The sequence below is a fragment of the Podarcis muralis genome, chromosome 13 (assembly GCF_964188315.1).
Source record: "Podarcis muralis chromosome 13, rPodMur119.hap1.1, whole genome shotgun sequence".
Lineage (NCBI taxonomy): Eukaryota > Metazoa > Chordata > Lepidosauria > Squamata > Lacertidae > Podarcis > Podarcis muralis.
This window is the reverse complement of record NC_135667.1, coordinates 23,795,171-23,867,015: the sequence shown is the minus strand read 5'-3', so window position 1 is coordinate 23,867,015 and position 71,845 is coordinate 23,795,171. Positions and strand designations below refer to the sequence as shown.

The following is a 71,845-nucleotide window of genomic DNA, read 5'->3' as shown; positions in this document are numbered from 1 at the left end:
AATTTAAATCCTAAATTAAACTTTTGACAGAAGAAGACTTCCAGCAGTGGAAAGGATCCTTTGGGTACAGGTCTTTGTTACTAATTCTAGATAACTTGGTAAGCGAGGACATTACAAACTGATTTTCTTGGAATTTGTTTTTCTTTTTGAATTTGAACGAGGTTCTTCATATGTAAGCCGTGCAAATTTTCTTTTGCAGGAATCCTGGAGATCGAAAAAGGCAAGTAGTCTAACATTTTATGTATGTGTTGTAGAAGTATATATTCCTGAATCATAAAAAATACCACACATGCCACAACCACTTCATTGCCCCATTTTCTTTGCACTTAGTCCAGGAATTAACCAAAAGGGGTGTGTTCCAAAGAGGAGATACACAGGGCCATCTTTAGCATATGTGCTGGCAGGGTGCAAAGATCTGCCCAGTGCCTCCCAATTTACTTTAGCCCCCAAATTAACTTTTAGTATGCTTATGTCAGACACCACCCTTATGCCTTATCTCTTGTTTACGAAAGAAGGGAGGAAAAAGAAACGTGTTTCTCGCTTAGCATTCACTGTAAGATGAAGGAAAAAATGCAGCTTGCCGAATCCATAGTGTGTTCCCTAGGTGTGTTTGTGTGGAAATGGAAAACTAATATCGTGTGCTGAAACGCATGTGTAGTAGAGCCCTAAGTACTAAGTAGTTAGTCAAAGGAAATGCTGACAATTAGCAAAAATAAACATTATTTTCTTAACAATTTCTCTAAACGAATTTGAACTGTAAGTGATGAAACTAAAACGTGCCGTTGTGAATGACAAGCGCTGCTGCTAGCACAGTGCGTCTTTGGTAACTGAGCGCACAAAGTTGAAAGTCCTTTAGTGAAACTGTAGGTATACATTTTGGTAATACAGTGGTACCTCAGGTTAAGTACTTAATTCGTTCCAGAGGTCTGTTCTTAACCTGAAACTGTTCTTAACCTGAAGCACCACTTTAGCTAATGGGGCCTCCTGCTGCTGCCGCACTGCCAGAGCACAATTTCTGTTCTCATCCTGAAGCAAAGTTCTTAACCTGAAGCACTATTTCTGGGGTAGCAGAGTCTGTAACCTGAAGCGTATGTAACCTGAAGCATGTGTAACCCGAGGTACCACTGTACCTAGGTATATCTGTATTTTGTTTTTCTATCTTGATCAAAATTATTTATTATTTTATAACATGAAGACAGTTAAGAGCTTAGGCAGCTTCAGCGCCCCCCCCCCCCAGCGCCTTTTGCAGATGAATTAAAGGCAGTGAATGGTAAATCTTGCAAAATCTTTCAGGTTTCAACTTGCAAATCCAAATTGTTGTAAGCCAAAAAAAACTTATCTTTTGAGCTATGCCAATAAAACTCAGAGGGACGCGGGTGGTCCTGTGGGTAAAAGCCTCAGTGCCTAGGGCTTGCCGATCGAAAGGTCGGCGGTTCGAATCCCCGCGGCAGGGTGCCCTCCCACTGCTCGGTCCCAGCGCCTGCCAACCTAGCAGTTCAAAAGCACCCCCGGGTGCAAGTAGATAAATAGGGACCGCTTACCGGCGGGAAGGTAAACGGCGTTTCCGTGTGCTACGCTGGCTCACCAGATGCAGCTTTGTCACGCTGGCCATGTGACCCGGAAGTGTCTCCGGACAGCGCTGGCCCCCGGCCTCTTAAGTGAGATGGGCACACCAACCCCAGAGTCTGTCAAGACTGGACCGCACGGGCAGGGGTACCGTTACCTTTACCTTTTAATAAAACTCAGAGACAAGAGGAGTTAGGAATTTATTGCTGTTTACTGCAGTGCAACAGGTTCCAGTCAAATCTTTTCACAAAACTGCAACCCCGCCAAACACAGGATTTCAATTTTTACCAATCATGCACATCATTACCTAATTTCATGTTTAAGACACATGCTTAATAAGCATTGCTAACTAAGCTTTGATTCTCCCCGTGATCTTTACATTGTGTTAGTATGCATGTTGGGAACCTGTGTTACGTGTAGCCCTTTGCACCATGTATCAACTTACGTTCAAGCTTATGAGCTGTACCTTTGGGATTCACATATTAGTGAATGGTAAGTCTTCCAAAATCTTTCCCTTTTTGAGCATGCAGAATCCAAGTGGCCTCTTCCATTTTGCCATCCCATATATGTTTTACTGAGCAGCTTGGCTCTGCTAGAACTTTTAACTTCCTTCAAAACTATATCATACCCTCCAACATTTCTCTGATGAAAATAGGGGCATCAAGTGTCTGTCTAGTTTGGTCTGTACAATGAATGTTGTGTCATTGCCATACTTGGTCTTCACATAGCAGCCAGTTGTGCTCTCTGTCTCTAAAAATCAGAAAAGAGGTGCTTTTGACACCAAAGACTTAAGAAAAAATCATCCATGCAAGCAATGCACCCACCTAAAATATTTCCCCCTTTACCGTCCTCCCCTCCATTTTGACTCAACCTGAACCGAAGGTTTCCTCCCTCTGATGGATGGAATGGGTGTTATATTTATTATAAAATGCATATCCCATAGAGGTATCAAAGCACCTTATAACAATAAAATATACAATATACAGAATTTAAAAGCTAAATTAAACATTTGACAGAAGAAGACTTCCAGCAGTGGAAGGGGTCTTGTGGGTACAAGTCTTTGTTACTAATTCTAGATAACTTGGTAAGCAAAGACATTACACACTGATTTGGAATTTGTTTTTCTTTTTGAATTTGAACGAGGTTCTTCATATGTAAGCCATGCAAATTTTCTTTTGCAGAAATCCTGGAACTTAGAACAGGCAAGTAGTCTAACATTTTATGTATGTGTTGTAGAAATATATATTCGTGAATCATAAAAAATACGACACAGGCCACAGCACTTCATTGCCCCATTTTCTTTGCACTTAGTCCAGGAATTAACCAAAAAGGGTGTGTTCCAAAGAGGAGATACACAGGGCCATCTTTAGCATATGTGCTGGCAGGGTGCAAAGATCCGCCCAGTGCCTCCCAATTTACTTTAGCCCCCAAATTAACTTTTAGTATGCTTATGTCAGACACCACCCTTATGCCTTATCTCTTGTTTACGAAAGAAGGGAGGAAAAAGAAACGTGTTTCTCGCTTAGCATTCACTGTAAGATGAAGGAAAAAATGCAGCTCGCCGAATCCATAGTGTGTTCCCTAGGTGTGTTTGTGTGGAAATGGAAAACTAATATCGCATGCTGAAACACATGTGTAGTAGAGCCCTAAGTACTAAGTAGTTAGTCAAAGGAAATGCTGACAATTAGCAAAAATAAACATTATTTTCTTAACAATTTCTCTAAACGAATTTGAACTGTAAGTGATGAAACTAAAACGTGCCGTTGTGAATGACAAGCGCTGCTGCTAGCACAGTGCGTCTTTGGTAACTGAGCGCACAAAGTTGAAAGTCCTTTAGTGAAACTGTAGGTATACATTTTGGTAATACCTAGGTATATATATATTTTGTTTTTCTATCTTGATCAAAATTATTTATTATTTTATAACATGTAGATAGTTAAGAGCTTAGGCAGCTTCAGCACCACCACCCCTCTCTTTTGCAGATGAATTAAAGGCAGTGAATGGTAAATCCTGCAAAATCTTTCAGGTTTCAACTTGCAAATCCAAATTGTTGACTGAGGGCTTGTACCTGTGCAGCTGCACACTCCTCAATTTGAGCCAGGTTGGGGCAAGGCTGAGGGAAGGAAAAGGAGGTCTACCTTTCCTTTGGGAGGATGAAAAGCAAGCAATATAATAACAAAAAATATTGAAATCACGAAAGGTACAAGACAAGGGTGCCCACTATCACCATTATTATTCATATCAGTACTGGAAGTCTTTCTAAGGACAATAAGGAGAAATGAAAAAATAAAAGGCATTTCAGTCGGTCGGAAGGAACATAAAGTGAAAGCCTTTGCATATGACTTGGTATTAACAATAGAAGAAACTAGTTCTAAGGAAGTATTAGAAGAGATAGAACAATTTGGGCATGTAGCAGGTTTTAAATTGAACAAAAAGAAAACTAAAATGGTAGTTAAAAATATGAAACAAGACTTGGTGGATATGTTGCAGCAACAGATCTGTATAGAAGCTGTCAAAAAAGTTAAATATTTAGGAATATGGTTAACATCAAAGAATATAGACCTTTTTCAGAATAATTATACATCGGTGTTGAATGGAATTAAATGAGATCTGGAAGTATGGGTTAGGATTTCTATCATTAAAATGAATGTGCTACCAAAGATGTTATTTTTATATCAAGCTATTCCAATAATCAAGGGGGCAACAATTTTTAAGGAATGGCAGAAGATGGTTTCAAGATATACCTGGCAGGGGAAGAAACCAAGAATTCAATATAAGTTGTTAACAGATGTTAAAGAAAGAGGGGGCTTCGCCCTGCCAGACTTGAAATTGTATTATGAAGTGTCTTGCCTCTGTTGGTTAAAGGAATGGATGTTGTTAGAAAATACAGCTTTGTTGGATTTGGAGGGTTATGGTAATAGATTTGGTTGGCACGCATATTTGTGGTGTAATAAGACAAAAGTCCATAAATGATTTGGTAAACATATATTCCGAAGATCTATATTTGAAATATCGGATAGGTATAAAAACTTATTAGAACGTAAAACACTGTTTCACTGAGTGTGAAAAAGACAAATATGAGTAAAAATGGTGTCACATATGAAAAATTAATACAAAAGGAAGGAAGTAAATGGAAAATGAAACCCTATGAAGAGGTTAAAGGATATGTGAATGATTGGCTGCACTATCGCCAAGTCAATGAAATGTTTAAACAGGATTTGAAAGAAAAAGGATTTGATGATAATAAATCAAAATTTGAAATAGAAATATTGAATAATGATAATAAAATTTTGTCTAAAATGTATAAATTGCTGCTCGAATGGCATTTGAAAGATAAAGAGGTAAAGTTGGTTATGATACATTGGGCCAAAGATTTTTGAAGTGAAGGCACAAGACTGAGAGTTGATCATCAGGTGAGCTGCTCACAGGTAAACTGCATGCAAGCTGCCCGCGAGTCCTGTGGAGCCTCCTTTTATTGAGACAAATATGCAAGCTGAAATGAAGTATCAAGAGAAAGTTTGGGTTGAGATAAAAGAGAGGATTGCTGAGAACCCTGAGAAACCTCAGCTGTTGGCGTCTCAGGTGCTGGCTGCTTAGAAGCCGGGCTCAGCGGAGCTGCTACCACCACCCTCGTCAGGGCGGAAGAAACAGATGGAGGGTTGATAAGAGAAAGTACAGGCTGAACTTCTGCAGGGCCGAACCACTGAACCGCATCTCTGCAGAAGTGCCATGTCTGAAGCACCTGCACCGGAGCTCGCGGCTCCAAATGCAGGGTCTGCCCTATTTTTTCCCAGTCCCTGAGCTGGAGCGACCCGCTCTCTGGATACCAGGGACACTGTGCATCGATTTCCTGCAAGAGAGCATCAAGTGCCCTGCAGGAACAAGGATGCCGCGCTTTTAAAAGCAAATACTGAAGATCTTTACGATGTTGCAACTGTTGGGCAGAAAGGGAACTCCCCATCTTCCTTCCCTCGTATACTCACCGGGATCCTTATAGAGGATTCGAGGACGCATCTCTAGCTCTTTGCCGAGCGAAGTGAGTAAACTAGCCCCAGAAAGTTGGGCGCCAGCTGAAGTGAAGGCACAAGACTGAGGGTTGATCATCAGGTGAGCTGCTCACAGGTAAACTGCATGCAAGCTGCCCGCGAGTCCTGTGGAGCCTCCTTTTATTGAGACAAATATGCAAGCTAGGCAGACACATTTTGGGCTGTGACCTTTACACATTTTCCGTCCCGAGATCGTGGGGTGGTACAGTTATTTTGGCATCTGTTTCTACCGCGTCATTTCCCCCTTGCACAATGTATGACGAAGGAGACAAAAGGTCTCAGGGACAAAGGTTACAGACAGGACACCACCGACTACTGAGACCGCAAAAGGTTAGACAGAGGGAACAATGTACAGACAGCTGTGGCTTGTCGGGGGGTTGCCCTGCACCCCAAGGTCACGCGTGCAGGCAGACTGTGGCTGCCTGCTGGTGGGGAGTGTGCTCCCTGCTCCCTCCAGACCTCACTGCCCATTCCACGATTATCCCTACAGATTTTGGTTATAATATACAGTTAAAAGATTAGGAAAAACTGTGGGAAGAAGGATTAAAAGGATTGTAAGTTGTTTTTATATGCAACAACAGCAGCAAGAATATTATTGGCACAAAAATGGAAGCAAGAAGAATTACCGATGAAAGAAGAATGGCAAATGAACTTAATGGACTATGCAGAATTAACAGGAAAATAACAGGAAGGATTCGAAACCTACTGGAGTAAATATTTGAACTATTTGAAAAGCAATTGTAATAAATAGATTATGCTAGTAGAACTGCATGTTCTGTAAGGGGGTTTTGTGAAATATTGCAAGAAAGACTATGAAGAGAATTATTAGTTAATGATAAATAATTTTTTAAAATAATTTTTATTGAATGATTTTATGTTACAAAAAAAACAATAATAATAATAATAATAATAATAATAATAATAATAATAATAATAATAATAATAATTTATTATTTATACCCCGCCCATCTGGCTGGGCCTCCCCAGCCACTCTGGGCGGCTTCCATAAAAACCAAAAATACAGTAAAATATCACACGTTAAAAACTTCCCTGAACAGGGCTGCCTTAAGATGTCTTCTGAATGTCAGGTAGTTGTTTATCGCTTTGACATCTGCTGGAAGGGCGTTCCACAGGGTGGGCGCCACTACCGAGAAGGCCCTCTGCCTGGTTCCCTGTAGCTTCGCTTCTCGAGGGAACCGCCAGAAGGCCCTCGGCACTGGACCTCAGCGTCCGGGCAGAATGATGGGGGTGGAGACGCTCCTTCAGGTATACTGGACCGAGGCCATACCAATACAGCCATACCACCACCAAACATAATCAAGAAATAAAAATTACATACATCAATATTTAGTTTGTTATTTGTTATTTACCGTTTTATTTCCTCCCAAACATTGCATACAAAAACACTCATATGTGCAGACACCCACACACCCACACCCACACACGAAATGATAATAATGAAAGTACTGTAAATATTTTTCCAACTTTTATCTTCCAAGATCTTTTCTTCAACTTTGACTTCCTATCAAGTCCCTTTGCATATATTTTATCTTACATTTGAATGTATACAAAACAATAAACCTTTCTATATAATTTTTCTAATACATTCTAAAAACATAATAAATTCTTAATTGTTGTCCACCTCCTTTTAGTTCCTTTATCCCTCTAATGCTAGCACGGAGTCAAAACTATTTTTGTATTTTTGAACATATCTTCTATAACCATTCCATTTTCCTGCAAACTTTTGCTGTGAGATTCCTCTGAGTTTGCTAGTCAATTGAGCCGTCTCCACCAATTCCTGTAATTTGATTTGCCAATCTGTTATTTTTGTAGCCTCGTGATCTTTCCATCCCTTGGCCACAAGTATACGAGCCACTGCGGTTGCATACAAGAATATCTCTCTTAATTTTTTTGGTATCTCTTTATCTAAAATACTTAATAGAAATGCCTCCGTTTTTTTTAGCAAAAGTTATCCCCATCATCTTTTCTAATTCATCATATATTTTCCCCAAAAAAATCTTAGTCTTTTCACACTTCCACCACATGTGGATCATGTCACCATTATTTCCTCCACATCTCCAACAAGCATTCACCAAATTTTTACACATTCTTGATAATCTGGAAGGAGTGAGGTACCACCTATGAGCCATTTTCATCATGTTCTCTTTGATGTTATAGCTGGCTGTAAATTTCAAATTTATATTCCATAAGTTTACCCAATCTTTGAGCATAATTGGGCGGCCCACATCTGGGGTAACCTCCTCATCCATTACTTCGTAATTTAAAAGAAGTGTATACATTTTTGCTATTATTTCAGTTTTACTGTTCAGTAAATCTCTTTCAAATCTTGAAGGCTCCTTTTCAAAACCTATCTGCTTGTCCTGTCTGAACATGTCATTCACCTGAAAGTAATCTAGCCAACTAGAAAAGTGATCTTTTATTTTCTCGTAACTTATCAATATTAGTTGACCCTCCTCCTCCCTTTGTTGTTTTTTTTAACAGCGACTGCTTCTAATGGAGAGTTCCATCTTGGGGTTTTCTGTTCCAAATATCTTTTGTATTTTTCCCACACCCTATATATAGCATTTCTTATTACATGATTTGAAAAACTCCGGTGAGCCTTTATTTTCCCATAATTAAGATAGCCATGCCACCCAAAACAGGTGTCATGACCTTCTAGATCTAAAATATCCCAATTTTTTAATAAACACCAATCTTACAGCCAGAGAAGACATGAGACTTCGTAATATAGCTTCAAATCCAGTAACCCGAAGCCACCTCTTTCTACAGTATCTATTAATATCTTATGCTTTACTCTTGGTCTTTTACCATTCCACAAAAAATTAGAAATTTCTTTTTGCCACTTGTCAATACTGCTGGTCTTTCCTATAATTGGAATCGTTTGGAATAAAAAGAGTAGCTTCGGTAAAACTATCATTTTAATTACCGAAATGCGGCCCAAGAATGATAAATTTAAACTTGTCCATGTCTCCAAGTGTCTTTTGATATCTTTCCAACAATTAATATAATTATCTTTATACAAGTTAATATTCTTTGGTGTTATCCATAAACCTAAATACTTAATTTTGGGGTAGATTTTAATTTGTATATTTTTTTCTAATTCTGCTTTTTCATCTGGCGACAAATTTTTAACTAATAGTTTTGTCTTGTTTAGATTCAGTTTGAACCCCGCAACTTTATCGTAAACATATATTATTTCCAATGCCTTTGTTAAACTCTGTTTTGGTTGCTCCGTAGTTATAATTAGAACGTCAGCAAATGCCCTCATTTTGTAACTTCTATTTCCTAGCATAATCCCTTTTATTTCTTTTTCCTCCCTAATTCGTTTACATAAAACTACCAATGTTAATATGAAAATTAAGGGGGATAGTGGGCAACCTTGTCTGACCCCTTTACTGATTTCACACTCCTGTGATAAATTTCCATTTATTATTATTTTAGCTTTTTGTTTTGAATATATTGCTTCAATCCCTTTTATATACTGTACACCAAAATCCATATGGTGTAACAAACCTTTCATAAAATTCCAGGAGACCCTATCGAAAGCCTTTTCAGCATCTATTGCCATTAAGACTGCCTTCTTTTCTATTCTTAAGTCTAAATACTCTAATAAGTTTATAATGTTTCTAGTGTTGCTATAAATGTGCCTCTCGGGCAAAAAGCCAGCATGGTCATTGTGTATAATCATCTGGAAGACTTTTTTTGATCTTTCGGCTAAAATATTTGCATATAATTTATAATCGTTATTTAGGAGTGCGATAGGCCTATAGTTGTTAATAAGTAGATTGTCCGTTCCCTGTTTTGGAATTAATGCAATAAGGCTGTCTTTCCATGAGTCCAGCATGGTTCCGTCTTTTAAGATGTTATTCATGATACTTCTTAATGGGTCAGACAGCATGTCTTCAAATTTTTTATAGTATATTGCCGGTAGGCCATCTGGCCCTGGTGTCTTTCCTATCTTTGCTTCCTTAATTGCTCTTTGAATTTCATACAATGTAATAGGGGCATTCAAAAGTTCTTTTTGTTCTTTAGTAAGTTTTGGAAGACCGTTCTGTTCTAAATATTCTTTAACTTCTTCTGTTGTTTCATTTCCTTCCTTATAGAGTTCTCGAAAGAATTCAACAAATCGTTTCTCTATTTCTTTAGGGTTGTTTATTATTTTGCCTTCGCACTTAACTCTATTTATAAGCCTTTCTGCCTCTCTCTTTTTAATTGCCATGCTAATAACCTTCCTGGTTTATTAGCATGTTCAAAGGTTTTTTGTTATGAAGAGAATTATCAGTTAATGATAATTAAAAGTAATAGAGAAACTAAGAAATGCAGAACAAGTGATAAAGAACGGAAAATCTTCAGAGGTGGTTGACGGAAGTCTAAAATATTGCATAAGATTAGATGTTAAATGACTGTTGGAAATGATATGTTAAAAAAATGTATGTATATATAAAAAAGGAAATGTAATTCATTTTTTTTTCTCCCCCCGCCCTCTTTTGCAGATAGATTAATAGCAAAGAATGGTAAGTCTTGCAAAATCTTTCCGTTCTTGAACATGCAGAATCCAAGTGACTTCCTCCATTTTGCCATCCCGTATATGTTTACTGAGCAGCTTGGTGTTTTTTTTAAAGAAAATTTATTAAGGTTTTTTGAAATACAATGCATAAATAACAACCAACTTCATTTACGTAACATACTTTCATCACTTATTTGGACTACCTCACGTCTCCCGCACCCACTTTCATCGTAAATAAAATTTTTCCAAACAAATTATCATCTTATTTAGAATCTTATGTCCCTTCATTTTAAAACAATCTAACAGTTCTCTAACAAAAAAGAATATGTAATCTTCTTGATCTCACTTATCGTCAAGTTAAAATCTAATTTAGTGGTAGACAGTTATTTGTGATCAGCATCCTTCTTAACCTTCAACCAAATTACAATGTTTTTGTAGGTATGTCTTGAATTTCTTCCAATCTTCTTCAACCCTCTCTTCTCCCAGGTCTCGGATTCTGCCAGTCATCTCAGCTAGTTGCATATAGTCCATCAGCTGCATCTGCCATTCTTCCAGTGTGGGTAGATCTTGAGTCTTCCAATTCTTAGCAATAAGTATCCTTGCTGCCGTTGTTGCATACATAAAAAATGTTCGATCCTTCTTTAACACATTCTGGCCGACAATGCCCAGAAGGAAGGCCTCTGGTTTCTTGGTAAAGGTATACTTAAATACTTTTTTCAACTCATTATATATCATTTCCCAGAAGGCCTTCACTTTAGGACAAGTCCACCAGAGGTGAAAGAATGTTCCTTCATTTTCCTTACATTTCCAACATTTATTGTCAGACAAATGGTATATTTTGGCAAGTTTAACTGGGGTCATGTACCATCTATATTTCATTTTCATTATATTTTCCTTCAGAGCATTACATGCAGTGAAGTTCAACCCAGTGGTCCACAACCTTTCCCAGTCTTCAAACATAATATTATGCCCGATATCCTGAGCCCATTTTATCATAGCCAATTTAACCATTTCGTCTTGTGTATTCCATTTCAACAGCAAGTTATACATTCTTGAAAGTACCTTAGTCTTAGGTTCTAACAGTTCTGTTTCCAACTTTGATTTCTCCCCCTGGAACCCTAACTTTCTATCATTTTTTAAAACTTCCTTAATCTGAGCGTAATGTAACCAGTCTCACACTTTATCCTTCATTTTCTCCAAACTCTGCAGTTTCCAATTGTCTCCATCTTTTTCTAGGATTTCTGAATACTTTGGCCATTTAGCCTCCATATTGGGTGTTTTTCGGGCCTTAGCTTCCAGAGGTGAAAGCCACCTTGGAGTTTTATTTTCCAATAAGTCTTTATATTTTGTCCAGACATTAAACACAGCTTTCCTGACAATATGGTTCTTAAAGGCCTTATTGATCTTAACCTTGTCATACCATAAGTATGCATGCCAACCAAAAGCATTGTTAAAACCTTCCAAGTCCAGTACGTCAGTGTCTTCGAGAAGTAGCCAGTCTTTTAGCCAGCAGAAAGCTGCGGCTTCATAATACAATTTCAGGTCTGGCAGGGCAAAGCCCCCTCTTTCTTTCGCATCAGTTAGTATCTTAAACTTAATTCTGGGTTTTTTGCCCTGCCAGACAAACTTAGAAATGTCTCTCTGCCACTTCCGGAAGCACTCCGTCTTGTCCACAATTTGTAATGTTTGAAACAAAAACAACATCTTTGGCAATACATTCATCTTAATGGCAGCTATTCGGCCTAACAAAGAAAGTTTTAATCTTGTCCAACTGTCCAAATCTCTCTTAATTTCAGACCAACATTTTTCATAATTGTCCTTAAATAGGCTCAAATTTTTTGCAGTTATATTTACCCCTAGGTATTTCACTTTTTTAACCACAGTTAACTCTGTCTCTCTCTGAAACCGTTCTGACTCTGGCTCTGTCAGATTTTCCCCCAACACCTTAGTTTTTTGTTTGTTTAATTTAAATCCAGCCACTCGACCAAAATCTTGAATCGGTTGTAATACTCTTTTCGTACTAGGTTCTGGCTCCTGCAAGGTCAAAACTAGGTCATCTGCGAAGGCTTTCAGTTTATATTGTTTCGCTCCGACCTGAATCCCTTCCACCCTCGGGTCCCCTCTAATCATATTCAAGAGCACCTCCAGAACCGAAATAAATAACAACGGGGAAATCGGGCAACCTTGTCGTGTTCCTTTTTCAATTTTAAACTCTTCTGTAACCACATTGTTAACTATCAATTTAGCCTTTTGTTCGGAATATATTGCATCAATCCCATTCTCGAACCCCCGTCCCACTCCCATTTCTTTTAAATTTCCCTTCATAAATTTCCAAGATATGTTGTCAAAGGCCTTCTCCGCATCTATGAAAATTAGAACTGCTTTTGTATTTATGTCTGTTTGCAAAAGTTCCAAAATGTCAATAATGTTCCTTGTATTCGCAAACATATGTCTACCTGGGAGAAAGCCTGCCTGGTCTTTATGAATTACTTCATTCAGGACCTTCTTAAATCTACTTGCCAGAACATCTGCAAATATTTTGTAATCCACATTTAGAAGGGAGATGGGACGGTAGTTCTTGAGTTGTGTCTTTTCAGTTTCCGATTTTGGTATCAATGTGATAAAAGCTTCCTTCCACGATTCCGGCGCCCTCTTCCCCTCCATAATTTCATTGCTGACCTCCATCAACGGTTGTATCAAATAGTCTTTCAGTATCTTATAGTACTTGGAGGTCAGCCCATCTGGCCCTGGGGATTTGTCCAATTTCAAGTTCTGAATAGCCTGTTCAATCTCTTGTCGTGTTACTTTACTGTTCAGAATTGATCTATTTTCTTGTGACAGCTTTGGTAATCCATTTTTTTCCAAAAATTGTTTAATCTCAATCTCATCTTGCGACCCTTGAGTGTATAATTTTTTGAAATATCTCTGGAAACACTTTCTGATGTCTACAGGGTTCTGGATGCTTCTTCCTTCAATCTCTAAGTTTGTTTACTGAGCAGCTTGGGTCTGCTAGAACTTTGAACATGTCCCAGAACTATATCATACCCTCCAGCATTTCTCTGAGGAAAATAGGGGCATCAAGTGTCTAGTTTGGTTTTGATCTGTGCAATGAATGTTGTGTCATTGCCTAACAGCCATACTTGGTCTTGACATGGCAGCCAGGAGTGCTTTCTGTCTCTATAAATCGGAAAAGAAATGTAATTCTTTCTTTTTTTTTCTCCCCCCACCCTCTTTTGCAGATAAATTAATAACAGAGAATGGTAAGTCTTCCAAAATCTTTCCCTTTTTGGACATGCAGAATCCAAGTGACTTCCTCCATTTTGCCATCCTATGTATGTGGGTGGGGTGGGAGGGTTACTGAGCAGCTTGGGTCTGCTAGAACTTTGAACTTGCCCCAGAACTAGTTTTGGATTTGATCTGTACAGCTCTGCACACCCCTCGTTGTGACGGCATTGTGGGATGGCAGAGGCTTCCCTGGGGCCCCAATGGGGGAGTTGAAACAGTGGTGCCCTTCCTGACAGGCGGTGGGGGCATAACCCCCCCCCAAGCCTATCAGGAACCGGATCCTAGCCTGACCCTGCTTCAGTGAATGGGGAGGCAGGCTGGGACTCAGGCTGTGCCAGGGGGTGGAGCTGTCGGAGCAGGTAGCTTTCCTTGGATCCGCCCCTAGCCCATTTAAGCAGCCCGCCCCTGGGGCACCACTATTCGAATGTTGTGTCATTGCCAAACAGCCATACTTGATCTTGACGTGGCAGCTAGCAGTGCTATCCATCTCTATAAATCAGAGAAGAGTTGCTTTTGACACTGAAGCCTCAAGAAAAAAGCACCGATGCAAGCAATGTACCCACCTAAAATATTTCTCCCTTTACCCTCCTCCCCGCAATCCCTTCCATTTTGACTCAATCTGAACCAAAGGTTCCCTTCCTCTGATGGAATGAATATCCTATTTATTATAAAGTGTATATCCCATAGAGGTATCAAAGCATCTTACAACAATAAAATAAACAATATGCAAAGTTTAAAACATAAATTAGACATTTGACAGAAGAAGACTTCTGTCAGTGGAAGAGGTCCTTTGGGTACAAGTATTGGTTACTAATTCTAGATAACAAACTGATTTTCTTGGAATTTGTTTTTCTTTTTTAATTTGAATGAGGCTCTTCATTTCTAAGCCATGCAAATTTTCTTTTGCAGAAACCTTGAAGATCGAAAAAGGCAAGTAGTCTAACATTTTGTATATGTGATGAAAAAATATATATTCCTGAATCATAAAAATACCACACGTGCCACAACCACTTCATTTCCCCGTTTCTTTGCACTTAGTCCAGAAATTAACCAGAAAGGGTATGTTCCAAAGAGGAGACACACTTCAAGCTTTTGTATTATCAAATTTTCATCAGGTTTGGACATAAAGAAATTTGAGCAGTTGTTAAATTTCATTTCATATCATATCTGTGCAGAGTTTTGAAAAAGCTGTCAGTGCTGCAGTTTCCTCATCTTAGAAATATGTTATATTATGCTTTACAGTTGTGCCTGAGATGAGTAGAAATTAACTTACGCTTTTAGAATATATATTTTTAATGAAATATTTATTATAATAATTGTTTTGATTGTGGACTTTTGACAAAGGAAGGTTTTTTTAAATCAGTCAATCAATCAGTCCACCCATGCACCCACCCACCCACAATATCCATCTACATACAGGATCTTCCAGACCTTAGTTCATGGGGTGACTAAGGTATGAAAAGAGCTTCTTTGAGTATTTAATTAAACACGATCCGAATCCGCCAGGGCTCTCACACTAAAGCTTCCATGTATGTTCAACTGAAAGCAGGTTAAAGCCCCCTTTAGATATTCACACTCATTGCATCAAGATCAGATACGAGCCCTTGTACATAAGGATGTGGGGGCGGGGGCTTACACATTCAGCTCCTGACCCACCTCACACTTTTACCACAGTGGAAGAAGGCTTGGGTCATACATAGCAAAGACCTATTGAAATAAAAAAGATGTAATTTAGTCGTGATTAAGTTAAACCCAATTTATTTCAAACAGTATGTTCTACGCATGATTAAATCTGGATCCAACCCATCCATTGATTGATTAGGTTGTAGAATGAGTAGAAGTATCTATCACGTTCTTGCCAATGAAACCTTTATGTTCATTCCTTTATTCACAGAATTCTCAGATGCCCGTTTCTACAGAGGTGAGGAGAATGCAAAATCATGTGCAAACAGAATAGAAATTGGAGAGAAACCAGCAACTTCTGCAAACAGCACTTTGTTGACTAGGGCTTCTTCAAATTATCCTGTAATCACACCTCAACCTGAGTGCTGCCAGATGGTGCCTGACTGCAAATCCCATCATCCCTGGCTATTGGTCATACTGTTTGGGGCTGATGGGAGTTGTAGTCCAGATCCACACCTACTAAAATAGTTTGCTTACCTAATACTGTTTGGCTTAAGAAAAGCACAACCATTTTTAAATGCACAATTTGAGGAGAAATACCTTATACAATGTGTTTATACAATAGACCCTGGGGATCAGCTAGTCAAACTCCCTGCAATGCAGGAATATGCAGCTTTCTGGCAAACCGTTGAGAGTGTGGTCCACAGACTGGTGACTTAAAAGAGAGTTGCCCACAGACAGCCTTACTTGATTTATACATTAACAATTTCTCGTCTTTCACTTAAGTCTGTGCCTTTGAATCAAAGCCTTTCTTTTTGTTGCAGCTGATGTGATCTTGGACCCCAGGACAGCTCACCCAAAGCTAAAAGTGTCTGAAAATGGCAAAAGTGTTTGGAACACAGGAAATGTTTCTAAGGTTTCTGACTGGGAAAAGCGGTTTGACTCCCGCACATTCATTCTGGCAAAATGTGGATTTTCAAAAGGCAAACATTATTGGGAGGTGGAGATTGGTCAGAAGAAAACCTGGGACTTGGGAGTTGCCTCTGCAACCGCTTCTAGAAAGGGGGAAATCACCCTGTCACCTGAGAATGGCTACTGGGTCATAGGATGTGATAATGGGAAAGATTACTGGGTTTGGCCAGAGCAATGGACCCGCCTGAAAGTGAATGGAAAGCTTACAAAATTAGGAATATTCCTAGATAAATCAGCTGGAAGCTTATCTTTTTATGATGTCTGCAGCAAAAAGAAATTGCACACTTATAAAACACTTGGTGTTGGGGAGCTTTATCCCTTCTTCTCCACAGGATCTGTGACTGCAGAGCTAGATAGTTCTCCACTAAGGATTCCTCCATGGAATTTGCAAGAGTGATTGCGAGTACAGAATGGGAAAACATACCAGCTAGCCCTGGAATAGCTCAGAATTAGTGAAGCCCTTTCATTTAGCCAGGATAGTGGCTTAAATCCAGGTGCCAAAAAATGAGAGAAACAGAGGAGACACAATGGCATCAATAAATTCCATCATGTTCCCGCATCTAAGAAGTAGAAATGATTCAAAGCATATGGAGTGTGGACAAGATTCCAAGATCTACTTGAAAGGGAAACACCTTCATGGCTATCCCCTATAGAAACTAGTACACAAAACAAACTTAACATGATGGAGAATTAGACAGATATAGAGACATACAGTATTTTTTCCTGGAAATGTATGCAAACTGAAAAAGTTTGAAGAAATCCGAGAATGGGTAATGGATTGGTTTCAATATTATGAAATTAATGAGTAATTTAAAAAGGCGCTTCTAGAATGAAGTTCTGATTTTACTTGAAGGAAAATGAAAACTCATTTCAAAAATGTATAAATTAATATTTCTGTAAGAACAAAAGCTAGGATCTTATATGCACAGAAATGGAAGGAAGAAAAAGTTGCAACCAAAGAAGAATAGAAAAGTAACATATACAGAACTATACAGACTATACAGAACTGGCAAAATTAACAATAAAATTAAGAGAATCTAATGATGAGTGTTTTATGGACTATTTAAAGAAATATTACGGTATGTTGAACTCATGAGTAGGATTTGAGCTATGAGCAACAGAAGTAATTAGATTAGACGTATAATCTATTGAATTATACTATTGTGGTTATGATTTGATAGATAGAAGATAGGGTGCAGCAGAAGAAGAGAAACAACCACACCATAGAAAATAGGGGTGGTTAACAAAAATAAAAGATGAAACTGTGTTTTGACTGTAAATGTTGAAAATGTTGAAACTTAATAAAATATAATTTTAAAAATATAAATGATTCAAAGCTTAGTTTTCCTTGTAAGCATGTATAAATAGGGAAAGTAAGTTTCAGTGACTGCATAAATGTTGTATATTGTTCAACAAGGAAACTCATAGTAAATACTATTGATTTGATTACTATATTTTGAATAATAATAATAATAATTTTAGAATTGTTAAATACAAAATGTCAGGTTTTGGGAAGGCACAGGCCCACCAGCTGTAAAGGAGGCAGGCAATCACAGGCTGCTCCGGAAGAAGCCCTTCTTTGGACCCATGGGCAGACTTGTGAACCCAGAATTTGGCACCCTGCTACCTCTCACTTTCTGTTCTGCTCAATTCACTATGGGTAAAACTCATACTCATAGAGAAGCACACACTGGTATTCTGAAGGGCCCCCTTTCTTCTTATGTATGGAAAAGAATCAGGAAGCAGCTTCCTGGTTCAGATGCAATAATTTTTGGCAAGAATAACAAGTGATTGGGGAGCTTTATCCCTTCTGCTATATAGCCTCTGTAACTACACAGCCTTTGAAAATTGTGGAATATTTGAACGAGATTGTGGACAAAAAATGAAAACAAACCACAGATAGATGAGAATTAATTAGCACAGGTCTTTAGTTTAACCAGGATGTTTTTTCTCATATTGGTGTCAGAGAATAAAAGACTCAAAATAGAAGTAATGTTACAAGTGATGTACAGTCCCCTTCCACAATCAACTTTTTGGCTCCAATCAAAGCAATCTTTCCTTGGCCAACCCAGGAAGCCATCCCAAATTAGTTTGGGAATGGGCTAATTTTTAACCAGGGTAAAAAAAACAACCAAAAAACCCCCACCTAAATAAATACAGGGCTTGACAGGTAAGTGAGACATTGTATACCCTGTACCACCCACCAAATTGAGGACTGGGGTTCATTTCTGCAGGGGGTTCCATTGTTAAGTGTCTTCTCTGATTGCAAAGCAGCACTGCAAGGGATTGCTGCCTTTGCTCCAAAGATGTCGAGCGGAGGGAGCAATCCTGCGGGGCAAGTCTTCAGGAATGACCGCTCCCCGCTTAAAACAGGGGGCACCCTTTGTGTGGACGCGTGCAGCCCCTAGATCTGGAGCAGCTCCATCAGCATAGGCTTTGCCTTCCCTCAAGTGGGATACCTGGAGGTCTCCGTGTACCTCAGTCAGTTGTGCAATCCCACCTGGGGGAAGCGTTGCCAAGGAGACCAGGCCAGGTAGGGGAGGGATACCTGCCCACACAATAGAGGGAGGATCTTACCTGGGAATCCTCACTTGGCTCCAGAGCTTCTCCCACCCTACCCACCCTCAGTTAATGTCTTTTCTTCACAGGTTTTGCAGGTTAACTTTTCTTCATAGGTATGCGGGCGCTGCTACGTTAAGGTCGCTGTTAAAGGCCGGAAAGGAATTTCCCTGCATTGGCAGGTTTCGCCTTTCCCGTAGCAAAACGTCACAACTTTGGCGGTATCAGGCCTTGGGCGGAATCCTTTAGTCCATCTTCCTCTCTGCGGCGGTGATACCAGGGTCCCTGTTAAAGGAGTTTCTGAAGGGAGGCTTTGACCGTACGCCGGAAGGTCATCATTGCTCTCCCCTGCGGCGGCGGCGTAACGGGGGCGGCTATCTCTGCTTGAACATATGTTCTCCAGAGCCAGCCCATCCCCCCCACACACACACTGGATAACCCTGATGCTCCCTAGGTCCCCGGCTGGGGACTGGGGAGGGAGAACGCCCAATTCCTCAGCCAAGGTCTACCCATATTTGAAATTTAATAAAGTTGTGGCCAATTTAATCCCATAGCACGTTGTCTTGAGTCATTATTCCACATGACGGGGGGGACCACACGGGATCTGGGGACTCCACCTGTCCACGCAAAGAGGGAGAGTCAGGTTACATTGGGCAAGAAAGAGATTCAGGTCACACTTTCCTTTTTCTGGTATGGTGCAGACAGAGGGCAGATAGAACTTTGCCTTTTGTGGGTTTTTCTAAATGATGCCTGCTCATCTTCCAGCTTGATGCCCTGTCCCCTGACAGCCCTGGATCACTCTGGGTCATCCACCCTGACCCACAGTGATTGGCAGCTGAGTCATCCCAACTCAGCTGACACCTGCCTGTTTCTAAACTGGCCTGATTTGTCTCAGGACTTTGCTGAATCTGTGCACAGCCCCAACAAATGAGACAAACCACGTCTTTGTCTTTACCAAAGTGTTCAAGTCTTATTTATTTTCTCAGGCTTTTAACTCTTGATCTGGTTTTTGTTGTTGATTAATTATTTCTAACTCGCTCTGATAAGCTGATTAAGGAGTTGGTTATAGATTTTCAAAATGAATAAATATATTGAATATTCAATACATGTTTTCATTGTTTTCTTTAGAATTTTGTATAACTAATTCTGACATATATCAGAATTAAAAGCTGTAATATAAAAAAATCCACATATGAACCCAATCAGAGCAATCCAAATAGGGATATTTCTAAATATGTTGTCCAGAAGTCTGTCTTTGCATGATGTCTGCCGAGGTGGACTGGATGATGGCCAATAAACTGGACTTGAATCCTGCGAAGTCAGAGGTTCTTTGTTTGGATCACTTCCATATTTGGGAACTTGGCAAGTTGCATATTCTGGATGGGTTGCACTCTCTCTGTACTCCTGGATACACCTTTGTCACTAGAAGCCTAAGTGTCCTCTGTGACTAAGAGTGTCATTTACCAGCTCTGTGTGGTTTACCAACTACAGCTATTCCAGGGATAGCCTGATCACTAGAGTCCATGTGTTGGAAACTTTAAGGCTGGATTACTGTAATGCCTTCTATGTTGGGCTGCCCTTGAGTCTGATTTGGAAGCTCAAGCTAATGCAGAAAGCTGACTGGCTGATGACACATGACAACATTGTTAAAACAGCTGCACTAGATTTCTGCTTACTACCAAGCCAAGTTCAAGGTTCTTGTATTAATCTACAAAGCCTTGAACAACTTATGTCCAGGGTACCTGAGGGATGACCTGAACCCTTATAGCCCAGCTTGTTCACTGAGATTTTCTGCAGGAGTGCTATTAGTCATTCCCAAATTGATGGGGGTTCATTTACAACAAGAAGAAAACAAGACTTTTAGTCATTGGCCGAGTCCTGTAAAACACTCTGCTTTTCTTCTTGACAGGATGAGAGCAGGTTCAGTGCTGCTGAATCTTGACCAGCAAAAACAGATAAAATTACAGATTAATTTAGGGGAAGGGCTGAACCTCAGTGGCAGAGCATTTCTCTTGCAGACAGAATTAGCACATGCTGATTTTATGCAAATATATCACCTCTTTTCTGGTGATGTGTAAGTAGCTACCCTACCAAGAAACCTTTCCTCCTCTTCAGTTGAGCAACCACCACCACCTCCTGACAGTAAAACATAATGGTTGCATTAGCAGAATACTTGCCAATATGATAAATGGTGTCTTGTAGAGGTAGGGTTTGCTTACTGAAAAATGTGGCTCACTATGAAATTATTGTTAGTCAAGAAACAGGTGGGGGGAGCTCCTGACTATGCTGTTTTCAAGTGCAATGTTTTAACTGGAGAAAGAAAATGACAACTGCTGCAGAGAGGTTCTGCAAAAGAAGCAAACGGACAAAAAACCTGCAGTCTGGGCAGGGCAGAATCCTAATTTGGAGGCTTCAAGACCTTCCCTACTCATAGGGGCATGTTTGCAGGTATCTCTACTGGTATAAGAGAAAAGGATTGTAAGGAAGCCTTGCTCCGAGCGCCTTGCGTATATATGAACATGCCCAGTGTCCTGTGCCCCTGCTGCCCTGATGTTCACCTCAGCATGCATGCCAATAATAAGAGTACCACCAGCGACACCCAAAAAAGTGTAGGCTGGCCAAGAGTGCTTTTAACCCAATATGACGTCATTTGATTACACCATCACTCCATCCAGTTCACGTCTCCTATAAATAAAACCAAAACTCAAAAACAGCCCTCAGGAAATAAGTCACAGCCTGCCTTGGACAGGTGGATGCCATCATCCTGATAAAAAGTGGGGAAGATCAACGTGGATCTTCCCATGAGGAATGTACCCCAAACAAAGTCCTTAATCAGGCAATTCACCTTCCAAGAACTCCAAGAACTCAGACCAAACTAATAACATGTCAGGAAAGAATATACAGATCCAGCAAAGATCCTTTGTAACTCTCGCTAGGATGTTGTGATTCGAGAACCCGATCCCTGCTTGGGGAATAAAGACACGTGGACACAGAATGTAAGGTTAATGGGTAAGGTAAAGGCCACAACTTTATTGATTACAGCATGTGAGAAGCTATTGGCTTAGGCATTGGACCACGGAACATTAGACTCCACCCACTCGTAGAGGGGTGAGTCTGAGGAGGGGTTAACCACCAGTAGGGGAAGCCTGTTGATGCTAATCCAACTATAGGCTCTCTTCCTGATGTCACCGAGGGTCCTGCCATGGCCCGCCGCCACACGGGCATTGGACAGGATCCACAACCGCTGGATTCCTTTAGCGGAATACCCAAAATTGTCGGGGAAGGCGATGGCCACACCTTGCCACCCGAAACACCAACAACACATTCCAATGCCTAACCGCCACCCGAGCCAAAAGGCTCGCCGCCAATACCCTCACAGCTGCAACCAATCCCTAAGACTATTGGATATGTTAGCCAGCCATATGTTGTTTCCACGATCTGAAAGATGAACACCGTCATCCCGGATTAGGGTCTGGTCGCCAATCTGGATATCATCATGATATATAACTAGGCCATTCATAAAACGCACTTTGCGTGCTACCGCGCGATTCAAGAGTTTCCTGGATTTCTCAAAGGCCATAATGTTATGCGCACCGCGCCAAACCTTTCTCTTCAAGAGAGAGGACCAGAACAGGGCTGTTCTGGAAAATAATGCAGCCAACTCATCCAAGACCTTTCTCATGTTCCACAGCAAGTCCACACTCTTCCTGCTAGCCAGGTCGCTCTCACCCAGCTGAATGATTAGAATGTTAGGGGGGCCCAACAGCGCAGCTTTTGCCTTCAGCAGTGGCATGAGTTCTTGCCAGCACATGCCCCTTCTCGACAACCAGGAAACTCGCACCCACGATGGTAGCCCCAGATTAGGCATGAAGCCGGAACTTGCTGACTGGAGGCGGGCCCAATGCACGATACTGTGGCCGCAAATCCACACTGGACTACCAAAGACAGCTAAGAATAAAGAAAGAAAAGACAGGTAAGCGGAGCGTTCTCAGAATACTTTTGTAGGCATTAGATTTCCAGCGGCCCATCTCCTTGATCCTGTCTGCCGGAAGGCCCATGAGGCCGTTGTGGCCACACCAGTCCTAAATGAATGTGCCGCGTAGTCTTTGGAAGGGAAAGTGTAGGCATCTATCGCTTTGCAAAGTACCCTGGTGAATTGGTGCCTCATCAATTGGGATCCATCCTCATGAATGAAGAGTGGGCCAAGGCCAGGAGGTCTGAGGTAAAGGTATCGCCTGGTGTCCTTTACTGGGCATGGGCCCTTCTGACCGGAGGCTGTGAGTTGTACTACGGTGCCCTTACCGCCCTGGTCCACCCGCAACATCACGCCTGAACTGGACACCTGCACGTCCTTCAGGAGGAGGCTGCGCGTTGTTCCACTTGAGGTAGCTTCTGCTACCACCTCGCCAACCCACAAGGCACCAAAGAAGGCTATAGCGTATGCCGCAGAGAACAGCCGGGCCTCAAACTTGAACCAGCAAATTGACCTAAGTTTCATACGATAGGGGAAAGGGACGATACTTTGGACCTGAAACCTGTGAAGTCGCACCATACTTTCTTATAAGACCTGAGGGTAGAGGGTGCAACAGACGCTAATACTCCCTTGATCACTTCGCGTCTCCAAGGTTCCATAGGTGATCCGGAAAGGGTTCTGGCAGCAGCTGAGCCCAAGGTGCTAACGACTGGAAGCAAGGCATCGGAGCACAAATGATCGAAGTAGGCGAGACCCCTCTCAGAACACAATGACTGCTAGCCAGTATGTTAACCACGGCCTGGTTATCAGTTCTGAAGCACACCCGGCGATTCCGGAACTCCTTGGTCCATATGTGAACCGCCACAACTGTGAGAAAAAACTCCAGAAAAGTGAGATCCCGCATGATGGCCTCCCCTTGCCACTCTGCTGGCCATTGTTGCGCGCACCAACGTCCCTTAAAGAACAGACCAAAGCCCAGGGACCCTGCCACATTGGAGTAAACATGGAAATCAGAGGCCAAATTAAGGATTTCCTGCCATAGGGAGACTCCGTTGTAGTGTTCCAGAAATCTGATCCACATCTCAAAATCTGCCTTCACCGACTTGGGGAGTCTTACTCTGGTGCGGATGCTTGAGGCCCGCTGACAGCCTGGCTAAGCGGGAGCAAAATGGGCAGCCTGGTGAAACTACTCTACATGCGAAGTTGAAATGATCTAGCAAGGACTGGACCTGTCTAAGAGCGACTTTATTATTATTATTATTATTATTATTATTATTATTATTGGAAGGGTTTGATGAATTGTTTCCTTAAGGGCAATTATTTTCCCCTCTGGCAGGTGGGCGGATTGAGCTGCTGTGTCAAGCTTTATACCCAGGCAAGTAAGATGCGTTGAGGGTCCGCCTTATCTGCTGTTAGGGGAACTCCCAGCTCCTGGGCCAAAGCTGAAAAGGCCTCCAGAAGGGAGGCACATTCGCCAGTATTGGGCTTCCCAAGGAGTAGAAAGTCACCGAGGTAACGTGTCACCCCAGGTGAGTTGGTTCTGTAGCGCAAGGCCCAGTCCCAAAAGGTGCTAAATGTCTCAAAGGCCGAGCCGGCTACAGAACAAGCCATCGGCATAGCCTTGACAATGTAATATTTCCCTTGAAATTTGAATCCCAGCAAATGAGAGTCATTGGGATGAACTGGCAATAGACAGAAGGTTGACTCTATGTCACATTTTGCCAAGAGTGCCTCGTGACCAAAATTCCAGATAAGTTTTAGTGCCCGATCGAAGAATTTGATTGAAGAATGCGGAGAGGAGGGAGCTGGATCAGGGAAAATGCTAGACCCGGAGGGTCCCTATCATCTGTTCCCTGCTGCGGGGGCTTCTCTGGAACTGGAACCCCGCCTCCCCGAAAGGGCTGCTTCCCTTTGTAACACGCTACGGCTGGGAGTACCCCTGCACACCTCTTGCACTCATGCAGATACTTACAAGACTGCCTTTGGCATGGCCCCTTATTGAATTCCCAACATACCTTGCGCTTTGGCTCCCTTCTCAGGTCCGGCTTACCAGTGCGATAAGAATCTAATGGCTTCTTCTCAACATACGGGATGACCGCCACAGACCAGATGCCATTTTCAATTTGATCCCAGCATGCTAGAGGGATCCTGGAAGCCTTCCTTTGGACTTTTATCATAGCTAATGGTGGCGGCCACCCCAGAAAGTGCACAGGCTGTTCTGACTCTTCATCCATGTCGCCCGTTTTCGACTTGCTCTTCTTACACACGTGCTTCTTCTTGGTGTGTCTTTTGCCTGACGGTTTGTCCCCCCTCAACTGTCTGAAGCTCCCCCTCCAGCTGCTGGGCTGCTTATTCTGCAAAGAACCGGAAGAACTGGACGCAACAGGGTTATTGACACAGGTTGGCGGGCTCCGCACAGGCGACCCAATGCAGTTCTGAGGGCCAGAGGCCTAGTTTGCACTGCCGCAGTTACTGCCCGAGAGCTTGGGCCTGCGCCTGAGAACTGAAAATCGTTGAAGAGGGCGACAGAGGTGCCAGGGAGGTCATCAACCTGGGTGAGAGGTGGGCTCTCCGGAACCACCTGGCAATCTAGTATCATATCAGGGGTAGCAGCGGAGGGCATGGGGTTAGGGATTGCTCGAAAAAATGCTGCTCATAATCATCAATGAACGATCTAAAGTCATTTAGGTAGTGTGAAATAGGTTTGGGGTTATTATCCCGTCCATGTGGCACCCATGCAGCCTGAGGTGTGAGCTGATTCCGCCGCAGAGCACTTCCTCTTAGGTGCCATGGATAACGCGCTAAAGCTACTGCCACAAACACGTGCTGCTGTTTACAAGCGGTTGTACAGGCACATGTTATAGATTCTGAAACGAATGTACTAATTAACGATTGATTTACTTATAATAAATAACAATTTTTCCAAGTATTTGGTTAAGTGTTCAATTGTTTATCCAATTAGCATGTGCGTGTGTGTGATATATATATATATATATATATATATATATATATATATATATATATATAAAAGATGCTTCCTACTTCATATTATAATATCTCATTCAATATGCAGGGGTCCCATACAGGGATCAAACCAGCAACCTTGGCATTATCAGCACTATGCTCTAACCAGTTGAGCTATCCAGGCTCTCTAGAATTGTGTGGGACCCCGAGGGTCATTTAGTCCAACCCCTTGCAATGCAGGAATATGCAATTGTTCCATACAGGGATCGAACCTGCAACCTTGGCATTATTGTCACCACGATCTAAGCAACTGAGGGTTCCGTAATATATGTAAATTATTTATTATTAATTTTATTTTTATTAATTTTATTTGTCTATTTATATATTTATCTTTAGATTTATTTAATTAATCAATCAATTTAATCTTGGTATGTGATGCCATTCCACTTATTCTCTTTATTTTTTATTATATATTATTATTAATAATATTCTTTATTTAATTTTTTATATATCCATTTATTTTATTATTATTATTATTCTATTATTATTTATCTATTATTTATTTATTGTTATTATTATTTATTATTATTGTTATTTATTAAAATCTAATCCAGTATTATTTGTTCACTCAATTACCACTGTAAGTAGAATTAATTGCTGATACTATCAATTGTCTACCGTAACTGATGATGATATGAAATAATTATTCATCACTTGACTGTTCCGTTTGTATATGTCTATAAATTTATTTATTTGCCACCAAACAAATGGGTCAGGTGGATAGACACAGCTAAATATTTAAACCTGCCTCCTGAGGAGTAACTCACAAGCATGTAGTGATGAAACAATAGGAACAGTAGAGCAACGCAGCCCCCCCACTGCAATCAAATGGAATCAAAGAAAATCGCTCTCAGGGAAATGTCCTTTAACTAACAGTTTGCAAAACAAATCTAGGCACAAAGCAACACCAAGTAATCAAACAGAATTGAAAATAACTGCTTACTAGGAAATGCCCAGAAGCTGCAGCCAAATTAAGAGAAAAGGAAATCAACAAGATTCCAGGCCCACACCAGTGGCCCTCTGAAAAGGAGGGATGAGGTTGCTCTTAAGGGGAATATCTCACTACTGGGAAAACTTCTACCAAACAAAGGAAACTTTGCCAAACAAAGAAAAGTAAATCTTTGCCCACAAGGTCAGCTCCATAAGGGTGCTTAAACAGACAAAAGACTGCAAATGGTCAAACTGCTGGTTAGTTAAACTGACAATGCAACTAGAGCTGCTGAACTGCCAGGTGCTTAAAGACAATGCCTAACAAACTGCCAGTCACTCAGAGAGCAATCAAGCATGCCCCAGCAGTTGAAAAACCTGTCTGGTAACTGTGATGACTCAGGCAAGAAGCAAAGGGAACTCTGAAAGGGGGGGTTGGGAGGGAGGAGGGGTGGAGGGAGGAGAAGGAAAGCCTGGTGAGGAGGATGGGGTAAAATTAACATGCCGGGCAAGGAAAAGTTTAGAAGAAAAGGAAAATAGCTGTCCTTTACAGTGAGACAAAATGAAGTGGAAATATAAACCGTGGGTTAGCCTGGACTTTTCAGTAAAGTTCTATAAACCGCAACCTTTTTTTTTTTTGTTTGTTTAAAAGTGGTTTTCTTTAGGGACCCTGTACTGGCAAGTGAAGCCAATGACAAGAACCAGGCAAAGGTACACCTTCAAAGGTTCTAAACGTATAAATGTACAATGCTGAGGAATGGTTCCTTATTTCTTCCCCCAAACGCCAAGCGAAGAGGGGGGGGGGCTTAGATAAAGTAAGAGGGGTGAGGTTTAAGTGCACAGTCTATTCTAAGCCCCGGCATCATTTAAAATTTCAGAGGGGGCTCCCAATTTAAGTGGTACCAATGGAAGGGATGGCAAGGTAAATCAAACCCACACTAAAAGAGTAATAAATCAACAAACGGCAGGCATAAACACACGCTGCCAGCACACACATACACGACTTAAAATTAGAGAGGAACAGGCAAGGGCAAGGGAGGGGGAAAACGTACAAGCACCCTGGCCAACAAATTAAAATGTAAGGCAAACCCACTCAGTCACCCAGACCAGCCAGGCATCGGACGGGCAAGGGCAATAGAGGGGAAAAACATGCAGGCACCCTGGCCAAAATTAAAATAAAATGCACAGCCACCAAGGCAGAGGCCGGGGAAGGAAAGTGAGGAGACAAGGGAGATAGAAAGACTGCACTCACACTCAGACCTCGCTGGTGGTGGAGAGACCATGTGCTGGACAAAGGAACAAGCTGCAGCTTAAGAAAGGTAATTCGCACTTAAACCGCCCAAACAAATCCAGCACCAGGAGTGGGGGAAAATAAAAGGTTAAATGTAGGTTTTTACACAGAAAAGAGGGCACAGCAAGACAGCAAGGCAAACTTGGGTGCCTAGGTTTTTAAAAGCAGTAAAGCAATGAGCGCACGCAAGCCTCCTAAATTTAAAAAGGCAAGCCAGGAACCAGACAGCCTCCACACACACAAACACCCCCGACTCCAAACCTCGTGGCTGAGGTCTTCCCTGCGATGACTCCTGACTCGAAGAAAATGTGTGTGCAATGGTGGGGATCGCTGGCGCGGCTGCGTTTGAGCAGCAAGCCACACCCCCGTCGAGCTTCCCTATTGGGTGCCCAACTGGGGAGGGGCGTGGTGCCAGCCCTGGAGTTGAAGCAGAAGGCGGAGCGTCCCCTGCATGACGCGGGAATCATCTCCTGATCACAACCCAGGAGGAAAGGCTTTAATGTTCCTGTCCATTGGATGAAATAATTCTCACCCAAATGGATGTGTAAGTTGTGGGGGAAGGACCCAGGCACCTCAAGGTGAGAAAATGTGGCCAGCAGCTCTCCTCAAAGCATGCTTCTCCTAGTTACACACTGGACAGTAATAAGGGCAGGAAGGTGAAACTGTTAGGATATTTCCGTTCCACCCTAAAAGGGAGCAGGCTTTTGTGCGTCACAGAGCCTGCGTATTTCCTGTTCACAGGATGTTTCTGTTTTGATAGAGCTGTTGTCTCTCTCTCTGCGCCAGAACACGCAGGCAGGCAGTCAAGTTTTTCTTTGTCCTGACCGACGCTGAATAAACTTTCTAAATGATTCTCTCCTGAGTGCAACTTTCGCTGTGCATTATCTGCTGATAAAGCGTGCATCAGTTCTGGAATGTGGAAAGATATTTTCTGGAGCTCATGTCGCTAATTGCTGATACTGCATCTACGGGAGATCGTCCGGAGTCCGGAGTCGACACAGAGGCAGTGATGGCCTTTGTCTCCCTGGCAGTATCCCAACAACAGGTTTCGGGCCCAGATTCACGGCACTTACAGGAGAGTAAGACTGTGACAGACTGTGCTGAGGTATGTGTGGGAAACCGAAAGCAGAGGCTTTTCTGAAAGCCACGGCAAGAGACTCTGATGTCTGGCAGAGTCTAATTGGCCTGGGAGCCGAGCCAAGCAGGCTTCGTGATTAATGGGAGCCAAGATAAGGAGTCTTTGAAGTGAAGACTCACGGCTCAAGTGAATAGCTGAGATGGATCTTTGACAATCCTCAGAAGCTGCTGAATGCCGGCACAATTATGATACCTGGGCTGTGTGGTGTGAGAGCTTGCTGCAACAGTTTGGAGTGTGGCATACTGTGTGTGAAACCCCTCCAGTTCCTCTGACAGAGAGATGGATCGCTCAGAATTTGAAAGCCATAGACGTAATAGTCTTGTCCGTCTCTCTGGAGGAAATTGCTACGCTAGCTGGCAGCATGACTGCATGCCAGATGTGGAATGCTTTGAAGAACGCTCATCTGCCAGTCATCCCAGCCCAGAGTTTGAAAGCCCAGAGTTTGACTGCATCGGAGGTCTTGGCTGTTTCCCAGAATGCGAGTGAATGCAGGGATGCTGAGGGCACCGGTTGCAAGCTGCAGGGGGAGCTGACTATGATGTCATCCCAGGCAGCATTCCAGCCTCCAGGGGGAGCCAAGGAGTCGGCAGCTGAGAGCTCTGTTTCTCATGGGAGCCAAGGTCATCCTCACAGATACCGGAAGGCCCAGAGGTAAACAGAGACAGATGCCTGCAGATGGCCCGAAGCAGAAGGGGGGTGAAAAGCCCATGCCAGTGGAAAACAAGGCTTTGTTTGCTGGCACTGCTTCACCAAAGGCTAAAGGCAAGTTTGATGGCCAGGAGCAGGGGGGCAAGCCGCAAAAGCGCACGCCGGTGCAAAACAAGGTTTTGCTTGCCAGAAAAGCTGCTCCAAAGGCCAAGGCCAGATTTATCGTGAACTCTGGTGCAAGCCACCATCTTTCGAAAGATCGGCACCTGTTAATCTCCTTCACACCTCAAGATGGAGAGATCCACCTGGCTGATGGAAGGACATTGCAAATTGCAGGAAAAGGGACTGTGAAACTTGCAAGTCTGCACACTACCATCAGAGATGTACTTTTTGTTCCAGGTGCGGCGGACAATTTGCTCAGTGTACCACAGCTGATTGTGCGTGGTTTTGAGGTTTCCTTCAAGAGGAACGTCTGTGTCATCAGGAAAGGCAAAGAGGACATTTTGCATGCAAAGTTTATAGATGGCTTATTCTGTATAACTTATGATGACATTGTTGTGTCTAATGTTGATTCTTGTTGTGTTGCACAAACTAACAAGGTTCTTCATGCAGGATGTATTCATGATGCACATCGAAAATTTTGTCACATGTCTTGACAGGTGCTGGCCAAGATGCCTGAGTTGGTTGAAGGTTTGAACATCAAACCCTGTAAGTTTCACATGAAATGTGTATCTTGTGCAGAGAACAAGGTGAAGGTTGCTCCAAAAGGCAAGGAGTCTAGCAGGCAGGCTTCCAAACCCTACCAGCTAGTGCACGCAGACCTGGTTGGTCCACTTGCGCCCTCTTTGGGTGGAGCAAGGTACTTCATGGTTCTAATTGATTCTTTTTCTAGGTACATTCATGTGTTTATGCTTGAGCAGAAATTGCAAGCGTTTCCAAGGTTCAAGGCATTCTGTGCTTGGTTGGAAAATGTTCACGGTAAGCGTATCAGCTGCTTGTTTACTGATCGAGGCGGGGAGTTCACTTCTCAGCAGTTTGAAGCTTTCCTGACTGAGAAGGGAATCCAGCATGACTTGTCAACACCTAGATCGCCATGGATGAATGGACTTGCTGAGCGAGCAATCCAAACTTTGCTTCAAGGCCTGAAAACCATGTTGCATGATGCCAACTTCCCTGAGAAGTTTTGGGGGGGAAGCTCTGTCAATGGTAGTTTACACTTTTAATCACAGACTGTCATCACCTATTGGTTGTACTCCTTACGAGAAGATGTTTGGTAAGAAACCGAACGTCAAGCACATGAGAATCTTTGGTTCTGACATGTGGGTACACACCCCACAGAGCAACAAGCTTGGGAAGCGTGGGGCACATGGTTTGTTCATGGGGTACGAAAAAGGTGCATACAGAGTATGGATGACTGGGTCTAAGTCCATTAAGTTCACAAGGAGTGTTGAGTACAATCCTAAGTGGGGGGGGGGGGGGAAATGTGGGAATTTTCCAGAGTTACCCAGAGGAGGATGAAGATGATGTGGAAAAAAAACAGATAAAGCTGCGGAAGCTGAGGATGATGATGATGATCAGAGTTCGGATTCCAGTTCAGTGGGTGGCGCTGCTGCTGATGTCAGTGACAGTGAGGACACAGCAGACTACAAGAGCGCAAGGGCCTCAGTCAGACCATCTGATGCATCTGACAATGAACTGGAAGAACCACTGTTCACCATTGGTCACTTTTCTCCTAAGAAGGAGGAGATGAGTCCAGAAGACTTGCGTCTAGTTCGCAGGTCTGAAAGAGCGACCAAAGGCAGACCTCCAAAGAGATTTGCTGATGAGTTTGCTAAGACAGCAACTGCTGTTCTTAGTAGCTCAGAGAAGGTATGGGAACCTTCAAGCTTCAAAGAGGTTCAGGAGTTAGCCTCTAAAGATGCTGAGCCTTGGCTTAATGCCATGATGGCTGAATTTGATTCCTTGAATAGGAACCAAACTTGGGAGCTGGTACCGGTAGTCCCAGGAATGAGACTAGTTGGCAGCAAATGGGTCTTCAAGGCCAAGACAGATCAGAATGGCAAGGTTGTCAGACACAAAGCCAGATTGGTTGCCAGAGGTTTTTCACAGGTACCAGGACAGGATTACCATGAGACCTACTCACCCACCGTCAAATATGAGAGCATTTGGCTGATGCTCAAAATTGCTGCAGAGGAGAAACTGTATGTTTCCCATCATGACATTAATACAGCTTTTTTGTACGGGATTTTGGAGGAGGAGCTGTACATGCTTCCACCTGATGGAATGCAGATACAGAAGGGAATGGTCTGTAAACTGCGGAAATCCTTATATGGTCTCAAGCAGAGTGCCAGGTGTTGGAACACAAAACTCACTGAGACATTGCTTTCTCTAGGTTTTCACCAGGGCAAAGCTGATCCGTGTGTGTTTGTCAAGGAGGAGGGGCAAAACAAACTGTATTGTTTACGTTTTGTTGATGATCTTCTGGTGTTTTGGAAGAATCAGGCTTTTTACAAAAGCACCCTAGCTCAGCTGAAGGAGCACTTTGACATGAAGGATCTTGGTGAGGTATCCAACTATCTTTCTCTGCAGGTGGAGAGGGACCAAGCAGGTAATTTTCTGGTACACCAAACACAGAAAATTGCTGATGTATTAACCAGGTTGAATTTGGTTGATGCAAACCCAGCAGACACACCAATGGTGACAGGTTACCAGGTAGATGGTACTGCTGAAGCGTTTTCTGACACTACGCTGTACAGATGCATTCTAGGCAAGTTGAATTTCATTGCTAGATGCTCAAGACCTGACATTGCTGTAAGCACTAACCTGCTTAGCAGACATGCTAACAATCCTACTGTTCAGGATTGGAAAGCTCTGAAGCGCATAGCCCGCTATTTGAAAGGGACTATGCACTACAGGCTGAGATTCACCAGTCAGAAGACTGGAGGTCTTGAAATCTTTGCAGATGCAAGTTTTGGAAGTGACACCACGGATGGTACAAGCACTTTTGGAGTGTGCTACATGTACAACCACTGTCTGTTTGACTGGTTGTGCAAAAAGCAGATGACAGTAAGCTTATTTTCCTGTGAAGCAGAACTCAATGCTCTGTCATTTTCACTCATGGATTGTGAGTGGTTGATGCAACTGTTTAAGGACATCGGAGTTTCGGTGAAATGTCCTATACAAGTGTATCAAGACAATAGATCCTGTTTGGCTTTGCTTAACTCAGAGAGTTGCAAGCAAAGAACCAAGTACTTGCAGATTAAGTTACATTGTGCAGGAGAATGTATTCAGAAAGGACTCAGACAGGTGTCCTACATGCCAGGAAATGAAATTCCTGCTGATCTGTTGTCTAAGGTTGTTAACAGAGAACAACTTAAGGTTTACGTACAGAGGTTGCAATTAGGTTAAACCACAGGTACTACAGGTTACACGGAAAGAGGGAGGATGTTAGGATATTTCCATTCCACCTTAAAAGGGAGCAGGCTTTTGTGCGTCACAGAGCCTGCGTATTTCCTGTTCACAGGATGTTTCTGTTTTGATAGAGCTGTTGTCTCTCTCTCTGCGCCAGAACACGCAGGCAGGCAGTCAAGTTTTTCTTTGTCCTGACCAACGCTGAATAAACTTTCTAAATGATTCTCTCCTGAGTGCAACTTTCGCTGTGCATTATCTGCTGATAAAGCGTGCATCAGTTCTGGAATGTGGAAAGATATTTTCTGGAGCTCATGTCACTAATTGCTGATACTGCATCTATGGGAGATCGTCCGGAGTCGACACAGAGGCAGCGATGGCCTTTGTCTCCCTGGCAGTATCCCAACAGTAACTGCATACCAACAGCTGATGATGCAGCCCTCCATTGCACACAGAACAATGTTCTTTTCATTTCCATGTAATAAACCACTGTTTCCCTACTTCCTAGTGTGAAAAGGTTTTTGTTGTTTTTGTTTAACTGATAATGCTATTCACATATTGACTCCACACAAAAGGTACTAATCCTCTTGGACCTGAGCATTGAGTTGATGTGTGTGGTGTACAAGCATGTTTGTTCAGACATACATCTCATAACACTCTTTTTACCTTCTGCTCAGTTCTGAAGACATCATCCCCTCCTCTTCTTCAGACCATTCCATACCCCTGCTTAAATCTTTAACCAAATTTCCATGTCTCCCATTCCCTCTTTTCCCTCCCATTTTCACATTCACTCTGTTTTCCCTTTCACCTTCTCCCTTACTTTTCTCAACTATTCCTTAAACACAGGTTGCCCCATTTCACTCTCAACTCTGATGCCTGCTTTGCACATGAACTCTACTACATAAAGGCTTTCACTTGAACCAGTGTGTGTGTGTGTGTGTGTGTGTGTGTGTGTGTGGACACTACTATTAGCATTCAACTCCCAGCAAACTCTGTTTTTAGTATTTTTTGTTTTAAATTTATTTATAAATATGACAAAGCCTCATACACAAGAATGAAGGAAAAGATACAATAATGGCACAATCTATCTTCTGTTTTTGAGAATGAATTGTGTTGGAGGGAAGAGGTTCAAGAACAGTATGCCTGACTTAGGGTAAGCATAGAATCCTATGACGGTCAAGTTGCTGCCATAAATGTGCATAGCAATGGGTTTATTTTTTAAAAATAAAAGAAAAAGAAATGACAAAAGCAAAGCAAAATATCCATCAGTTCAATTGTACTAGTATGTCCAGTACTGTTTCCATTATTCTACCCTCCTTGGGAAGCTTGGGCATTTCTTACCAACAAATCTTCCCTGAGAACTCTTATTTTCTATCGGAGATTCTTTAAAAAGCTTTCTTTAATAGCTTTAATAGCTTTGGAACACTGTTTCCTGAAGCACTGCTTTTCTTTGATGACTTGGGACCACTGTTTTCTGAAGCATTGCCATAATCTAAAAACGGGTACAATTTGTCAGTGTATTTAATGGGGATAGAATCTATAAGGAAATAGGCACCTCTGGAGTTATAAAATGAGATTTCCCATTTTTCTTGATCCAGTAACAAACCAATCACTGAATAAGACACATTTTGCTTCTTTTCAATCTCTTTCTCACATGGACTGGAAAATAATTTTCCTTGGCTGCTTTTGAGAGCCCAGCAACCTTCCTGAAAGGACTTAACAACCTTTTTCTCTCGGAATTTTTCCCTTTCAGTCTGAGTCAGCACCCCCAGCTCCCAGTCCAACCTCTCTCCCACCTTCACCTCCCAGTAGTGTTTCCCAGCAGCATAACCTTCTTTCCCCACAAAAATCTGAGTTCCCAGAGCAGTTTCTTCTTTCTCTGGGGTGAGAGTTTGAAGGCTGGCTCTTTCTTTATCCTCACTGATGCTGATTTCTGGATGTTTATAATATAAATCCAAAGTGACAGAAACTATAAGGGAAGCAACCACAGGGAGAGAGGAAACAATTTTTAGTTCCAGAGCAGTAGATGCCTCAATCTGCTTTAGCAAACACATTTTATCTCATAGTTGACCAATTATAGTTACTTCACAACTTGGATACAGAAACTTCATTTTTTTGTCTATATAGAAATGCTAAAACACTTGTGTAGGAACTCAGTACAATAAGAAGACATGGCTGTAGAGGTGTCATGATCGCCCCTTCCCCTGTTTCACAATGTTTTTGTTTTGTTTTTACATTGTGTATCTGTTTTCTGCCCTGGGCTCTTTTGAGATTAATTAAGAATAATGCACAGGAGAAAGAGCTCCAGTGCTGAATTCTCTATACAGACAGCCACATGCAAAGTACAGTCCTAAAGAAATCTGTTAGCTCAGTTCCTCTCTGGTCTGTGTGCATGTCAGCTCTGCACTTTCATACAGCTGGAGCAAGGATAGGACAGTTTTAGCCCTCCCGATGTTGAATTCTAATTGCTTCAGAATTAATTAAAACTATTGTAACGAATGGTATTATTTGTCTGGGCTGAAGAACACCACAAAATGGATACCTTGATGAACTATCAGTGAACTGTGTTGTAAAAAGAGCTACTGTAATGGAATGTGCAGACTTCGTGATGTTTTGGCAAAAACTGTGTGTGACAGGAACAGTATGGAACAGCATATCCAAGGAAGCATGGAGATGAGCTGCACAACATCAACTTCGAGATAAGAGTTGTGAAATGCTGAGATTCAGATGAACAACAAGGTGTATATATGGCAAGACCCTCCAGCCTGGAATGTATGCCAGACATTGTCAGCGCACTGCTGTCTGTTCACCCATAGCTCTTGCTGCAACTGAACAGTTCAGTGAAGAGTGGTGAGTATGAGAGAGGCAAGAATGTATGACTAAGTGCATGTTCCCCTGTCTTGATATATGTATTACATGATCATCGATAAAGCAGAAATCCAATATTGGTTGTCTCTTGTGTTTACTTGTGCTTTCCTGAAGTATCCTAGGTTTCATCTACATTAGTCAACTAAATGGATACAAATGAACCTAATTGTTCATAACACTATGAAAGCACAAATTGAATCAATCCATTGCTACTGTGATGTTTTCATATGAAAAAGGACAGCAAGTGAAGTCACTGAATGATGACATTTGAGTCATGTATGCACATCCATGTATTAAGCCTAATTAGGACAGTTTCCTTACCTGCATATTTCTGAGCTCTTCTAACTTCTACAAACAGAAGAGAAAATTGATCAGTCATAGAGAACAGGCAAACATCTATGAAACAAGTGAACAGCCCTGAATTTTTCAGAATTGAATAAAGCGATTTAAATCCAATTAACATACTAGAAAACTATACTTCAGTACAGAAAAATCATTGCCTCATCAAAAGCAATCTGCCTTACCCAGCTCATTGCAGAGACTACCTGAAGTGAAAGAATATTCCAATTAGCGATATCATTGTCAAAATATATGGGGTTGCATCATGACAAACTTAGTCACTACCTCTAAATAATAAGAATAAGAATAAGAACAATTTATTATTTATACCTTGCCCATCTGGCTGAGTTTCCCCAGCATTAAATGTTAAAAACTTCCCTAAACAGGACTGCCTTCAGATGTCTTTTAAAAATAGGATAGCTGCTTATTTCCTTGACATCTGATGGGAGGGCATTCCACAGAGCGGGCACCACAACCGAGAAGGCCCTCTGTCTGGCTCCCTGTAACCTCACTTCTCGCAATGAGGGAACTGCCAGAAGAAACCCCCCCCCCCCGCTCACATGACCTGGGTTGCTGTACATAAGAGAAACCTGGTGGACAAGCAGTGGCAAGGACAGGCCCATGTGCTTCATCCAACCAAGTCTCTGTCACACATGCCAGGTCAAGTCCTCCATTCTCAATCAGGTCATGGATGGCAGTGGTTTTATTCATAATTGACCTGGCATTTAAAACCATTTTCACCACTTGCTGCAGAGAGCTGCTCAGAGTATGTGTGAGTGTAGGACCCGCCCCTTGGGCCCGATGGAATTGGCTTGCAGCGGGGAGCAGTCTTCCCAAACACTCACAGGAGCAGCAATAGCAGCAGTGTCCTGAAGGCCTCCTGGGGCCTCTTAAGCTGTGGCAGTGAGTGTAGGCCCCGCCCCCTAAAGCCTCCTGGGAACTGCAGTTTGTTAAGGATGCTGAGAATTGTTAGGAGACACCTTATAGAGCTACAATTCCCACAGTGCTTTAACCATCAATCCTCTGGAAAGTGCAGCTCTGTGAGGGGGGAAAGTGGTTTCCTCACAACTCCCAGCACCCTTAACAAATAAGAGTTCCAAGATACTTTGGGGAAAGCCATTACTGATAAAGTGGTATAATATTTCTTTAAATGTGTGGTGCAGGTGTGACCTTGGTCACACTTAGGTCCTATTGAAATTAAAGTAAGAAATTAGTCATGGTGACCTATTTGTCCCATTGATTTAAAGGTGGACCAAGTGCAACTAACTTAATCTGGATCCAGCCTATGAAAAAGATGTTGCAGGATAAACTCATAATACTATTAGAGTGGTACCTTTGGTTACAAATGCTTCTGGTTACAAACGCTTTGGGTTACGAACTCTGCTAACCTGGAAGTAGCTGCTCCTGGTTGCAAACTTTGCCCCGGATGTGAACAGAAATCACGCACCAGAGATGCACGTGCAGTGGGAGGTCCCATTAGCGAAAGCATGCCTCAGGATAAGAAGGGTTTCAGCTTAAGAACGGACCTCTAGAACGAATTAAGTTCGTAACCAGAGGTACCACACTGTATATATTTGGAATTCCACATAGTACTAACTATACATGAAATAAATGTTGGAGGGCGGATTCTGAGTCAAATTGTAAAATACAGTACTTTCTCCTACCAAAATGGATGTCACCGTCCTACTCCTTCCCTGTTAATTCAATCCCAAATCCCTGCCTCCAAATCCATACATAAAGTTTTGTCTTACCAAGACGGTGTTCTACTTCCAAAACACCTATAAAAGAATGACTTGATTTAATACGATGAAGAGTTAAGAAAATAAACAAGCAAGGCGGTTATGAGAGGCTTCTTAATCCAAAAAAACAGTCAACAAAAAAGGGGGAGAGAAAAGAGAAAAGAAGAAATCCTGACACATTTAATGGAGAATGAGAGACTCTCTATAATTAAACCAAGAGATGAAGTAATAAAATGAAATATCAAGATGCTTCAGGCCCAATTTGAGATGATAGTAAATCAGGAAATAGAATGGAAAATTAAAATGATGAGACAAAAAAGTTTTTATTCATCTAACAAAATAGGAAAATACTTGGCATGGCAACTGAAAACAAGACAGAAACAAAATATAATATGTAAAATAAGAGAAGGAGAGAGGATAACGGAAGACCCCAGAGAGATTAGAAAAGTCTTTCAGAAATATTACAAAGATATATATAAGAAAGAAAAGGAAGTTGAGAATAAAATACAGGATTATTTACAAAAACATTGATTACAACAACTTACAAGAGAAGAAAGAGAATACTTAAATCAGACAATTTCAGAACAAGAAGTCAGAAATGTCATAAAGAAAATGAAGATTGGGAAGGCTCCAGGACCAGATGGCATATCAGCCAAATATTATAAAATATTGAGTGATGAAATAACACCAGTTTTATGTGAAGTCATGAATAATGTCTTAAAAGAGGGGAAGATTCCAAGTACGTGGAAAGATGCGTACATTACTTTAATTCCAAAAAAAGAAACTGATGGATTGGAGACTAAAAACTATAGACCCATCTCATTATTGAATAAAGACTATAAACTATTTGCAGATGTGTTGGCAGAGAGATTAAATAAACCGTTAAATAAAATAATTCATAAAGATCAAGCTGGTTTTTTACCTGGAAGGCAATTGAAAGATAATGTTAAAAATGTAGTAGATATAATTGAATACTTAGAAAGTAGAATTGACAAACAGGCTGCATTAATTTTTATTGATGCCGAAAAGGCATTTGAAAATGTCTCCTGGAGATTCATAAAAGAGAACCTTTAAAAAATGGAAATGGGAGAAAGATTTATAAAGGGTATAGAATCCATTTACCAACATCAAACAGCTAAACTTATCATAAATAATGTGTCAGAATCATTTGATATTTGTAAGGGTACTAGACAGGGGTGTCCCTTATCACCTCTCCTGTTTATAACTGTATTAGAAGTGCTTAATAAAATACTAAGAGAAGAACCAAAGGTAAAAGGAATCAGGGTTGGATATAAAGAATACAAAATAAAAGCATTTGCGGACGATATAGTGCTAACTCTAGAAGATCCAAAGGAAAGCATATAGGAAGCTTTACAGAAAATAGAAGAATTTGGAGAATTAGCAGGGTTCAAATTAAATAAAAACAAAACAAAGATGTTAGTTAAGAACATAGGCAAAGAAGAATAAGAAGAACTACAACAAAAAAATGGCATTGCAGTTGTTAAAAACGCCAAGTACTTAGGAATATGGTTGACAGCAAAAAACATAAATCTATATAAGGACAGCTATGAAACTACATGGATAGGTATTAAGAAGGATTTAGAAATTTGGAACAGACTGAGATTATCCTTCCTAGGTAGAATCTCAATAATTAAAATGAATATCCTACCCAGAATGTTATTTTTGTACCAAACAATCCCTGTGATTAGAGGACTTAAACAATTTAAAGAATGGCAGAGAACTGCCATAAAAATGAAGATTTTGGTGGATAAAAAAGAAAGGAGAGGCTTCGCTCTACCAGACATGAAGATATACTATGAAGCTGCTTGTTTAACCTGGGTGAGAGATTGGATAAAGTTGGACAATGCAGATCTCCTAGACCTAGAAGGCCACGATAACAGGTATGGGTGGCACTCGTACCTGTGGTACGATAAAGTAAGAGTTCACAGAGGATTTCTAAACCATGTATTTAGGGGACCATTGTACGAGGTATGGGAGAGAAATAAAAATCTACTAGAAAGAAAGACCCCCTGGTGGATATCTCCAATAGATGTATTAACCATCAAGAAAATTAATATGGAAGGAAACAGATTTACATATGAAGAATTGCTTAGGAAAACTAATCAAGGCCCAAAGTTAAAGCCATATGAAGAAGTGGAGAATTTACTCAGTGGATGGCTACAATACCATCAAATTAATGCAATATTAAAAGAAGACAAAAAGAGGATGGGATTTGAGGATAAAAAAAATCAAAATTTCACATAGATATTATAGAAAGCAAAAATAAAACAATGTCCAAAATATATGAGTTATTATTAAATTGGTATACTAAAGATAAAGAGGTGAAGGAGGTTATGATTAAATGGGCCATAGACTTTGGTTATAATATAGAATTAGAAGCCTGGCAAGAATTATGGAATGTGAACTTAAAATTCACGGCTTGTACGGCATTACAGGAAAATGTATGGAAAATGATATACAGGTGGTACCTCACGCCGGTAAAACTGGCAAAGATGTACAGAATGAAAAATAAGAAATGTTGGAAATGTGGAGAGGTAGGAGATCTTTTCCATATGTGGTGGAATTGCAGTAAAGTGAAAGGTTTCTGAGAATTAATTTACAATGAGCTTAAAAAAAGTTTAAGTATACTTTTTAAAAAAAAAAACCCGAAGCCTTTCTACTGGGACTAGTTGGAAAAGATGTTAAAAAGAAAGATAAAAACTTATTCTTGTATGCCACAACAGCAGCAAGGACTATGTTAGCCCAGAATTGGAAAACAGAAGTAATACCAACTATTACTGAATGGCAGGTCAAAATGATTAATTATGCGGAACTGCCTAGAATATCGGGGAGAATAAAAGATCAGGATGAACAAAAGTTTTATGAAAATTGAAGTAAATACTTGGATTATATAAAAGATAACTGTAAATCTGTAAAGACACTGGCAGGATTTGACTAACTTCAACAGCTTATGATCAAATAGATAAATGTATAAAATACGTGACCTCATGAAAATATATGATACTTACCGAAGGGGAGGAAGGAAGTCCAATGCTCAATAGAGCTAATGTTATGTATGAGATTTTTTAATACAATGAATGTATTGGAATGTTTGATGAAAACTAATAAAAATTTAAGTTGAAAAGAAAAGAAACAAGAAGAAGCAAATGACTAAGATGTGAGATCAAGCTACATAAATGAAAATCCATATAGGTCCTATGTTGCTTTCAGTGCATGCTAGATGCAAAACCCACAGTGCTGATCCCTGTGTCCCCTGAGACCCCTTGTTCCTTGCCACTGCCAGGCATCCACCCCCTGGTGCTCCCCACTGCTGGCTGTTCATCTCCTCCTTCCCCACTGCAGCCATCCCTCCTATGTAAATATTGCAAACTGTTATTATCACATATAAATTCTTATGATATTAAGTCATTTCACTGCCCCAAGAACAATGAAGAACTCATCAGCATAACATCCAGCAAAGTTATTGCGACAGGAGTTCATCAGAATGTATTGTGCTATTATTTATTTAGCAGTCAATAGGTGGGCCTGTACCCCATGCTCTTTATTCTACTAGGAACAGGAATTTGTTGATTTCATTTTCTATTTTTTAAAATAATTTTTATTAAATATTTTCTTGGGTTATATAAGTAGGTGCATTGTCTCTATTTTCAGGTCGTAGAGTCATTTTGAAATGTATATCCAACCTTTCCTCCCAAATGTCTATCTGGAGATCTGGAAGGAAAGAAACCCCAAGGGCTCTCTCAGTGCCAACCCAAGTCTGCTGCCCTTTGGTTGTGTATCAAGGAGCTGGTAAGAAAGGCTCACATAAGTGCAGGAAAGAAGCTTGCAATTTATCAAAGACTACAGGCACTTTGTAGTTCGTTATTCATTAAAAGGACACTCACTTGCTTGTCCTGTGCGTTTCTCAGTTTCTATAAAAATAAATGAAAAAGAGTAAATTTTAGCACACATATACCCAGCTTTTCATTCACTTCCTGGGATACTTGGTTCAATTTGAGCAGAACACTAGCCTGAAGCATCTCCATTCATTGTAATTTTATAGCCTCTGTCCTCCTTTTACAATTGTGCAGATTACTTTCCTATGAATACCTGTATGATGTGTGCTATTTTCATAATGAAATCTGCTCTCAAAACCACAGACAGGGAAACAAATTCCTTTTAATTTAGCTTGTGCCAGCACAAAAAGAACCCTACACTTATTTATCCATGATTTAGAAGATTTCTTTCCCAGACGTACTTCTCTCATATACACTGTTTTCATATATGACTGTAAAACAACAAGGCAATTTATGTGGCTTCTTGTTAGCTACCTCAGACGGAAAGCCTACTCTTGCAGAAACACTACAGCAGTATTCTTTTTACTTTTGGAAGGATTCATCCCTCCTGAATGGGAAAAAGAAACCCATGCCTGACAATTTCATCCAATTCTGCCAAAAATAAAGATTAAAGACCAAAAGGGAAAATAATCAAAGTAAAAGCTTTGTACCGAGCACAGAGGACAAAAAACAAAATCAACTTCAAAACAAAATCTTGGGCCTCTTTGCTTGTCATTTGGCAGATGTTCTTCACGCTGGAAGCACTGGCTGTGCTCCATTGGCTGTGCTCCAAAAGGCATGTTGTGGATCTGCCCAGAGACTCACATGGGAGAGAGAGGAAAGTGGTGACCAGCTCATCAGCCAAGCTCAGGAGAGCTGTAGCCATGGGCAGAGGGGAGAGGCAGTGGGGAGAGGGATTGGGCTGCAATCCTGCTAGGGTGGAAACGGCTCTTCCTGATTTAGCTTCTGCATGAGAGAGTTCGCTCTAGCAGTGGATCTGAAAAAAGCAGGAAGCAGAAGATGGCTTTTGGCAGATCTGCCATGAAAATTACTGGAGCCAGTCAATGCTTCAGTTGTGACCATACATAGGCAGTGGCAGGGCTTGCCCACGATGTTTTACCACTTGAATTCCTGGTACATTATAAGGCACACATTAAAACCAGAGCAATACATATATTATTCTTCCTCTTTTATGCCCCCCAACATATAAACATGATCACATATCTCCTTCTCCTTGGCTTTCTCTTCTCTAGCTAATAGATCTAGTTTATCTTTTCCTCTTTTTTTAATATATCTGGAAGACCAACTCCAAGTTGTCAGCATTATGGAATGCCTCCAATTTGAAATGCCTCTTGCAGTTGTCAATTTGAACATGGTTCCAGAAGTAAAACTTCATAGCAATATGAAATGCCTAGACAGGAGATGAATCAATGAACCTATACAGTGCTACCTCGGGTTACAGATGCTTCCACTAACCCAGAATAGTACCTTGGGTTAAGAACTTTGCTTCAGGATGAGAACAAAAATTGCACGGCTATGGTGCGGTAGCAGCAGGAGGCCCCATTAGCTAAACTAGTACCTCAGGTTTCAGGTTAAGAATGGACCTCCAGAACGAATTAAGTTCTTAACCCAAGGTACCACTGTACTGCAGAAAGTTGGGCTTTTAAAATCCTGCAAGGATAGAAGAAATCCTGCCAATATAAAAAAGGGAGCTAGGAAAAAGGGAAACAATCTCATCTTACCTATTGCTTCGGTTATATGATTTCGGTCTGAAAAGAGTGATAGCAAAATGTTAGTCATACACTATACATACAAGTTAGTATGATTAATCAAGGATTTACTGGCACCGATATAGCTAAAGGGGTATCTTTTGTGGGGAGAGTCCCTTTTACTACTCTGCCTGTTAGCTACTATTGCCAACACAACAACAACTACTACTACTACTACTAATAATAATAATAATAATATCTTTATTGTCATTGCCCCCTCTCGGGGACAACGAAAATTACTTGGCTGCTCCATCCACCCAGGTAGGGCACTCCACACAGAATCAGAACAACTATAAAAACACTAATTAATACAGTATAATATAGCAAGGAAGATTAGATGACTTTCAAAGTCCAGGTTTCCCATTCAGGGAATACAAGATATATAAAGCATTAGCTCAGGGGCGTAGGAAGAGGGGGCAGAGGGGGTAGGCCACCCCAGGTGCCACTCTGGGAGGGGTGACAAGATGGCTGCTGCCACCCCCCAACTGTAGAGCAGCCAAGGGCGTGCACAGTCCGTATGGACTACGTATGTGCGGCAGCCTGTATGGACTGTGCATGTGTGGCATCCCACGCGCGTGCACTCAGTACAGAATGCCGCACGTGCACAGTATGTATGGTTGCCGCCGTGCAAGCGACCACCCATATGGACGCCATGCAAGTAGCAGCCCCTAATGACTGTGCATGCGCGGGATGCCATACATGCACAGTCCGTACGGGCTACGCCACCCCGGGTGCCAAAGAGGGTTCCTCTGCCACTGCATTAGCTTGACAAGGTATCTTGAGGATGTGACAGGATTATTCCTTCCTTGCTAAACCCAACCCAACTTCTGCTTTGAATAGTTTCAGTCACCAGTATGACCATCCAGTCATATAGCTATTCCAGCACATTAAGTTTTTCCAGGTAATAAGAGCATTTATTTATTTATTTAAAAAATTATGGGGCTTACTCATTTATTGTGGTTAAAATTTTGCTATTTTTCTCCTGCTCCTCTTTACTGGGCTTTTAAAAAAGTGTTACTGTTAGTCACCCTGAAAAAAAACCTGACAGGGGGAGGCGTATGCTAAAAATATAAACAATTAAGGAACACTACTATAGAAGATGTGCATCTCTCTTAGAGGCATTTACCAGCTTGTGCTTCATTCTTCTGTTTTTCTGCAGAAAACAAGATGCATTGCAACATTATTCATTTATTTACTGAATATTATATGCCGCACTGTATCTGTTTAGAAAGATTCGTAGACCACAATCATAAAGCTTTTAAAGTGATGTACACACTGAAACTATTGGTAAAACTCAGTAAGTTCTGCGGACTGAAACACTCAAATTGGCATGTAAAGTATTTCCAAATTGTTAATGGCTTTACATACTAATAGTAATACCTTGAACTTGGCTTAGTAACAAAGTTGCAACCAGTGCAGCTAGTATTGCAGCATTCTGCCCTTACTGCAGTTTCCAGATCAACCACAAGAGAAGTCCTGCATAGATTGAATTACTAGGGCCTTGGCATTTCCAATGACTGAACTCTTTTGGTCAAGCTATCCCAGTTCCAGAATTATTTTAGTTGTAGCACCTGCCCAAGGTGATAAAAGGCACTCCTAGCCACCAAGGTCACCAGTGGTTCCAGTGGCAATATTTAAGGTAGGCGTCATCTCCAGAAACGGAAAGCATGCTTATCTCCAAAACAACCAGAAATGAATTATAGCCATTGTAGATTTCCCCACTTCTTGGTTGTATCTAACAAATCATAATCAAAGTAGACTCACTGTAAACTATGGTCTTATTTCAGTTGAGTCTACTGATCTCAGCAGGTATACTATGTCTGAGAATGACTTCATTTTCTGGACCCCCCAAGTGTCCCTGTTTTCCAGGGGCATCCCTAATTTAGAGAAGCCCTCCCGGTTTCTGATTTGAGTCTGAAAGAATGTCCTGTTTTTCCTTAGGATGGCCCTATTTTCATTGGAGAAATATTAGAGGGTATGGAGTTGTTTGATTCCCAAGCTGTCCGAAGGCAATCCTGTACAGTATAGGGAGGTTTCTTTAAAAAAAAAAGTTTAATGTTTTATTGTGCTTTTATATATGGTGGAAGCTGCCCAGAGTAGCTGGGGCAACCAGTGGGGTATAAATAAATAAATAATCATTATGGAATGGGACGTCCCTCTTTTCATCAGAGAAATGTTAGAGGGTATGATCTACATTTTAATTGTCTATCACTCAGAGACAATTAGCCCTTCATCAGAAGATCAGATAGCAAAAGTGTGAATATAATTCACAGAACATATGAATACAATTTTAAATCAACAAATAAACATTTAGAAAGGCAAATGAAAGCCCAGAAATGCTAAATAACAGAATATTCTATGATTAGCAATAGTTGAATAATAAGTCTTGATCCTATGTACGGGTGGAATTTGCTTTCATCCAAGGGGGAAAAATAGACGTGCCAAGGAACTTGATTAGGATCCTTTATACCTTTCCCAATAACATTGTAGTGAACTCCCTGTCCCTTACATAAATGATATGTATAAAATGTCATTGTCAATTACTCACCACATTCAGATATCTTCTGATAACTCTCTGAAACAAAGTATAGCAGATTATAGAAATCAGACAGTTTATAACCATATTTAGGATGAGGGGGGGGGGGGAGAATCACAAATGAACACCACTGATTATTCTTGCCAAGGACTCTTGAGTTTGAACTTGAGGATATCAGCATGTGTCACTGCCAGATGGTAGGAAGTTTCTTGATTAGTGAAGCCTGGTATAAGTCCCTGGAGTCTGGCCTTTACCATGTCAACAGCACCTTCAGCTGTTATGCCTTAGTCTGTGGGTCATGCCCCTTAAAAACGACAAGCAAATTCTACTTTATTTCCATGACCTGCCAATAGCAATGGATAGATCTACAAATTTTGATTTTTCTCCACTTTTCATTTTTAATCTTAAATTTAGTTTGCCATGATTCTGCATTTTTTCTTCATGAAAATTCACCAACATTTTAGTCCTTATTTCTCCTAAGACACACATTTTTGAAGACAATTTCCTTTAATATGATGCATTATTTTCACTAATAAATTAGTGAAATACACTAATTTCACTAAGTGTATTTGGGGGGTACACTTTCCACTAATATATTTCTGGTTGAGAAAATGAATTACAAAATGCAATAAATTGGCATTTTGGTTTCCATCTTGGTTTGCTAAGTCCAAAGCAGGTAGAGTCACATTAAAATGTAAACCACATTGAATTTCCCAACTATCTGTCGGGGAAGTGACTCTGATTGCCTGAAGAAGCTTTTAAACTATGCTTATTTTAGCAGTTTAAGGAGCAATTACTGGCTGTAGTAAATATGTATTGATTTAACTGGCATGTATTTTTTCTCTATATCTAAGAACACACCACTCATTTTTATAAAGATAGGTACAAAAAACCAGAAAGTTTCTGTAACAGTTCACATCTACAGTTTAATGAGATTATGAAAATGAGATTAAATACTTACGTCTGACTTTGTACCCAGCACCAACAAGAAGGCAGATGTAAATCAACAGAATGATTAGGAAGGGTGCTAGCCAAGGGGAAGTGGCAGGATAAAGGGCATCTGAAACACACATTAAAATCTCAGTTACAGCAAAACTAACCTAACCAGAGTCTGATTTTGCCACTCTCCTGCACTGCCCCAAACTCTCCTGAACTTCCCATTTTGGGAGGAATTGGCAGAACTGAGCGGATGTTGTGCCAATGGGGGGGTGGCTTCAGCTGTGACCTGCCTGCCTCTCTGGTGAATAGTGGATATGGGAGCCAGAAAACACTTTAGCCGTTACCCCAGATTCTAACTGATGAAATGTTGCTGAGCAGAACTACAGTTCTGGATAATTTGGATAATCCATTCAAAGAGCCTGGTGTACTTCAGACGCATCAAAATGGAATAAATTTCCCAAACCTCTCTCTTCTTATAGTACTTGCACTGAAAACACAGTGAAAGCATTGAACCTCTTGGCACTTTTGCTTCACCCTTACTCACCAGAGATCAGGATTCTGGATTCACTCTCCATCCCTAGCAGTTCGTTGATGATTTTGCAAGAGACTTCATGGTCAACTCCTGATTCTGTTGTAACGGAACTGGAAACACTGAAGTTCCCTGTCTTGGTCTCTGTGATTGTAGTATCTGACTGTTTACTTCGGACTTTCCCTTCACTGTCCAGCCAGAAAGCCTTGGGCTTTGGGTACCAACCGTTGGAGCTGCAGGTGAGGCCAATCCCCCAGCCTTTATAATCCACCAAGGCAATTGTGGGCTCTGTTCCTTTTGCTGCAAAAGATGAACACCACATATTAATTTTCCGTTGCTCCAAGTATCATAGAACCTGTCTAGAGTTTCTGCACTCTGACCAAATACCAGGAATGATGCATTATTACAGTCAGTTCTTACAGTACACATTTTGTGACAAGCTGCTGTTCAAAATTCCTTTTTTGTATCTACTGTATTGTCAAGCTACAGGACGATTGGTCCTGTCAGTAGTGCTCATGGCTGTGAAGAGATTGAGAAGTCTGAATGAGTGAGTCACTGACCTGGGTTCTACAGTTTTAAGTTTGACAACTTGTATTTCTGAAAATGTATGCTTAATATGGCCCACAGTACATGGCGATGTCCCTGTGTCCTCAGACGTGCTCAGGAACAACATCCAGGAGCTAGGTGTAGGTGGTGGAGGCAGCAAGGCTTGGCTGCTGCTGTTATTCTTCATGTGCTCTTATCTCTTCTGCAGCCATGCATCTTGTGCCAAGTGTCCATGCATACTCTTAATCCCATCCTCCTCTAGAACCCAGCACACTTCCTTTTCTTCCTCTGCTCTCCCTCCCACCACAGAGCCCTGGAGAAGGAGGTTAAGTGGCACGCACGCACGTGCACACACACACACACACACACACACACACACACCACATATGCAAAAAAAAAAGCAATTGGCTTCTGCGGGCTTGAAGCCTGTAAGCTTGATGCAGAGTCTTCTAAAAACATTGTATTCCCCCAAAGGTGCTCTTGCCTACCTGGAGATTCAAGTCCTCTTTCTGCACCCTGGAGGGAGGCAGGCAAACTCCAGGTCAGCCCCAGAAGTTAAGACGAATAAGAATAAACTCACCTGCCAAAAGCAACTCAACCACCACCTCCTCATACCAGTCTCCAAGGAAGACCATACAGGTGTAATTTCCTTGGTCATTCAGATGGGTTTTCTTCAGAATCAAAGACATGTTTCCTTTACTAAGATCAGTACGGGAAAGCTCAGCTCGACCTCGGTATCTGTTATCCTGTGTTTCTGGCCTGTTCCGGCCATAGTAGGATTTCACATCAATTTTTTCTGAGGATTTATCCAAGATCCACTGGACCTGGATGCTGGTGCTTTCTGGTATGCTTGAAGTTGTTAGTTGACATGGCAGGATAACTTCTTTTCCAAGGAAACCAACTATAGGGTTTTCAGGTGGAATGATCACAAATCGACCTTTAGGGAATAAAAATAATAATCAAAGTTTCACCTTAAACTGACCACTACTGGCAGTGATTCCTCCGTGGAATTCTTTTTTGGGGTGGGAAGATATGGCATCCATGTAAGAAATGTAAGATTCTGCACTCAGGCAGGAAAAACCAGCTTGCCAATAGTACATGTGAAAAGGATCTAGGGGTTTTAGTGGACCACAATCTGAACATGAGTCAACATTATCATGCAGTAGCAAAAAAGCTATTGCTATTCTAGGTTGCATCAACTGAAATACAGTCATATCTCGGGTTACACACGCTTCAGGTTGTGTGTTTTCGGGTTGCACACTGCGCCAAACACGGAAGTACCGGAATGGGTTACTTCTGGGTTTCAGCACTCGTGCATACGCAGAAGTGCCAAATCGTGACCCGTGCATGCGCAAACGCAGTGTTGCGGGTTGCAAGCGCTGCAGGTTTCAAACTTGCCTCCCACATGGATCACGTTCGCAACCCGAGCGTCCACTGTATAATGTTCTGAGGAAGAGAAGCAATAGTCCCACTCTATTCTGCAGAATACTGATGAACTTCAGGATGGTAAGAGTTGTTCAACAGTGGAACAGATTCCCTCAGAAAGTGGTGCACTCTCCTTTATTGGAGGTTTCTAAGCAGAGGTTGGATGACCATGTTTTAGGAGGGTTTCCTACATTGCAAGAGGTTGGACTAGATGACCTTTGGAGTCCCTTCCAACTCTTGGATTCTATGATTCTAAGAAGCATGTTTTGCCCAGCTGTAATTTACACCAGTTAACTTCAACATTTTTCGACCCAGAACCTACTTTTAACCCAAACATGCATTTGGGGATTCATTTCTTACTCTTTTATCACAGATTTGCATGGTGGGAGTACCCATTAGTGGGTTCTGAGCCACCAGTTGAAAACCAGCGCTTTACACACAAGCATTACCTCAGAGCTGAACTGCTCACTGCAGTAAACCTTACAAAAGTAGCTTGCTTACCTACAGTTAGCACATGGGAGATTTGCAGAAAGATCAAGATGCAAACAGTCGTGGATGAGGAACACATGGGTCAAAGATCTGAAGAATAGGACTATACCTGCACAATTGTTGGAAGGAAGAAATAAAATATAAAATTGCAAGATCCACTGGTCACCATTTATTAATTACTGTCAACAGTTCTGTCTACTTTATTTAAATAAATATAGGCATTTTTGTACATTAATATTCATGTAATGTAATTTGGCTTTATTAAAACTTAATTTATGCTATATATACCAGGAATGGTATATATTATGCAAATCTGCATCCTCTTTTGCAAGTAGGTCAGAGGACCATATTCAATACAGTGTTTTGTTTTGTTCTTCTGGGTAGCCAAGCTATTTTTGAAGTTTATTTTTCTATTATGATGTGTTTTTGTTATTCTGATTATCTTGTTTTGAACTTATTTTACTAATATATTTATTGCATTTGTTACACACCACTTTTCAGTTAATGCACTTGAGGTCATTTACAATTTTAAAATACTGTAGTAGAACACAAATGTAGTGACAGAGACCTCTCAGGCTGACTGAAAACTGATGACATTTGCTCCTGGCCTCAGCTTCCTTGCCATCTCTCAGGGCAGATGGGACTTTAATAGCCCCAGAGAAGGGGAATGAAGGGCTGACCCAGTAGTTTTCTCAGGCCACCTATCAGGAGCTGATCTGCCATGCTTACTAGCCTGGGCATCCCAGTTTCTGATTTTCCTCAAGGAAGACAGTAGCCCTAGGGACACTCAATGATTCTGTCAGGTCAATTGGCAGAAATCAGAAATCAGTGATATGGACTCTCTGGCCTGGGCTCACTTGCTTTTATGGGTTAATATGGATAGTGATTTGTTGGTCATGCATTTTATGTGTATTGCTTTGAGAACAAAGTATGTGGGGAAATGGTACACAAATAAAGTGGCAACGATACTGGTAAGTCTTTCTTCACTTTCCTCTAGAGTTGGAAGCAGCTTGAAAAGAAGATTGCTACTTAAATAGTATACATTCCCTCCAGTGTCCCCTTTTGTCTTTTCTTCTACTCCTTCTTCACAAATAGATATATTTGCAATTAATTATTATATTAAATAAAACAAAGGGTATTATAGCTGTGCATTTCACTACACCAGCAGAATGCATGTGTCAACTAAAGCTGTTTTCTATAGGCACACTTATCTGAAAATGAGGCATGTATAGGATTTTACTTTTGTTTTTATATAATACATTTTATGTTCTTACCCTGTTTCAGTTTAGATCTGATAAAAGAAATGCATTGCATATATAGTAAAAAAAATAATAATCAAAAACCATCTACTCTGTCTCTGTTGTAAATGGATAGATGCTGTTTTTCCCCACATCTTGTCAGCATTTCAGGAAATCGAACGCCCTGCTCCAATATTGTTAAACCACAATACTAAATTTTAAAAGTTGCAGGTAAATTGTGTTGTGCAGCACCATGTATCCATGTCACACAGTTACTGCTCTCTATGGGAGATCCATATTTAACTAAAGATCTTGAAAAGCATCTCTCAACCCTTCAAGTTGAGAGATGGTCAATGACATCCCCAACTAAGAAGACCAGGAACATGGTGGAAAAAAGTCTGAGACGTCCCATGGCAGAGCTAACTCTGTGTGCCAAGGGATAAATATCACTTGCCAGTGTCAAATGGGAGTGGCAAGGAAGCAGCCATTTTATGTCCATTACAAATGAAAGAAGCAATGACGAGTTTTCAGGCTTGTGTGGCTAGGAAGGATCTCTGCAGAAAGGAGAAAGTCACTTTCATTCTTCTTTCAAACACACACACACACACACACACACACACATTTATATTTGTAAACTTACATTTTGCATGTAAGCCCCTGAAATTTATTATCATAAGTATATTTGCAAATGTGACTTGAAAGTTTCTACACGAAGATAAACTAATCCTATATATCCTGAATGGAAGCAAAGGAAAATCTTGTCTCCTTTCACCTCACCACCAATTCATCATTAAACAAACACATTCCAATAACTAAAAAAAATAAATGTAATTCTGGAAATATTTTTCTTACCTTGAAGCAAACTGTGAGATTTGTTCGTCAGTTACTGTACCTTCCTCCCGCTTCAGTTGGATCTGTGTTACGTTAATTATTTACTTTTATTTTCCTGCTCTGCATCAAGATAAGTAACTGCCAACACTTTGCTCTATAGTTAATGGCTCTGTGACAGTCAGCACCTGCCTCCGAAGGATAGAGGAGTGCCCTGTGCAAACACTATGCTCCACAGATACATGTAGAGGTAATGCAGTGATGACAGGGCTGCATTTGAAAGGACAGTCCTGTATGAATGGCTCTCTACCCCAAGTCTGGTTTAAAGCTAACCTTAAGAAGGGAGAACAGAGACCTTGAAGAACTGCAGCAACAATTAGCCTCAGGACAACAGCCTGAACCATCACACAAGTCTCCTGGTCACAGACTTCCGTTCTACGATGAGCTCTGCTGAATTTCTATTTAAAATATAGCAATTATTTCTATATTTGCATCTATAGGGGAAAGTGGGGCACACTGATACATCAACAATATTTCAATATCGAGGAATGTTATTTGTGTCACGACATCACTAAAATGTGTCTATACATGTGTGAGTACAACATTTGCAACCGCGCCGCCCACCAGCTAACCGTTGGCGTTTGACGAGAGTAGGTGTGTTTTTAGCATGGCCAACTGAAAAATTATGTGAAATGTAAAAGTGTTCCAACACTGTTTTACGTCATTTAGTTAAGATTTAAAAATACCAAAGGTAAGTTATTCCACTCAGTAATCAGGATTACACATGATTTTTAAATAAGTTCAGTGGTTTTATTAATAATTGTTAGTTTTTTTGAAAATGTCCATTGGGGCACTTTGCTACACTAAGATGTGGGGCACATTGATACATATAAAAGTGCCTCACTAGTGTACAATAGTGCCCCAATATACAAGTTTGCATGAAATCACTAAACTCATAAAATTTGAAAAGAAAAAAATTGTTGTTTATACGTGGCCAAAGTCATTTCTAAATATAATATGACCAATTATCAAGTGTCATATCTCAGGAAAAGACCAGGATCTTGTATGTTTCTCTTCGTCATTGTAGAAGATAAGGCAAGCGTTGATTTCAAGGATACTTTGCTGTTGCCAAAACCAAATTTCCCAAAGGGCATGTCTCAAACATCATCTCTTTATACTTTTTCTATTGACTTAAGTGGATATAATGTGCAAGAGAAGCTAAACGTTAAGTAATTATCTTATTTTTTATAAACATTTTGTTTAAATTACTATTTTTGATTACCTAGTGTGAGTTCTTAAACTTTTTAAGTTTTTTGGTGTTTGAGGAAAGATTAATATAAGTTTTGATGATTTGTTAAGAAAACCTGCCATAAAGTCTATGATATGTGTGAAACACTGTTAGGTTTGATACGTACAGTTGTACCTTGTTTTGCGACTAGGATCTGTTCTGGAGCCATGGATGCCAGATGAAAAGGACACACGACTAAGCGCGATTTAGCGCTTCTGCGCATGCATGAGGGGCAAACCCGGAAGTAACCTGTTCCGGTACTTCCAGGTTCGCTGCGGATGTTCGATGAAATGGACGCTGGATGAGGCAGACTCAAAACAAGGTACCACTGTAATTTAGATTTTAAGTAACAAATTGTAAGGCTGATTGTGATCTCTCACAATAAAGCTTGTTTTTTCATTAATTTTTTGCAAATAATTACCATTCTCACACAATTTACGCTTTGTATCAAAGTGCCCCATCCAATGTATCAAAATGCCCTGTAGGTGGGGCAAAATGATACAAAATCCATTTTTTACTAAAGTCATCATATTATTTTTATCTTCTAACTTTAATGCTTCTTTTGATTGCTATTATAATATTGATTAGTTATGCAATGCATCAAGCCAATTTTTTATTATTTGACTTATTTTTGTTACATAAAATATGATTGAATTTTTCTGTATCAATCTGCCCCACGTCCCCCTATGCAATGTATAAATCAGAGCATGCAAACTGATGACCTCTTTTCCTGATTTGTTTATGCTACTAAAGTTAAAGGAGGAGATTCAGTAGCATATGCAAGCACACAGCTCATTCATTCTAAATCACGATAGACCAGGCAATCTGAATTAATGCAGTGAATGTGCAGCTTAGCCATGTTTATTGCCTTAAAAGGTAAAGGTAAAGGTACCCCTGCCCGTACAGGCCAGTCTTGCCAGACTCTAGGGTTGTGAGCTCATCTCACTCTATAGGCCGGGAGCCAGCGTTGTCCGCAGAAACTTCCGGGTCACGTGGCCAGCGTGACAAGCTGCATCTTGCGAGCCAGCGCAGCACACGGAACGCTGTTTACCTTCCCGCTATAAAGCGGTCCCTATTTATCTACTTGCACCCGGGGGTGCTTTCGAACTGCTAGGTTGGCAGGCGCTGGGACCGAACGACGGGAGCGCACCCCGCCGCGTGGATTTGAACTGCTGACCATGCGATCGGCAAGTCCTAGGCGCTGAGGTTTTACCCACAGCGCCACCCACGTCCCCGTTTATTGCCTTACTTGCTACAAATCTATTTCTACTCAGCTATGGTTTCTTTCTTCTCAATAATTTGATGTGATTGGCATCCACATGGAAGAGTGTGCTTTCAATGGTGAGGTCAAACTGTTGGAAAGCTACAGCGCCTGCTGTGGCTGTGGAAACTGATACCAGGGACACACGTTTTCCTGTGGTTGTGCTGCTGTAGAAGCTCCATGGTGTTTATTCTCTCTGTGCTCCTCCTACCGGTTATTCCTTGTCTGCTCACTGCTGTGGATGTACAACCTGACTGTCTGTCTCCAGGCACTGCGGTCATCTGCAAGGGATTCCCATGTGACCGGGTTAATGTTGGCAGCCTTCATGTCACACCTACAGACATGTGATGTACACAACTACATTTGCTCTTAGATCCTGAGATTGAGAAATGGCATCTGTCAAGAGCACACAATGTCAAGTTCTCATGGGCTTTCCTTCTGGAGATATGTGTCATTGTGCCACCACCAACGGGTTCTTTAGAACTGGTACAATGGACTCATTTCCTACTCCGCTTGCTAAAGTATTATCATTGTTGTTGTTTTGTATTTGAATTACAAACTTCATGAGTCTACACATTGAAAGTGACACAGGGCCACCCACATTTAAGGTAGTAGCTTCAGTGCACCCTGGGACTTCCCAGGTATGCAGAAGTGGGTATATTTTATATAAAACATGAAATAAGAACTGAGACTATTCATTAGCTTCCAGGACCATGAGGCTGTCAAATCAGCCTCTTGAGCTCCTAACACTATAAAGTATTCTTTAGGGAGAATTACAGTGGGATGACTACCAGAAACTGTTCCCACATAAACAGCAGTAAAGCAGTTAGGCTGGGGGTGGGGAGGGGTTGTTTGTAACCCCTATCCCTTAATTGGCGGGTGAGTGTGGGCCCAAGTTTTGAGAATTAGGCCCTAAGTCACATGATCATGCTAGATTGCATTTGGAATAAGTGTCCCTACCACCCCCTTTTACTCTTACACTGACTTTTGTTTCACCAGTGGGAATTTATGCTGATATATATCTCCAGCTCAGCCAGCACAGGGAACTTAACTAGCATTGCCCTAGCTCAGCCCTGACTCATCTGGGAAAATCTAATAAAAATAACATTTATAATATATTTATATGCCACCCACCTGACTTATTTACCCCAGCCACTCTGGGTGGCTTCCAACAAATTAAAACACAACACGACATCGAAGAATGGGAACCTTTTACAATCTATTTAAAAAGACAACAAAATGAACTGGACTCCTTGGCAGGTTTTTAATAAACATATACAAATCTATTGGGTTAATATGGTAGACAGATAATATAAGGATGTATATAATTTTTATAATACGCAGAAAACAATATGAGATGAGAAATCAGAGAGAGGAGCTGAGAGAAGTCCGGGGGGGGGGGGGGGGAGGTTTGTTGGGGAGGGGGGAAATGGGGCGGATGACAATGAAGATGATTTGTATTGATGATTTGTTATGCTGAATTTGTTAATATAATTTTTTTATAAAAAACAGTACATCAAACATTTAAAACTTCCCTATACAGGGCTGCCTTCAAATGTCTTCTAAAAGTCAGATAGTTGTTTATTTCCTTCACATCTGATGGGAAGGTGTTGCACAGGGCAGGCGCAACTGCTGAGGGCTCTCTAAAGTCTCTTATTCTGGGCTTCAACCACACTGCTATTTTAGAATATAGGATAATCTCCAACATTCTCATGTGTGAAGGAGAAATTGATTACTGCATCTTCCTATATAACAAACCAATAGGCAAATTACATGTGCCACGATTTCTACGCTTTCTATAATACCCAAGCTGAATTCCCAGGTATTTCTATTGTGTTGAACAAACAAGTATACTATTATTAACACAACAGAATGAACATCACTTTTGTCATTCCATCGACCTGTGGTTACATCATTTAACATTTGACATTACCAATGAAATTGCAATCAGAGACAACCATGAGGATATGGTAGAATTTGAAGGTTAAGTGCATATAACAGTAGGGAAACTCATAAAGGATCCTTGCGTGGTTAGAGGCAGGAAAGAGTAAATAAAATAAACAGAAAATCGGGTGAAATTCTTCTCAGATCTTCTGTGGGCTGTAAAGCTTCCAAATTCCTCCACCTCTAGCACTTTCAAACTTCCTCCATATCATCAATTCCCATAAATTGTCATGCATTGTGAGGATGCAGCATCGGCATGTGAAATGTTTGAGGTCTCTCAGGTGGGTTGCATACACAATGGAGTAATAGTTGCATAGGCTGTTGTTTCTATATTTCGGGATGGTGATGGCTTGAAAATTGAAAAAGAAAAAAATAACAGTTACCTACTGATATTGGCTGTTTGGCAGAAGTAATTTGGGGCCAATTGTTGTTATGGCAAGAAAAAACTGTTAACCTACCCAAAGAATATCTGGAATATATTTGTAGTTTTACACAGTATTCTAGGGTCCTTGGTATATAGGAGGGGCTGTGAGTGGGCAAGCTACAATAGTCCACTCCCTTGGGTAATACCAGGCCAATGCAGAGCTTGTCTGAGGCCCAGAGAGGTAGTTTTGTTAGAATAAAGTTCTTGGCATGACAGTGTAAGTCCAGCAGACCCCTGACACCCTGCCTCCCCCTCCCCCTAGCCAGCTTAGCCCTCTGAGTCCTGGGGCAAGTGTACTGAGCAGCCCCCTACCCATGAAAGGCCCTGGGTAATGAACTATATAAACCCCAGATTTGGCTGAGATGTTTTACTCACCGCTGTTTGGAGGAGTCCTGTAAGTTTGGCATCTGAAGACAAATTCACAGTTAGTCTAGTCACACAGTACATCTTCAAAGATGTGTATAAGTATGTGTACTTCTGTGTACAATCGTAACATGTATCAACCTTTTAGGAGTGGTTCATCCCTGATCATCAGGCTCTTTCCTGAAGCTATCATGTGCTTCAAAGACAACAATGCCCACCCAGCTCCTCAAGGCCATTGCCATCATTGACACCTCCTGCCTGTTCTGCTAGTAATGAGCTTCTCCAGAAGAAGGTGTCTGAAAATCAGTCGGATACTGAGTGACCACAGAAATGCCAGCACTGACACAAACACACCTCACAGGCCCCATTCACTCACCAAAGTGCCAATTTGCTTTTCCAATTTGCTTTTCCAGAGCAGAAACACCTCTCGTTTGCTATGTCAAGTCTTGTTTCTGTCCTACTCTTTAAAAGGAAGAGGCAGGGTGTGTGTAGCTCCTTGGATCAATGTCCCAGCTCACACTTAGCCATACAATTCACCTGCTGTACCTTTCCTCTTGCTTTGCCTGGGTATCACCCACGTCTATGCATTAAAGGGTTTGACAGAAACAGAAAGTTTGAGTTCATCATCCGACAGCAATGGTCAGGACCGGCATTTTGGCTGGGTCTGATGAGAGTTATAATCCATCAGTGTCTGGATGGTTGTGCTATCCTAAGAATGCATCTGACTAAGAGGTCAGGGAGGGCAACAGAAACAGTTGTATAACACAGGCCTGCAAAAATAGCTCTCTAGAAATGCGTATCGCAATCAAATTCACCCGTTCTGGTAAGGCTACATTGAGAGAAGCCTTCCAAAACAGCTATGTGGGCGTCCGTGCTTGTTGAATGCGTCATGTGGGTGAGGAACCACAGCGAGAGCGTTCTCTCCCACAGCCCACAACTTCTATAAATAGGCCCATTCTACCAAATAATGTGTTACAATTTTTGTAGGCAGGAATGAACTTAATGCACTTAACTGCAGAAAAATCTAGTTTCTCCCAGAGACATAAGGGTTTACATCTGAGGTCATTGGAATGCAGCTGCATAACAAAATAAAACCACTGTACCTTCCATTAGGTTTGGAGAGTGAAAGGATTTCTTAAAACTTAATTAAATTTCTGGTTTTCATGTTCCAGAACATAATATTTGTATCCTAAAACGAAATTCTGCCTTTCACGCAGAAACCTCCAAGGGATTGTATAGCAATACTAAAAAGTAACACCTGAATTCAAAGTTCTTAATCCTTCATTTTACAGTCACATTATTAGGTGAAGTGCATAACCTCTTCCTACTTTTTCAGAAGAAACATGTATATACTTGTTTTTAGAGCATTTTTCCACTGTCGCAAAGTCTGCAAACTTAACTATTCAGACCAAAAAAGATAAAGCTACTAAACATTCTGCAGATCCTCTGATTGTGTGCTAGACTTTGTGGTTTTCATGACCCTCAGTCCAAAGGGAGAAAAGAATTATCTTACACTGAACTTCTTCAGAGGCCAGGTTTCTGCTGTTGTCCTTGACTGCAGTTCCTTCCCTAAGAAAAACAAGAGACAAATGCATTTGTGATGCTCCATATTTACTGGTTCTGTAGGTAGAAAGCCTTTTCTGAGAAGGGTGAGATCTGCATTCCTTCACACAACCATGAATGATACAAAATGCAAGAGATCCAAACTTTTAAACTTGGTTTAAATAGTCACATGAAGCTTCAAATCTGATAAGAGCAGCAGTCGAATTGTTTGGGCGACAGCAGAAGACTCTTGTTAGTTCATTCATGTATTTTCTTCCCCTGTACCACGTCTCTGATCAAAATCCCTCTGCTATTTGTCCAACAGTGGCAGTGGGGAGATGCAGGGACCTTGCTGGAAAACAGCTTAGGAGAAAGTGTAAAAAATAAGAAGCAAAACCCCACACATTCTCAACAGTACAGCTGAACAAAGAACATAATGCATGTTCTTTTTGCGATGTTACTATGATCTTGTTTTTGAAGTGCTTGAAATATATTTCCATTTTCTTTGTTTCTAAGCTGCTCTGAGCATGATTTTTTTGTGTGGAAAAGTGGCATACAAATAAAGTGAATGAAGAAATGAAAATCTTACACATAGTCATAAGAAATGTGCTCAGTATTGGCTCTGTCCTGCCTTGAAGATCTCTGAAGACACGGCACTAAAACAAAAAAGAAGAGAGGCAAAGAAGCTGTCATAAATTAGGGCTGACATATGTTCAGATTTTCCTGAACATTACTGGGATTTCAAAGGTAGAATTGACGTCCAGGTGGAATTTTCAAGAGGCAGCACTTTGTCCTGAATCTTAGGCTATTCAATCAAAAAATTGCTTTTGGGGGGGTGTTTTTGTAAAGGCAAGGAGCAGTTCCCATGCAGGAGGAGTGGCAGTTGAAGCCACTCCTCTAAATGCACAGTCCTCCAAATGGATGCAAACTATTTTCCCTAACAGAATTCAGTTTTGCACTTTCTTTTTGCTAACATATGCATGTTTGTGCACAATTTCTCCCATACTCATGCACATGTGCGCACACACACACACACACATATGCACACACATGGAAAGTAATGACATTTTTGGTTGGAGACTTGCATTGCTGAAACTTGAAAAATCAACCATTTTCATGGTAGATTATCATAGTTTCAGGTTACCATCACTCACCTTTCTTTACCAAAAGGTAGATCGAAAGTACCAACACCAGAATGGTACCAGCCACACCGCCACATATAATTCCCCAATTTGGCCCTGCCAAAAAAAGAAGAGTAATCTGAATTAGATCAAAAAAGAAAAGGAGTCTTCCTTTGGTTTCCCTCACAAAGCCAAAATTTGCCCCACCTAAATCAGGCTAGGCTTGTCATACATCCAGAAAAGTCTGGACATGAAAGGAAATGGCACCCTGGGGGAATTTTTTAAATTTTATGAGATGTCTGGAATTTCCGGTACGTGGTGTTGTTGTTGTTGTTGTTGTTGTCTGTCGTCATCCCCCCTGAGCAGCAGAATGAATGTCCCCCCCCCCTTACATGGGATACCCAAAGCATGCTTGCGCCCCCTGCCTCCCCAATTGCAGCAGCCCACACTGAGGAGTAGGGGAGCACAGAGGACAGTGGAAAGAGGGGGAGAGCAGCCCCGAGCTCCTGCCAGCCTCAAGGGAGGAAAATAAAGAGGACTCAGTTATCCTGCCCCTGCCATTGTTCCCCCTCGAGAGCTGCTGTGTCACTTTCTCAAAGCTGCTGCAGCTGCTTCCTCAAGGAGGAAAATTGCTACCCTTTCCAGGATGCAGAGCAGAAGACAAGGAGCCCAGCTAAAAGGGAACAGGACACCTGTGGCTACTTGTTCAGGAGGTCCAAAGGAACTTACCTCCTCATTCCCACCCTCCCAAAGCGGGGGGTGGGGTGGACCTCAACAAGAAATCCCCTCTTCTTTCCCTGCTAAAAGAAAAAGAATCGGCTCTTGGAAATGTGGGTTTTAAAAATTATTATTATTTATTTATTTATTTATTTATTTATTTATTTATTTATTTATTTATTTATTTATTTATTTATTTGGCTGGGGCGGCTGGGGTGCCAGGAATGTTAGTTTTTGAAATATGGCAAGACTAAATTTTGTAATGTGGATTTTGTAATGTAGTTTTGCCACAAAGGTAAAGAGGTAAAGGGACCCCTGACCATTAGGTCCAGTCGTGGCCGACTCTGGGGTTGCAGCGCTCATCTCGCTTTATTGGCCGAGGGAGCCGGCATACAGCTTCTGGGTCATGTGGCCAGCATGACTAGGCCGCTTCTGGCGAACCAGAGCAGTGCACGGAAACGCCGTTTGCCTTCCCGCCAGAGCGGTACCTATTTACCTACTTGCACTTTGACATGCTTTCGAACTGCTAGGTGGGCAGGAGCAGGGACCAAGCAATGGGAGCTCACCCCGTCACAGGGATTCGAACCGCTAACTTCCTGATCGGCAAGGCCTAGGCTCTGTGGTTTAACCCACAGCACCACCCGCATCCCTTTGCCACAAAAGGGGCCCACAAAATGTCCACGGCAAGTTGAAGAGGGAGACCTTATAATTTACATAATCTCCAGTCAGAATTGAACTATTGAAATACCTGCTATATAATATACATATTATCTGAGATTTAATTGATGAAAGTTAATTTTACAGTAGGTGTGAATGATTTATCTTGTGGCTGGTTTCTTTTAATCATTTTTTGCCCAGGCAGGCACATTATGTGACCCATAAGAGCAGCAAAATAGTCAGACTGTACAACAATGATGGGATAAAATCAGGCCAATTCTTTATTGACAGCAGCAGGCAAGGCAAGGGATGGCATGGCATTGGGTCCCAGGATCCGTTCACCATTTCACAATCCCCATGTTGATGGAATGGATCCAATGGGTGTGCATCACTCCAAACCTGTACAACGGGATTCAGCCCATGCTTATAGGGCACGGAATGGGGCATAAAGTGATATGGTGAAAAGCTTGCACAGATAGCAAGAAAACCAGTAAGGAGTGATGCATTTTCCTGACTCTGTGTATAGCCAACTGGCTCTTTATGACAATCATTTCTCTTTGACCAAAAAGGAGAGAAAAATCAGACATTGACATCCAGACTGCTATCAAACTTTCTACAGTGGCAAAAAGATTCTATAAATGTGGCATCGGGGTATTAATGATCTGTGATGGGAAATGAGAGAAAAATGTTTTCTTTTCATGATTGTGTTTGAGTATAGATTGCATTATTTTGTCTTTCTGTTAGGATTTAAAATGGCATACTAAAACAAACAATAAGATAAGTAAACCTTTTTACTCACTAATGCTGCTTACTTACCATTGGAAGGACAATTACCTGGGAAGGAAAAAACAAGGACAATATCAGAAAAGCATGGCTCATCAACCCATCAAGAAACACAAAGCTCTCATAAATGTGCTCTTATCAAGGCAGTGGTGCCAAACTGAATTGTGGATCAGAACACAACTCCTGATTGGATCACAAACTTCTCTGGATTTTGTAATGTGGTTTTGCCACAAAGGGGCCCACTTTATATGCATTTTAATATAACGTGTATTTTGTTTGGAAATGCATTGAAAAGCATTGATAAAATATATATTTTGAGGAATGCATACATATTGTGTACATCAATGTATATATTAAGGTGCATCATAACAATGAGATAGATTTGAACTAACAATCAATGGTTATGACTAAGAGCCATTCATTTCAATGGGTCTACTCAAAGTATAACTTAGCTGAATGGAAGAATACATATAACCTATCAAGCACGATTTAGAAAAACATGATGTGCCTAAAGAAATGAAACTGATCTAAGCCCCATCCCTAGAGGCTAAACACATAAATCATGAATATTTTTAACAGGTTGCAAAAGCATCACTCTTTGATAAGCTGCCTAACAGCAATGCATATTTTTAATACACCATTAAACAGTGTCACAAGAGAAGTGTTGTCATCTCCATGCTATTGGCCAGATCCTCCAACATTGGTTGCATAGGTTCAAAGCAGCACCTATTTCCATTTATATGAATATATGAATGTGCTCCAGGGAAGTCTGAACATGCTCTGTGGCTATGATTAACTGTTGTGGTAGGAGAATAGAAACCAAATGGATGGAGAATGAAATTAACTATGCTGGAATATGGCATGACTGGCTAGCTGGAACTCTAAACAGGACTATCCCACCATGCTTCATTCTCTAACAGGTCCCTTCCTAGTCTGATCATTTCTACAACCTTACCTGACTGGAGAATCAGATTCCGAGCAACACTGAGGGCCGAGGTCTTCTCTTGATTCTTTGCATCCTTCTGCTGGTAACCACAGGAATACAGGCCAACATTCTTCGGCGATGCATAGACTATGTATTGAACATATTGAGATGTTGCTTTCTTGGCTGAAACAGGAGCCCCATCTTTACAGAGAAAGAATCTGGTCGGCACAACCTCTGATGGAGCCACACATAGTGCTGCGATAATTTCCCCTTCAGGAAACAAAGTTGAATTCCAGAATAAACCAGGAACAGGAAGTTCACCTAGAGAATGAACGAACAAATGAATGAACGGAAGAAATAAAGAGCATAAATTAATGCAGAGAGTAAATGAAAATGTTTTTGCAATGGAGGGTGAACATTTGCGTAATCATGTACAGTTAGATTGCTTTATCACCATTCTTTTGTCTTACTGTATCGCTTTTTAGCACTTTTTCATGGTTGTTTATTGTATACTCCTTTTAATTATTTCTTTTCAGGGAAGGTGGCATGCAAGTGTTCTACTCTGTTTTATTTATTTAAAGCATTTTAATGCCACCTCAATTTTTATTTATAAATTTGAGGTTGTAAACTCTCAATTTAATTCTTGATGACGAAACGAAACAGCCCTGATCTTCTTTGATAATGAACATTTAGCATTCACCATTTGGTTTGAGCAGAGGAACACACACACCAATCTCTGCAATCCTGCACACACTAGTGTACACAGACCTGCGCAGTCTCAAACTCACCTGTAGAAGTGCAAAGCTCTGAATCTTTGTCATCACCCAAACACCAGTGATTTGCAAGCAGAGAACCTGCAATAACATCCATGCAATATGTTTATAATATGTTTCAACAAGTAAACACAAGGACAGAGCAATGATTTAATAATTCTCCTGACCTGCTATTTTGGCTGCAGCCTTTTTGGACTGGCTTTAGTGTTTTCTAGCATCCCTGGTATTTTCCAATTATGCAAATAATACACATATAGATGAGAGTCAATGTAAAGCCATATAATTGCCAAGTTTCCTATATGCCAGAACACCTCTTATTCTGGTGCAGTTGTTTTTTTTCTGTGTGCAAAAGGGTGCATGGTGTTTGAAAGAGATTAAACAAGCATGTGTGAATGCAGAGCTGAGGAGAAATCAATAAAATTGTCTTTTCCTATGTGTTGCAGGCTGTTTCTTCTACCAGCACTTCTTTAATTTGTACATTTACATTATGGTGTGTAACCCAGTCACTCTTAAGCTAAAATCCTTGGTTCTCTTGGAGATAGAACTTAAAGGAGGAGGAGGAGGAGAGGAGGAGGAAGTTTTCATGTTTTCATGAAATGTCTTCCACAAGTTGAAGAGGAAAGCCTTATTTCAGTTTATTTTAAAAAATGTATGTTGAAAACAGCTTGGCTATCTGCAGTGCTGGGGGGCAATCCTACCACATAATCTAAAGACATGGGCATCTTAGGATGCAGCAGATTTCTCCCGCAGCTGGGCTCACCGTGCAGCTCAGACAAAGATATGCTCATCACAGCTCAGCTAGTTAAACTGAGGGCACTATAAGTCCTCCAGAAGGCTGTTGCAGGGATGTGGCAAGGAGCAGGTGACTTAGACTGGAACCTAAGCTCATTCAAATCAGTCTTGAGTCCTGGAAGCCTCACACATAACAGTATTTTTAAGGCTTGTTTTTCCGCTGCCTCACTTAGGCAGAGCAGCAAAGTTGTATGATCACTCTCTCCCTGCCCTACCATCCACCACTGCCAATCTTACTGATCCCCCTCTCACACAGGGACATGCTCCCTCACACGCGCCAGAATTTCCTGGATGTATGGCAACCCTAACTATGAGTACACACAGTTGTCTCTATTAGAGTTGCAACTCTCCATATTTATTTTTAGAGTTAAGCCAAAAATTCCTACAAGGTATTTTTCTGAGAACATTTCAAAAATAAGTTTTGTGTGAGTATGCCTTTTCTCACTGTTTAGTAAAAGGCCATCTTGAAGCCGTTGCTTCTAGTATTTTCAACACTTTTCTATGCTGTTTCTGTTCCCACCCGCCAGATAGCCTTAGAAAGACATTGGTTTCAGGCAATGCGGAAGGATGCCGGATGGGAGCCTGGCTGCCAACTCATTTCCCAATACCGTTAATACACAGAATAAGAGAAAAGGAGATGGAAAATGAAAAGCTGAGCTACTTCTGAAATGTTGGGGAATTTATACTCCACTTCAAGTAATTACATGGAATTATCTCACTAGTTTCTCTGTTCACTAGTAGTATGGAGAACTATAAGAGGCCATTTGTACATAACTCTCATTGCTTAGGAGCCTTTTCTAGAATCCTGCTATTTGTCCACGAAGTGATTTCCAGAAAATGTCAAAGTTCCAATCACTGAACTATTTACCCTTTTCTTTCTTTTTAGGACAGCATTCATATACATTCACACACACACACTGACACACACACACATTATCTTTTTTTAAAAATACATTTTATCAGTGTTTATAAAGAGAAATACAAAGATTATTATCAAATATCTATTTTTAAAATCCAAACTTAAACATTAATCCAGAGGGGGGAAAGAATGGAAGAGCAAGGAAGAGAAAAAGAAAAAGAAATAATAAAGGAATTAAAAGAGAAAAAGGGAGAAAAGTTAAGAAGCTAAAGAACTTCTGATTCGTCATCTTACTGCTACATATAAACATCACTCACTTCATCCTCTCCAGTGTAACACCCAATAATGCCACCCTCCATAAACTATTTTCTTCAATCATCAAATCCAAATGTAATTATTTCATTTTCTTTTCCATGCAAAAAGTCTGTGAGAGGTTTCCAATCTTTAGTAAATGTTAACAATGACATTGCTCTGATAAAATATCTCAATTTTTCCATCTCAGCTGAGCCCATTAATTTTAACAATGACTCCACCATTCTTGGTAATGATGAGTTTTTCTATCTTTCTCTCTCACACACACACCCCTAGGAAAGCTCTGAAGGGAATTGTGGAGTTTACTTTCCCCAGATCTTTCAAGAAGTTGACCATATCCATGTATTCCCTTTTCAGTTTCCCAAACTTACAGAGAACCCAGAAGAGATTCATCAGGGCAGAGCAGGAGTTGGCTTCCCAATCCGATGTTTGTCCACTCTTCCCCACTTCTGACTCTCAGCTCCTTCTACTTCTCTCACAGGCGAGACGAAAATTGTCACGACTTTTGCAGCATGCATGCTTCTATCCCCTCCCCTGGGGAACACCCCCACATGTGACTGCAGCTACGTCTCAAGGATGTATAATGTTGCACCTTTCCTTCTGGTGAACTGTTCAACATATCTATGACCCTCAGGCACATTCATTTAAAGATAATATTTGATGGTCAGAAAGACAACTTTTCATCTGTTACCCTGTTACCCAGCACCAGAAACCCCTCTGAAAATGAGTACATTAGTTCACGTGATAGAGAGAAGATTCAGACATGAACTGCTGTGAAAAATCCATTCTAGGGAAATAAATAGGAAATCTCCCCCCGCCCTCCCACTGCCGCCAGTATTTCATCAAGATAAAGTGGATGGGACTGCATACCAGCAGCCCATGCCCAAGATGGAGCTAAAGCATATACCCACCCATGCACACAAACCACCCCCTAGGTAACATGGTCTATAAAGAGGGGAGGGTGCCTGGGCTGCATTGTGAGACCTCATGGGCCATGTTTATGCCACAGGGCCTTGATCTCTAGTCTAGCAGTTTCTGATGTTAAAGTGGAAAGAGCAACAGTTTTGTAAGGCAACTGCCCTTGGTTCTTCCTGCTGTCTGGCTACAAGTTTCATCTTATTACAAGGATTCAGCCATTCTAGTCGTATCCCATTGAAAGGGGTTCCAGTTTCCTTGGAGATGTGGAAGTGGTAATTTCTGTGAGCCTTTAGACTTGTTTGTGTCTTGGGAGGAATGAGGTGTGTAATAATAACGCCTTTGTGGATGAGAACTATTTAGGAGCCAGGAGGGAAGTTGCCAGAGGCTGGATTGGTTTTACACTGGTATTGGGAGCCTCCAGTCCATAGGCACACCAAGGCCCATCATGTCTGCTCCTTTGGCTGACCAAATTATGGAAGCCCAGTCCACCCATCCGACACCCGACATCCCCAGCTTATTTCTGATTTTAACCTTTTAATATGGTTTTTATTATATATTTTTATGTATCATTGTTGTAAACCACTCTGATATTTTTGTATGAATATCGGTATATAAATATTTTTCTAAATAAATAAAGCCAGACCTTCAATGGAACAACTGGGAGCTTCACATGGGCCCCCAGTTGTCCCTTTGCTGGAGCAAAGCATGCCTTGCTCAAGGAGAGGGGAGAAGTTCATGCTTCCCAGTGTAGCTCTTTGAAGCTGTGTTGTGCTGTTCCTTTGAGTCCTTAGTTTTGGAGGTTGAAAGGTATGTCATGAAGTGGCTTACAAAACACACGGCTGGCAACCCCCCTTGCTTTGTGGTTCCCATGTTTCGATAACGTCTGAAGGGATTTAAACAAAATTATGTCATGTGATGGACCGGTGGGTTGCCCAGTCCATTTATCAAAATTGGCTAATGGGGTTGGACCCCAAAATATTCCCCACCATGGTCTACCAGCTATGGGTCCCCATATAATTGCTTTTCTATTTCTCTACTCATTTACATAGAATGTGGTCTTTGTAAACATAGCACACACCAGGTGGATAACATATTATAGAAATACGGCACAATACAAAGCAACACAATAGCTAAACAATTTATTTGACAGAAATACAAATAATATTTTAAAACATAGGCATGTTAAAATAAGCAGAAAATAATATAAATCCCAGTAGATAAAAGGCTATACACTGAAGATTTCCATTAATACTATGCAGAAACCTTTGCTGTATTGCTTTCAGTACCTGCAGTAAAAACTTCTGGCAAGCTTACCAGACATCATGAACCCAAGCCATTTATTGGAACCCTAAAAGTCAAAATCAGTACTTGACCTGGGCTTAGTAAAATACTGGAAACATTATTGTAAGTGAATAAATGCATGAGAGAAGGAGGACAGACAAAGCACAGTCTGGAGGCATTTATTTTTTTTCTTCCAATGGGATTTCCTAGTTTCTAGGTCCAGCCAAGGAGCAATTACACTTCTCCATGAAATAGGTGATGATTGGTGCTGAGACCAGGAGAAGAAGCACCAATGAGGAGCAGAGAATCCAAACATAGGGAGATATTGTCTGACCTGCATTCAATAGAAAAAGATCAGAAAGGTTTGGGTGTCTATTCAGATATGACCAGAGGCAGGGAGATAAATCAACAAATAGACATTAACAAGTTCCCTATGGTTTGATGCTTGTTGGAAGAATGTACAATACCCCTATTGATTCTCTCAAATACTATCAATCTATCAATCTATCAATCAATTTTTATTGTATATAGCCAAAGGCCTTTACAATGGACAACAGAGAATAAGTAAAAAGATTCTATTAATGTGGTTTCAGGGTATTAATGGTCTCTGTTGGGAAATGATAAAAAAGTTTTCTTTTTGTGATTGTGTTTGAGTATAACATTGAATTATTTTGTTTCTATGCTAAGATTTAAAATGACATACTAAAACAAACAATAAGATAAATATTTTTGCTCACTAAGGCTGCTTACTTAGCATTGGAAGGACAATTACCTGGGCAGGAAAAAACATGGACAATATCAGAAAAGCATGGCTCATCAACCCATCAAGAACAACAAAGGGTAAGAAATGGTTGATCTCTCCCCTGTTGATCAGAAAACTCCTTGTTGATTCTCTGGATTTTGTAATGTTGTTTTGCCACAAGTGCCCACAGAAATATTTATTTTAACATATCGTGTATTTTATTAGGAAATGCATTGAAAAGTACTGTAAAAAATACATATTTTGAGGAATGTTTACAAATGGTGTCATTTAATGTATATATAAAGGTGTATCATAACAGTGGATTTGTTTCAAACTAAATCATAGGTAGGCCCACTGAAATCAATGGTTGTGTCAGGGAATTGCCATCAGCTCAGAGGTGAGAGGTGGAACGGCAGTTGTGTTACAGGGAGCCTCCGAAGATCTTGCGAAGCAGTTCTTCCTCTGGTGAGGAGGGAAGCCCCATCTCCAGTGGGGAAGGGACGCAGGGATCAGAAGATGCTAGGGAGAGCCCCAACACCAAGCCTGAGCAAAGCGGAGGGGAGGCAAGTCCCCCTTTGCCAACTCTGCACAGTAGGTTTGTGCACAGAGAGGGGAAGAGAAGGATGGGGGTCACATGACTGTTATGCTGGGGAGGGTATAAGGACTGCCCACTCCCAGATTTTGCTAGCGACTGAGCAGACATGGACTTATGACTCTCTGCACTGTAAATAGTTTTGTACAGTTAATAAAGCCTGGAAAAGGCAGGTTGGAGTCTTGCCTGTTTGCTCTCGAGCAACCACATCAGCATATAACAGGTTGCAACTAACTAGGATCTATTAATTCCATTGGGCCTACTCAAAGTTCTATCCAAACTTAGTTGGATAGAACAACACCTGTAACTTTTCATGCATTCTTTAGCAACATATGCAGTACCAGCAGAAATTAAATGGGGTGGACTTGAGCTGATCTAAGTCCCATCCCTAAAGGCCAGACACATAAACTGGACACATGAATATTTTTCACAGGTTGTATGTAAACCGATGAAAAACACTGTAAGTTTGAATCTCAAAAGCAGACCAGGGAGGACTGAACATGCACTTTGGCTAGGAAATACTGATTAATTGTTGTGGGGGAATATAATCCAAATGGATGGAGAATGAAATGAACTATGCTGGAATATGTTATGGCTGGCTAGCTGGAACTCTGAACAGAACTATCCCACCATGCAACATTCTTTTGCAGGGCTCTTTCTAGATGGAGCATTTCTACAACCTTACCTGACTGGAGAATCAGATTCTGAGCAACACTGAGAGCAGATGTCTTCACTTCGTTCTTTGCATCCTTCTGCTGGTAACCACAGGAATAGTAGCCAGCATTATTTGGCAATACATAGACTAGGTATTGAGCATTTTGAAATGTTGCTTTCTTGAATGAAACAGGAGCCCCATCTTTACAGAAAAAAAATCTGGTCGGCACAACCTCTGATGGAGCCACACATAGTACTGTGATAAATTCCCCTTCATGAACCAAAGTTGCATTCAAGAATAAATCAGGAGCAGGAAGTTCACCTACAGAACAAATGAATGGAAGAAATAAAGAAAGAGCATAAATGAATACAGAGAGTATGTGAAAATGTTTTTGCAATAGAGCGTGAACATTTGAGTAATCATGTGGAATTAGATTGCTTTATAACCTTTATTTTTGTCGTACTGTATTTCTTTTTAAGCACTGTTTCCCCCCATAATTGTTTGTTGTATACTGCCTTTATTTATTTCTTTTTGGGGAAAGTGCATGCTGTTTTATTTATTTAAAGCATTTTAATGCCACCTCCGTTTTTATTTAGACATTTGGGGTTGTAAACTCTCATGAAGAAAGAAAGAAAGAAAGAAAGAAAGAAAGAAAGAAAGAAAGAAAGAAAGAAAGAAAGAAAGAAAGGCATAAGTGAATGCAGAGAGCAAGTGAAAACTTAATTGCAATGGAGGACAAATATCTGAGCAGTCCTGTGAAAGTACGTAGATTGCTTTATCGGCATTACAGTGATACCTCGAGTTACAAATGCTTCAGGTTACAAACTCCGCTAACCTGGAAAAGTTACCTCAAGTTGAGAACTTTGCCCCAGGATGAGAACAGAAATCATGTGCCGGTGGCACAGTGGTATCAAGAGGCTCCATTAGCGAAAGCACGCCTCTAGTTAAGAACAGTTTCAGATTAAGAACAGACCTCTGGAATGAATTAAGTTCGTAACTAGAGGTACCACTGTATTTTCTTTCTCACTGCTTTGCCTTCCTAGCACTTCTCTTTGTGCTCTTTTATATTGCATCTTAACATGTTTATTAGTTGTACACACACGCACAATCCTGCAGTTCTTTACATACTTACCGGTTTGCAGAGGCTTCACAGGCTCAAACTCACCTGTCGAAGTGCAAAGCTCTGAATCTTGGTCATCACCCAAACACCAGCGATTTGCAAGCAGAGCACCTGTAATGACATTCATGCAATATGTTAACACTATGTTTTAATATGAAATAACAAGGGCAGAGCAATGATTTAAGAATTCTCCTAACCTACAGTTTTTACTTCAGCTTTTTTTGGAGTGGCTTAAGTGTTTTCTAACAATCCCTGGAAATTTCTAATAACCATTGTTTGTGAATTCCCTTCCCAGTTTCCCAAACTTACAGAGAATCCAGAAGAGATTCATCAGGGCGGAGCAGGAGTTGGCTTCCCAATCTGACGTTGCCACTCTTGACTCTCAAATTCTTCTACTTCTCTCACAGACGAGATGGAAATGATCAGGACATTTGCAGCATGCATGTTTCTGTCCCCTCCCCCAGGGCACACCCTCAGATGTGGCTGCAGCTACAAGTCAACGATGTATAATTTTTAAACCATTCCTTCTGGTGAACTATTCAATGTACAGTGGTACCTCGGGTTACAGACGCTTCAGGTTACAGACTCCGCTAACCCAGAAATAGTACCTCGGGTTAAGAACTTTGCTTCAGGATGAGAACAGAAATCATGCGGCAGCAGCTGGAATGGTACCTCAGGTTAAGAACAGTTTCAGGTTAAGAACGGAC

General features: G+C 41.0%; 3 protein-coding genes and 1 long non-coding RNA gene across 4 annotated transcripts; 1 reads left to right on the top strand and 3 right to left on the bottom strand.

The window, feature by feature from the left end:
* The first annotated feature begins 13,276 nt into the window (after positions 1-13,276).
* On the top strand, positions 13,277-17,322 carry LOC114581821 (E3 ubiquitin-protein ligase TRIM39-like). Its single transcript, XM_077917208.1, has 4 exons — positions 13,277-13,400; positions 14,335-14,355; positions 15,320-15,346; positions 15,873-17,322. Exons 1-4 carry the CDS (start codon positions 13,292-13,294, stop codon positions 16,415-16,417), a joined length of 702 nt encoding a protein of 233 aa, XP_077773334.1. The 5' UTR covers positions 13,277-13,291; the 3' UTR covers positions 16,418-17,322.
* A 4,630-nt stretch (positions 17,323-21,952) lies between these two features.
* On the bottom strand, positions 21,953-24,786 carry LOC144325325 (uncharacterized). The gene is made up of 3 exons (XM_077918210.1): positions 24,568-24,786; positions 22,882-23,047; positions 21,953-22,527 (listed from the first exon to the last, which is right to left on the bottom strand). Exons 1-3 carry the CDS (start codon positions 24,784-24,786, stop codon positions 21,953-21,955), a joined length of 960 nt encoding a protein of 319 aa, XP_077774336.1.
* A 9,587-nt stretch (positions 24,787-34,373) lies between these two features.
* On the bottom strand, positions 34,374-52,214 carry LOC114583096 (butyrophilin subfamily 2 member A2-like). Its single transcript, XM_077918209.1, has 13 exons — positions 52,094-52,214; positions 50,016-50,112; positions 48,670-49,026; positions 47,559-47,843; positions 47,037-47,135; positions 46,088-46,114; positions 44,666-44,692; positions 43,513-43,539; positions 41,840-41,866; positions 37,947-37,973; positions 36,381-36,401; positions 36,178-36,204; positions 34,374-34,957 (listed from the first exon to the last, which is right to left on the bottom strand). Exons 2-13 carry the CDS (start codon positions 50,080-50,082, stop codon positions 34,374-34,376), a joined length of 1,575 nt encoding a protein of 524 aa, XP_077774335.1. The 5' UTR covers positions 50,083-50,112; positions 52,094-52,214.
* Positions 52,215-67,874: 15,660 nt separating this feature from the next.
* Positions 67,875-70,493, bottom strand: LOC144325107 (uncharacterized). Its single transcript, XR_013390397.1, has 2 exons — positions 70,049-70,493; positions 67,875-68,363 (listed from the first exon to the last, which is right to left on the bottom strand). It is a non-coding gene; the product is annotated as an uncharacterized LOC144325107 (long non-coding RNA).
* Between the last annotated feature and the right edge of the window lie 1,352 nt (positions 70,494-71,845).

Bases quoted from the DNA above. Each gene is read 5' to 3' on its own strand.
- LOC114581821 (XM_077917208.1), top strand. From the start codon at position 13,292: ATGGCAGCCAGGAGTGCTTTCTGTCTCTATAAATCGGAAAAGAAATGT. The intron at 14,356-15,319 runs GCAAGTAGTCTA...CTTTATTCACAG, and splicing joins AACCTTGAAGATCGAAAAAG to AATTCTCAGATGCCCGTTTC. The intron at 15,347-15,872 runs GTGAGGAGAATG...TTTTTGTTGCAG, and splicing joins AGATGCCCGTTTCTACAGAG to CTGATGTGATCTTGGACCCC.
- LOC114583096 (XM_077918209.1), bottom strand. From the start codon at position 50,082: ATGTGTTCCTCATCCACGACTGTTTGCATCTTGATCTTTCTGCAAATC. The intron at 44,693-46,087 runs GTGAGTAATTGA...TGTTTTCTGCAG, and splicing joins TCAGAAGATATCTGAATGTG to AAAAACAGAAGAATGAAGCA. The intron at 41,867-43,512 runs GTAAGATGAGAT...TTATTTTTATAG, and splicing joins TCATATAACCGAAGCAATAG to AAACTGAGAAACGCACAGGA.
- LOC144325325 (XM_077918210.1), bottom strand. From the start codon at position 24,786: ATGGATGAAGAGTCAGAACAGCCTGTGCACTTTCTGGGGTGGCCGCCA. The intron at 23,048-24,567 runs GTATGTTGGGAA...TGCTGGTTCAAG, and splicing joins GAAGGGAGCCAAAGCGCAAG to TTTGAGGCCCGGCTGTTCTC. The intron at 22,528-22,881 runs GTAAGGGCACCG...CTTTATTCTTAG, and splicing joins GTTGCGGGTGGACCAGGGCG to CTGTCTTTGGTAGTCCAGTG.